Genomic DNA, 60,118 nt, shown 5'->3' with positions numbered 1-60,118 from the left:
AATGGTCGTTCTAATAGCTTCTCTCTTATGACATGAACAATTTTGCAGTGTCACTATTTAGGAGATATTGTCATGTAAGGCTTTTAACTATGTGGATGTAAGAAAAACAAGAGAGAGAAGGATTACATTTGTTGATTAACTAAATTGTTAATTATACTACAGATAGTATATTGTGTAAGTTATCTATATATCATCCATGTATGACGTGGAGAGATTATATAAGCTATAGTCGTGTGAACTTATTGTTCATGCCTTTATTCTAGGAGATAAAACTCTAATGCTCCCAACTTTCAATGTTTGAGTTTTATAAATTTAATGCCCCATCTTTTGGCCATATAATGATAATATGCCGAGTGACATATTAGAAAAAAAAATTGTGGGTAATATTTTTATATACGTGCCCTTAGAGATTTAAATACCAATAAAAAAATAAATATTGATGAAAAACTTCAAAAAATAACTTTTAAAAGTTAAAACTTACTCTATATGGAGCAAACGATGGGGGCCTAAATGTTTTGATGCGTTGCCTGAAAAATAATCTATTATATTATTAAAGGAATAGAAAAAGGAGCCTCCACGTTCGCTCTCATGGCCTAGAAATTCTCACATTAATCGGAGAAAAAAAAAGCAGAGTCCATATAGAAATACAATTTAGAAATAGTTAAAATTCGAAATTAAAAAATAAGGAATATTGGAAGAGGAGATTGGAGTCCATATAGAAATACAATTAGGAAATAATTGAAATTCGGAATTAAAAATAAAAAATATTAGAAGTAGAGTATAGAGTCCATATATAAATACAATTAGGAAATAAGTGAAATTCGAAATTAAAAATAAGGAATATTAGAAGTAGAGTATAGAGTCCATATAGAAATACAATTAGGAAATAACTGAAATTCGGAATTAAAAATAATGAATATTAGAAGTAGAGTATAGAGTCCATATAGAAATACAATTAGGAAATAATAGAAATTTGAAATTAAAAATAAGGAATATTAGAAGTAGAGTATAGAGTCCATATAGAAATACAATTAAGAAAAATTAGAAATTTGGAATTAAAAAATAAGGAATATTAGAAGTAGAGTATAGAATCTATATAGGAATTTAAAACTAACTAAAATTTGGAATAAACATAATAAAATTAAAACTAGAGTTTAGAGTCCGTATAAAAATACAATTTGTAAATAACTAAAATTCAAAATTAAGAAAAACATGGGAAGAAGAAGTTTAAAGTCAATATAGAAATACAATTTAGAAGTAACTGAAATTCGAAATTAAAAATTAGTTTAGAGTCCACATAGAAATACAATTAGAAATAATAAAAATTCAGAAATAAAAACAAATAATATTAGAAGAAGAGCATAGAGTCTATATAAAAATACAATTTACAGAAAATTCGGAATTAAAAAAAATATTAAAAAATAAGTCAATATATATAATTTACAAATAACTAAAATTTGATATTAAAAATAATTAATAACTAACACGTATATAAAATACAATATGAATATTACACATTAGTAGTTTTGTAAAGTTATTGCAAAATTTAAAATTATGTTGTCATTTTAATATATTCAAATAATATAATGAGAAAACATACTACATACTATTAACTATTATATGAGAGAAAATATAATGATGCTAGCCGCGTAATCTGTGCGGGCCACCATGCTAGTTTAAAGTATATCTAGCAACACAATTATTATTTAATGTACTTTTACTAAACACAAGTAAAAAAAAAGTTAGGTGATCCAGTCCAATTAAGCTATACATGCCACATCCTGCAGTATAAACTAGCAAAAGGAGTCACTAACTTTAGGACTTAGGAGTTAGAGGATCCATGCACCTTTTTAGATGCAAACTTCCATTTGTTCTTGTGGTTAAGCATGGCCACTGAACTAAAATACTAGGAGGATTACAAGCTAGGGAAAAAACCAGAGCAAGAAAAGGAAAAAAAGAGAGAAAAAAACAGAGCAGAGAGGCAAGAAGAAGCGCACGGCCACGAGCCTGCGCATCTCACACTCAACACGCCCGGACCGGACTCGCAAAAGGAGAAGAAGCAGCAGCAGCAGCAAGCGAGAGGAGAGGAGAGAATCCAATTTCCGATTTTATTTTTTAGTAAATAGTTTCCTCGTCTTCCTCCTCCACCTGACCTCCCCGCCGCTTCCCGTCCCCAACCCTCTCCTCCCCCCTCTCCAAACCCTAACCCTAAACCCCTCCCCCCCACTCCCGTCCTGTCAATCTTGTCATCGTCCTCACCGCCGCCGCCCGGGGCTCCCTCCCTCCCGCCTCCGGATTCGGATTCTTCAAGCTTGCCTGCCGGATTCGATTCTGATGGCTTCGGGGTGACCGCCCGCGAGGAGGGACCAAGCGTAGATGGCATTGGGGGATCTCATGGCCTCCAGGCTCGTCCACTCCTCCTCCTCCTCCTCCGCCGCGCCATCCGCCGCCCTGCCCAATCACCATACCAACCACCTCGTCGATGACCACCTCCCCGTGGAGAATGGACCGGACCCCAGGAGGGACGTGCCCGACGAGGAGCCGCCGCCCCCGCCGCCGCCGCAGGTCGCCTTGCTGCCCCAGGTGGTCGTGCTGTGCGAGCAGCGGCACGAGGGGTTCGACGAGGCCGCCGCGGCGGCGGCCGGGCCCTCCACCAGCGGGCCCGTCTCCAAATGGCGCCCCAAAGACCGGGTAATGGATGCTATTCTGCCTGCTGCTGCTCTTCAACTCTTTGCTGGTTCCTGTTTAGGAGGAGGATTCATAGGGTAGTCATTAGCAATGCGTTTAATGGATTGAGCTGACAATGAAAATTAGGGGCGGCTATTGACTGGGTTGAGAGGGTGGCGTACTAGTAATTTTAATATCTTTTATCCATTTTGTTCCACATATTATTGGTATTATTATTTGATGATTGATTATGACGACACTTTCAGTTGTAATTGGGGTTCACAAGTCATACAATGGTTGATGTTACCTTATCTAGTAGTGCTATGTAAGCAGGACACTCAACTTTATCAATGAGGGCCGCTCAGGTGCAGGGCTAAAAAATGCGTCATTTTATTGAATTTCTCATATGTTAATCGATACATATGGGACATAGTAGTGGTGTTGCTATATTGTTGCACCATTTTGCTGCATGGTTAAAAGCAGCATGGCGATCCCCGACTCACCTATATGCATGTTTCAGATAATAAGCCCATCTCATCTTTCTTATCAGAGCCAGCCTGTTGTTAGTCTTGAGGTTAACAATTTTGGGCTTGTCCTTGGAATCTTAAATCTAGTAGGGTGGATTTATCCAGGTGACAGTATTTGCTAATTGCTGATTGGCAGTTTGGCACCATGTTGGCAGAAAGAGAAACTTTAGTTTCAGCCGAGTTTGGCGGGGACGTTAATAGAAAGAGAAACTTAGTTTCACCGAGTTTGGTGAGGAAGTTAATAGAAAGAGAAACTATAGTTTCAGCTGAGTTTGGTTGGGAAGTTGATATGTGAAAATGGTGAGTGGGGGCAATGGACAAAACCAGCATTACAGTAGTATAGTCATAATGTTACAGTTCTTGGTTATCCAAGGTAAACCTATAATTATAGGCATATCAGATTTCCACCACATGTTGCTCTAGCATGTGAGCATGCGGTAGTTTAAGGGCTGTAATTCTGCAATGGAATTATGATGATGGACGGGAAGTAGTGCATACTGGAAACAAATGACAATTAGGAACCTTGAGACCCCATCTGGGATAGTTTTATGAGTTGTAAGCTTTCGGGCAAAACAAATCGCTTGTACAATGCAGATGTTTGGTTGCCCCATATATCCTTTTGGACATCGTGGAAATGCTTGGTTCCAACAAAAGAACACTCATGTTGAATAAATTATTTCTTTCTTCTTCAGATGACTGATGTCCCTAGTGGGATTTGCATCTTATTTTTATTTATCTAGGGTGGACCATTGTGTTGAACTTTAGTAACCCAGTTTGTGGCATGTGATTCATAAAAAAAAAAGAGAATATTCTAAATTACTATGACATGATGGAGAACCCATGTAATTGCTCCATGGTTGTGGTCAGTTTTATCTAGAAGTAGCTGATCAGAAAATAGCTTTGCTTTTCAAATGACTGTCTACGTTGGTCAGAAATCTGTCCCAATACCTTTTCTTTTCTTCTGGATGCTTCTTTTGGATATTCTATACTTCTATTTGTATTTCTGTTCCTTTTATTTTCTGGTGTACTGTTGGATGTTATTGCTTTTATGCTATTTACTAATAGTGTTTTGGTAGTGCAGATGAAAACTGGCTGTGTGGCACTTGTGTTGTGTTTAAACATTAGTGTTGATCCGCCGGATGTGATCAAAATCTCCCCTTGTGCAAGAAAGGAGTGCTGGATAGGTAAACATTTGGTCATATGTATATGCTTGAATTTTAGTCAGCTGGAAAATTTATGTCTGCCTGCAGTTGGCAGTTTTATTTCATGTTTATGGTATGCAACTCCAGTATTGTTGTATTTTTTCTCTCCACGTGCAAATGTTAGTTAGAACTCATTTAAGCTATATCTTTTATTGACTGCTCTAAATGCCAAACAAGGGTGATTATTTTGTAATCAGAGGTTATTGCAGCAAAGACTGGTCTGACACATGCTATTCTGTAAAATTACCATTAATTTTCTGTTTGATTATAACCAAATGTGTATTAATTTGTGAAAGCCTGAGGATTGGTTGTAGAGGATTAAAATTTCCGGGTCTGCGTTATAAGATGCCGGACCTTTAAGTTGTGGAGGATAGGGACTTGATCAATAAAATTTATTATTTGTTGATTGTTCTAGAGTGAGAAAGCTTATCTAAAATAAACATGGTGATTCATCTTTGTACTCCTAATGCGTTTGTACAGTTGCTTTGAGTTTTTCTCATAGCTTTTTCATTTATTTTTCAGATCCATTTTCTATGGCACCTCCAAAAGCCCTTGAAACTATTGGGAAAACATTACACTCACAATATGAGCGCTGGCAGCCAAAGGTGAGGCACTTCTTTTGCTGTTTATAGACTTTATTATGATGACATTACTTACATCATGCCCGAATGATGCTTGCAGGCTCGTTACAAGCTTCAGCTGGATCCGACATTAGAGGAAGTTAAGAAGCTATGTAATACTTGCCGTAAATTTGCTAGAACAGAGAGAGTCCTTTTTCATTACAATGGTCATGGTGTACCAAAGCCTACAGCTAATGGGGAGATTTGGGTATTTAACAAGGTGAATGTTGCAAAGACACTGCATAAGCTGCTGCATTGTTTATCCATGTGTGTTTTTGACGAAGTGCCCTTTTTTTACTTTTTGTGCAGAGTTACACACAATATATTCCGCTTCCCATTACTGATCTTGATTCATGGCTGAAAACACCTTCTATATATGTTTTTGACTGCTCAGCAGCTGGAATGATTGTGAAAGCTTTTCTGGAGGTATGGTATAGTTCCTTCTAATTTTTATACGTACGCCAGATACTTGAAGTTGAAAGTGATAATGATGATTTCCTATCTGTTTCTATTTTTAGACTGTTTAATATATTCACTATGACTACTCATGTTCACTTTAGCGCCTAGACTGGAGTTCTAGCTCGTCTGCATCTTCATCGAAGGACTGCATTCTCCTTGCGGCCTGTGAGGCACATCAAACTCTCCCACAGAGCGCAGAATTTCCTGCTGATGTGTTCACAGCTTGCCTCACCACACCCATCAAAATGGCACTGCACTGGTTCGTCCCCTTCTCATGTTTGATTGTTGTAGACATAGAATTTCTCATGCTGTATCTGCATCAATAATGGTCTATATTCATGTATATAAACTATTCAGGTTTTGTAACCGATCATTACTCCGTGATTCCATGGAACACAATCTTATTGACCAAATTCCTGGAAGGCAAAATGACCGCAAAACTCTTCTAGGGGAGTTGAACTGGATTTTCACTGCTATCACAGACACTATTGCATGGAATGTTCTTCCTCATGGTACTGATAGTCATTTTAATCACAATTAATGCCAGTGATCAATTGCTTTCTCATTCATTTTCTTTTAATCTGTTATGATTCAACTTTCACTACGCAGATCTATTCCAAAGACTTTTCAGGCAGGATCTTTTGGTTGCTAGTCTCTTTCGCAACTTCTTACTTGCTGAGAGAATCATGCGGTCCGCAAATTGTTCCCCAATTTCATACCCTTTGTTACCACCAACTCATCAGCACCATATGTGGTAATTGATGGCACTAGCCATTCTTTTTATAGTTTAGCTACCTCTTCTCCATTTTCTTTAATTTCCTAAATTTCAATTTTAGGGATGCATGGGACATGGCTGCAGAGATCTGCCTTTCTAAGCTTCCTCAATTAATTGCTGATCCTAATGCAGAGTTTCAGGTGCTATTAACCGTCTTTGCTTTTTTTGAATGATCTAATACTTTGGACATTAACATTTTGTTGGCATTGTTATGTTGTTTGAGAATTATCACTTCAGTACCATCACTTTGTTCATTTCCTTACTCAAACCAGCCGAGTCCATTTTTCACGGAGCAATTGACAGCATTTGAAGTTTGGCTTGATCATGGCTCTGAAGACAAGAAACCCCCAGAACAGCTACCTATTGTTCTTCAGGCAAGACATTTTTTCCATCCAGCTATTCAAGATGCTAGTGTTTTTTTTTTTTGTTATTTGAGTGGTAAGTTGGTAACTGACTCTCCAAATGATGGCAAAATAAACTTGGGTGGACATCTATGAGGCTTTTTTGTGACGCAATTCTTGGTTCTATTTATATCATTGCATAATCATACAGGCCATCTTGCAAAATGCCCTTGTTACTTATTTGTGAACTTTGTTAAATACATGGTTGCCCATCTCTTATCTGCTTTCAGTATTTATGCTGGAAATTTGCTACATGGGTTCCCTTTAATTATCAATTGTTTTACTTTGCTCTAATACACTTTTGTTATGTGTAGGTTTTGCTTAGTCAGTCACACAGATTTAGAGCACTTGTTCTGCTTGGAAGATTTCTTGACATGGGACCTTGGGCAGTTGATTTGGTATGGAGTTGACCGTTCTGCGTGCCCTTTTTTGGGGGTAGAACTGTAGAAGTGTTGTTGTATATTATCTTACCCGTATTTCAAATTCTGGAACTTTTTTTAGGCTTTGTCCGTTGGCATCTTCCCTTATGTACTTAAACTGCTTCAAACAAGTGCAATGGAGTTGCGCCAAATTCTTGTGTTCATATGGACAAAAATTCTCTCTCTTGATAAGGTGGTGTTCTATGTTGAAAACTTGAAATCTCTGACAGTTCATTTTATTTCTCAAGATTCAGGTATTTACTTAGTTGCTCTGCTTTTCAAATGACAGTCATGCCAGGTTGACTTAGTGAAAGATGGAGGGCATGCATACTTTATCAGGTTTCTTGACAGTTTGGATGCTTACCCAGAGCAGCGTGCAATGGCTGCTTTCGTTTTAGCCGTTATTGTGGATGGGCATAGGATTGGTCAAGAGGCTTGTGCTAATGCAGGGCTTATAGATGTCTGCCTGAGACATCTGCAACCTGAAAATCCAAATGATGCTCAGACAGAGCCTTTGCTCTTGCAATGGCTTTGTTTATGCCTTGGCAAACTTTGGGAAGATTTCCCTGAGGCTCAGTTACTTGGTCTGCAATCAAACGCACCGGAAATTGTTATATGCTTATTGTCAGAGCCTCAACCTGAAGTATGGCTGCTGTCATTTTGTGTTAATTCTTCCTTATACCTGCTTCACAACATACGTGTTAAATATTTGATCTTACCAGGTCAGAGCTTCTGCTGTTTTTGCACTTGGAAATCTTGTGGATATTGGATCTCCATCACTGAATGGAGCTGACGACGATTCTGATGATGATGAAAAGGTGAGAGCTGAAATAAATGTTGTCCGAAGCCTTCTGCAGATCTCTTCAGATGGTAGCCCTCTTGTTAGATCTGAGGTTGCCGTAGGTACGTGAATTTGCCTAATACATTGGACTTACACTCATTTAGTAATGTGTCAAGCCTATAGATTCCTCTTGATTTTGTGGCGATAATTTTGAGTTGATCTGATGTGTTGCAGCGCTTACCCGCTTTGCAATGGGGCACAATAAACATATCAAATCTGTTGCCGCCGAGTACTGGAAACCTCAAACCAATTCACTGCTCAAGTCATTACCATCGTTGGCTAATATTAATTCGAGCAATGTTTACAGTCCCAGCAGCTTAATACAAGGTAGCAGTGGCCTTGCCTCACATATTGGTCCCGTTTTAAGGGTTGGCAGTGATAACAGTGCCACTGCTCGTGATGGAAGAATCTCTACGAGCAGCCCGATTGCAACAAATAGCATCATGCATGGTTCTCCACAGTCAGATGATTCTTCCCAACACTCTGATTCAGGCATATTACTGAGAGAGAATGCAAGTAATGGTGGTCTCAACTACTCAAGATCGAGGCCTATTGATAATGGGATCTATTCCCAATTTATAGCAACTATGTGCAATGTTGCTAAAGATCCTTACCCAAGAATTGCAAGTATTGGGAAAAGGGCATTGTCCCTCATAGGTGTTGAGCAAGTAAGCATGAGAAACAGTAGACTTAGCAATGGAGGTGCACACCCAGGAGAGACATCTGTGCCCCCTTCATCAAACTTTGGAATGGCACGCTCCTCTTCCTGGTTTGATATGAACTCTGGTAGGTTAATAATTTCTATCCTTGCCAAGTGCTTGGAGGATGCCTGCCTTTTTGCATGCACTACATTATTGTGTGGGGTGTAAATGATTATTGAATTCAGCTCTTTCAATATTTTGTAGGAAATTTCTCGATGGCCTTTAGGACTCCTCCTGTTAGTCCCCCTCAGCATGACTACCTCACAGGATTGCGCCGAGTGTGCTCGATGGAGTTCAGACCACATGTTTTGAACTCACCTGATGGCTTAGCTGATCCGCTTTTAAGCTCCAGTGCAGCCCCCAGCAACATGGGGCTCGATATACTTCCCCAATCATTAATTTACAGATGGAGTTGTGGTCACTTTTCTAGGCCACTTCTAACTGGTTCTGATGATAACGAGGAAGCAAATGCTAGAAGAGAAGAGCGAGAACGAATTGCAATGGATTGCATTGCTAAATGCCAACGATCTTGTATGTGGCCTAGCAACACTATTTTACATTATATTTTTGCTATTGGAGTTCTATTTATTTATCTGATTAATGATATGCTTCCCCTTCTTCTGTGTGTTGGTGGCATTAGCAGCTTGCAAGATGACCAGCCAAATTGCTAGCTGGGATACGAGGTTTGAGTTGGGTACAAAAGCATCATTGTTGTTGCCATTTTCTCCTATTGTTGTTGCTGCGGATGAAAATGAGCAAATACGGTAAACAGATTATACTGGAATCTCTTGTTAAAATCGATTTTTTTTTTTTTGTGCTTCAGATACACTAGTGCAGTTGCGCTAAAGTTTGGTCTCATTTCAGAGTATGGAACTATGACGATGCGCTGCCAGTGAATACTTTTGAAAACCACAAGTTATCTGACAGAGGCCTATCTAAACTTTTGCTGATCAATGAGCTTGATGATAGCTTGTTGTTAGTTGGCTCAAGTATATCTCTTATCTTTATGTTTTTTCTGTTCTCATTTGTTTTGTACCATTTTGATATGTATTTTTTTTTCATATTGTAGGTGATGGAAATGTCCGCATATGGAGAAACTATACTCAAAAGGGAGGACAAAAACTTGTAACTGCTTTCTCATCAGTTCAAGGCTATCGAAGTGCTGGTCGCAGTATTGTATTTGATTGGCAGCAACAGTCGGGTTATCTGGTGAAACTCTAAAGCCTTTTCCCGATGTTTTGCAAATTGCAATGTCTCATTAATCAAGGCTATTGTAATATGGAACTTACTCCTTTTGTTGTAAAACAGTATGCATCTGGTGACATGTCCTCTATCCTTGTATGGGATCTTGACAAGGAACAACTTGTCAACACCATCCAGTCAACTGCTGATAGCGGGATTTCAGCTCTTGTGAGTTCTTTGTTACTGTGTGCATATGTGCTATTTGAGTGTGAAAAATTTAAAATAATGATTTTAGCTTCTTTTTTCAGTCTGCATCTCAGGTTCGATGTGGCCAATTCGCTGCTGGTTTTCTTGATGCATCTGTCAGGATATTTGACGTGCGTACACCTGATAGGTAAGTAGATGTTTGATGAGATATCAACCACATGTTCCATTGCAGAGATTTCGCTTCATGTGCATCCTCCGCCCACAACACACATGCATGCTTATTTGCGCGCACACATTTATGCTACTTCCTAAGTTCAATTTTTCCCATTGCTGTAGGCTAGTATATACAGCAAGACCACATGCCCCAAGATCAGAAAAGGTTGTTGGTATAGGATTTCAGCCTGGGTTTGATCCCTACAAGGTAAATCCTCCCTCCTCTTTGTGCACATCTTCTGTATTTCTTGTAGTTTTAATTGTTAGAGCAGCCAATTTTTTAGAACTTTATGGGATTATTTGAGCTTTACAGAGCTCCCTTTTTGTTATTTATGCAATTACAGATTGTAAGTGCATCTCAAGCTGGAGACATTCAGTTCCTTGATGTTAGAAGGGCATCTGAACCCTACCTCACTATTGAAGCACATAGGGGTTCATTAATGGCATTAGCTGTTCATCGGCATGCCCCAGTTATTGCAAGCGGCTCAGCCAAGCAGATGATCAAAGTGTTTAGTCTTGAAGGAGAACAGTTGACAATAATTCGCTACCAGCCATCTTTTATGGGTCAACGAATAGGCAGCGTAAACTGCCTTTCTTTCCACCGATACAAATCACTCCTTGCCGCTGGTGCTGGTGATAATGCTCTTGTTTCTATCTACGCGGAGGACAATTACCAAGTACGATGAGGTTTACAGCTTGTTCCATGATGCAATGATGATGCATTCAGTTGGCCTCATGTATGGCCAAGCGTTGATCCACACCAATGGTACAGCTACAAGATACAAGATGTTATGGAGAGCCTGGTCAGTGACATGGTGGTGGTGGTATAGAAGTGCCACAGCTTCTGGTGCATTGCTTCTTGGGCATATCTACATCTCTGATCTGACCTGCAGTTTGTAAGATACAAAACAGGATTCATTAGCCTCCCTTGCAGAAGGTCGCGAAAGTGGCATCTTGCCCTGGTCCCATCATTACACTTGGAGGCTTCCCAAATAATGATAACTAGGTTAACCAAACTGTAAATAGTCATCCTATTTGGATTGTTGTTCTCCTTAGCCAGCTTCCTTTCCCAAATGTAAAAAGGTTTGGAGGTGCTTCCATATGATAAATCAGGTTAGTGGGGACTGCCTGGGCAAGTGGTTGTTTATATGGGCCCAGGGAGAATGCATGCACATGTCTCTCATAGATGTTGTTCAATAGATAGATGCATTTGTCCAGCTAACACAATATTAGATGGCTTGATGAATCAATGCCTTCTTTTAAGTCTTTCATTGTAAGCACTGGACAGTCATTCAGTGCATCAAGGTAGGGCGTCATTGTCCTTTTGTATATATGAATTGTACTTGTACAGTTGCCCACTTTGATGCAATGCGTCCAAAGATGTTTTGAGGTCGCCCTTGGGTTTATTTGGCGCCACACAACAGTTTAAGAATCAGGTATGTCTACATGGGAAGATGTTGAGGTAGAATGATGAGGATTGGAAGGCCTGAAGCACTTTGGGTCTGTAAATAGTTTAATGGAAGTAGTGATGTGAAGCTGTGAGTGTTTTTATCTTTGTGGCTTACTTTGTCTGGGTCGCCAGACAAACCAGTGACCTTTGGATGTGCTGGATCTATTATTGGAGGAGCGGGAAAATGCTGGTGGAAGTCTTACATTTGCTGAAATTGTCTTGGGGAGAAACTCAAATGAAGGCATTTTGGCAGTTGGTATAGAAATGATTCTATTGGGCGTTTTCATACCGTGGAGAAACACTGGGGAAGTCTGATACTGAAACTGTCTTGGATGAGAAACTCAAATGAAGGCATATGGCGGTGGCAAATACACAAATGTACCTGGGTTCCATAGCTTGGAAGAACCCTGGGGAAAATATTCTGATGCTTGGAGAGTTGGAAGTGAGCAAGAACCCTGGGGAAAATATTCTACTGAGGTGTAACCTGTACTCTCTCCGTTTCATAATGTAAGTCATTTTATCATTTCTCACATTTATATTGATGTTAATGAATCTAGACATATATTCATTAACATCAATATGAATGTGAAAAATGCTAGAATGACTTACATTGTGAAACGGAGGAAGTAACTGATTAGTGTCGGGAGCATAGCACATTGGTCGAGTGAGTAATAAGGGTGTCAGTGTGTTTGAGATGTGTAATAAAGGATCGATCTTGTTGACGCTCGACTTGAGGAGCGAATGCAAATCATCAGATCATACTGGTGTACTATTTATGTTGAGGATATTTTCCTGGCCACAATTTATACCACTACCATGTTTTGCACCCAAAAAAAAAATCAATTGCTAGGAGCGCTTAGAAGCAGAAAGCTACTGTTTTTTGTTTCTTTTCCTTTTAATAAAAAAACAATAAGTAGTCGTTCTGAGGCACTTACAAGTGGGCCCATCGCTGGGCCTCGAAGAATCGACCATCCACACGCACGCACTTCTACAATTTGGTTTCCACCTTTTCTTGGCATCGCACCACGCACACAACCAAAACCCTTCTCTTCTCTCTCGACTCTCGACGACGCTGCGGCGGCGGTGGCGGCGAGGTGGGAATGGACATGCCGCCCACGCCCCTTCCGCCGGAGACCGCCAACACCTCGCCCGCTCCCAACGGCGCCACCGCCGGAATCAGTATGTTTCTCTCTCTCCCCCCTCCCTCTCAACACTCTTCTTTGGTCTCAACAAGAACCAAGGGAGGACTGTTCATTCCAACGAGCTAACCGCAGGTTTTGGTTCCTCTCCACTTTTTAAATGGAAATTGCTTTACTGGAGAGCATTCACCATCATACATGATGCATTGATGCGCCTGGGATGTAACTACTACTACATTTGTTGCCGAAACATTACTTGCATTATTATGTCATCTTGATAGAGAGCTGGTTGCTGGGACGAAATCTCAAAAATTGCTCTTCCCGGCATCGTGGTAATGCTATTTTCTGAGTTGTGGTATGCTTGATTTGGCCCAGGGGTTGAGAACTGCTACGTCTTCAAGAGCCGGCTGCAAGAGTATGCGCAGAAAGCCGGCCTCCAGACTCCAGAGTATCATACCTTCAAGGAGGGACCTTCCCATGAGCCTGTCTTCAAGTCCACAGTGGTGATTAATAACACCAGCTATGACTCCCTGCCCGGATTCTTCAACAGAAAGGCTGCAGAACAGTCTGCTGCTGAAGTTGCCCTCATGGAAATTGTCAAGTCCATACCAGCCAACGCAAACATCCCAGCTGTTGTAAGTCACTGTCTGCTCTACTTGTGTTTTTGTTTAACTCAACATGATGGAATACCTGGGGCCTGGGAGGACCTGCTGGTGTAGTACAAGATTAGTAAAAGTGTTGGGATAGTCTACTTATTTCAATACAGTGCCTGCTTTTGAATTCGCGCGAATCCGAAGAATGAGATAGCCACTCACCTGATAACTCCAGAACGAATCAGGGCTTTCATGTTTGGATAGAGTTAGGTCCTAGAGAGCAAGAAGATATGGTATTTGCATAGAAGAGATTGTGAAAGCTTTGCTGTCAGTCACCACGGTCTTATTATTATCTGCCGTCATGATCTGTCTGTATCTTTTCAGGCTCATAATTCTACTCAGGTATTATATGAATATAACAGGAAATTGGTTGTTAAAGAGCTTCTGAACTCACTCTTCCCCGGTTTGTGAACCATGAACAATGCAAACATCAAAGTACACATATTAAGTTTTGTGATCATTTCCGAGTCCAAGACCTAGATAATTTTGATGCTCTTTTGGTCGAGTCCCTAGGAATTAACGCCTGACTAAATTAGCATAGTGCTATAATCTCTTACCTGGATTCTATGTTCTTGACACACCTTAATATGTTTTCCAGCAAGAGACTGGCCTGTGCAACACAGGAAGTCAGCAACTGAACCTGAGGGAAATGCACCGAGAAGCTGACCACCACCACCGCCTTCTGGCAACCCTTGCACGCCACCGCCGTGTTGCTGCCGCTGCCACCCTCTTCTCCTCCACCCTCCGCACTGCTCGTGCCCTCAACTCCCTCCTCGCTGCTATCTGCTCTTCCCCAGCGTTCCTCCGCTTTGCCCCTAAAGTCCTCTTGCTCGCTGCCCCATCAGTCTCCCCTGATGCGACCACCTTCCACATCCTCACCTCCACACTCTGCCAGGCCCACCGCCCCGCTGCTGCTGCCGACCTCCTTTGCTGCATGCCCTCGCTTCTTCTTGACCCTGACCTGGCCAGTTGTCGTGCTGTCCTTTCCTCCCTGTGCCAGTACGCTTCCGCTCAGGATGCAGTAGCATTCTTGGACAAGATGTGCCATTGGGGCATTTCCCCAAGCAGATCTGACTACCACGCCGTCTTCGATGCGCTTCTGCAGGAGGGAAAGGTAGCGGAGGCATATGAGGTCATGAAGAATAAGATGGGCTCTAACAGGGTGGCACCTGCACTTGCATACTTCAAATTGACAATGCAAGCTTTCAGCGAGTGCTTGGAGTTCGATTCTGTGGAGGAGGTGTTTGATGAAATGCTCCTGAGAGGGCTGGTGCCAGACGTGGATGTGTACAGTGTGTACATCAGCGCGCTATGTAGGAAAGGTGACCTTGCCGGAGCGCGGCAGATGATGACCTGCATGGAGCACGCCGGGTGCCCACCGGATGTAAGGACATTTGGTGTGGTAGTCGCCGGGTGCATGTCTGCCGGGGACATGGGCACAGTGAGGGAGTTGGTGCAGGAGGCAATAAGGCGTGGCCTGCAGTGGGATCCACCAGCATTGTCGGAGCTGATAGGCTTGCTGCAGGCAGGTGATGGTGCCACACAGTCACAGGAGTTACTGTTGGAGCCACTATTTGTGCACGATGCACCGGTGTTGGGGCAGCTGATTGGAGCATTGTGCAAGCAAGGGCTATTGGGACCTGCTGCTGTAGTAGATGATTATTAGAAAACATTGTAATTGTCTTTTTGTTTCAAACTTTCAATACAGTTGTTGGTTTTGAATTCTCAGAAATCTGAAGAACGGCATAAGAATTATAAAAACAGAGACAGAAAAGGCAAACCATGGACTATAACTCCAGGAATACTCGGAGCTTTCGGCTTTGTAGATCACTAGATTGTCGGCTAAAGTTAGGACCCAGTGAGCAAGAAGGGAGGGTATTTGTATAGATCGGCCAGGTAGGAGATTGCAGAAAGTCTTTATTGTTGTCTTCTGTCATGATTTATTTGTATTTTCTCAAGCTTACAACTCTACTAGGTTATTCCCATGAATACAATAGGAAATTAGTCGTTTAATAGCTACTGAACTCGTACTGCCAGGATTTAGATAATTTGGATGTTCTTTAGTTCTTAGGAATCAGGCTGACTAAACTTAGCATAGTGTTATAATCTCTTTCCTGAATCACTGTGCATTTTTTTACACATATTAATATGTTTTCAGCAAGAGACTGGGCTGTGCAAGAATCTTCTTCAGGAGTATGCACAGAAGATGAATTATGCCATTCCATCTTATATTTGCACCAAATCAGCCTCAGGCTTAGCTCCTTTCATATGCACTGTAGAGATTGGTGGAATACAATATATTGGTGCTGCAGCCAGAACAAAGAAAGATGCAGAGATAAAAGCTGCTCGAACTGCTCTTCTGGCAATCCAAGGTATTGTTCTGTTCTTCTCTAAGGGTCTTATTTTTATTTTTTATATTATCCAGGCTATTCACTGTTAAAATTAACATTGCTATGTTCTTGTTTGTGTGTTATTATGGTGAACATTGGGTCATGCATGGGCATTGCTTGGTGCAGGTCAATCAGAGGGTTCTGCAAATGGTGCGACAAAATATATTGTAGTTCCTGGTAAAAGGGTAGGTAAGGAGGTAGAGAAAATGCCAATTGAAACCCCCAAACCACTTAAAATAAAGAAAGGTGGTTTCAAGAAGAAATGGAACAAGAGGAAATTCATGAAGAAGGATGGTCAAGCTGTTGTGGAAAAGGATGAAGCTAGAGTGGCTGGAGATGCTCACGATTCTGACGTCCTAATGCAGCCAACAGTAATAACACAGGAGGCATCTTGTGGCACTCTGTTCCTTCAACCTTGTGAGGAAGCTAAAAGAGTAGAAGCTGAGCCACCTAGAGATATTGAAATGGTACAACCTGATAAGGAGAACCAACACAGTGACGCTGCATTGGTGCAACCTGATGATGAAGCTAGAGTAGAACAGGAGCCATCCAGAGATATTTCAGTGGTGCCACCTAATGAGGAAGCTATAAGTCTTAAGCAGGAACCATCCATCGATGCTGCAATTCTGCAACCTAAAGAGGAAGCTTCAAGTGTAAAGCAGGAGCCATTCATCGATACTGCAATGCTGCAAGCTTGTAAGGAAGCTGGAAGTGTAGAACTTGGGCCAGCCAGAGATACTGTAATTTCTCAACTTAATGAGCAAGATAGGGGTGTAAAGCAGGAGCCAGCTGGTGACACTGCAGTGCCACAACCTGACGTGGACGCTAGGGTCGTAAAGGAGGAGTCACCAAGAACGGAACCTAATGGGGAAGCGACGAACATGAAGGAGACACCAAAGAACTCTGCAGTGTGTAATTCTCCAGAGACAAAGGAATTTGGAGATATTACAGCAATGGGTTCAGATCCTCCCGCAACTAATATGAGCGAAGAATAAGCTGTGGTTGTTGAATCAAAATGCAATAGCTTTAGTGTGTTCACCTGCAGAGGGCGAAGAATAAGCTGCGGTTGTTGAATCAAAATGCAATAGCCTTAGTGTGTTCACCTGCAGAGGTGTGAAACATGAATGGCTGGCTTTTCCAGTTTAAAAAGAGGCAGCTGGATTAGGAAGATGTATGTGGGCTGAGAATAGTTAGTTCATATTTGTCATTGTTAGCTAGGCATGTGTATGCCTGATGATATGAATGAAATGTATTGCCTGCTGCTTTAGTGAGCACTACTTTGAAAAGAAGGGGAAAAAATGAATTCGAGGTTTCTGATCCCTGTTTCCTCTCGAACTGGTAATCTGATTGTTGGATGGTTCTTATTTGGAAATCAACATTTTCTTGTTAAGGATGCTAAGAATACATTAACTTCCTGTCTGGATATACTAGCATTGCCCACCAAATACCCAAACTACAGTATATCCAACATGTTTCCAGGATTTACTTGCTTTCTTCCAAACATTGTTACAAGAAAGAAGTATTCACGTTCAGTCTATGCTTCCTCCATCTAACATGGACACATGGAAGTATTCACATTTTTTTTAGCAATTCCGTTCAGCAATCAGTAGTTACTGTTAGCCAATCTAAAATATATATAGAACATTCCTACTACATCTCAATCCTGCTGTACCCTTGCAACTTCTGAACGTGATTCTGAACCATCCTCCTCCTGGTCTCCTCTGCAGACTGCCACTCTCCATCGTCAGCATACACGTTTGACAGCGAAATATAAGCGCCATCGCTGCTCGGCGCCATTCTCAGGATCTGCTCTGCCGCAAGCACGCCAAGTTGCTTGTTCCCATGTATCCGGCAACCGTTCACCAGCGACCTCCAAACTGCAGGCCATGGTTGGAACGGCATTGCATCGATCACACCCTTCGCCTCGTCGAGTAGCCCCTTTCTTGCCAGGAGATCAACCAGGCAGGCGTAGTTGGCTCTTGCTGGATGCATGCCATACGCAGACAGCATGGTGCTGAACACAAGCTTCCCCTGCTCGACTAGCTCCAAATGGCTGCAGGCTGACAGAATGGCAACGAATGTGGCTGGTGTTGGACTCAATTTAGCCTTTGTCATCTCTTCGTAGAGGTTGAGAGCTTCGTGGATCAAACCATGGTTGGCATAAGCTGTCAGCATGGTGTTGTACAGGATGGCATCGTCGGTTCCTGATGAAACAACGGTGAAAGCGCTCTCTGCAGAGGTAATCTCACCACATTTCGCGTAGGCATCAACAACAGCGCTGGCTACGCAGAAGTGCTTGGAATGACCTGTCTTGAGAACAAGCGAATGGATGCATCTGCAGTGCCTGATCAATGCAGCATTTGCACAGGCATTTAGGACGGTTGCCAGGATGAACTCATCAGGCTTGTTGGTGGAGTCACCTCTAAACAAGTTGAAAAGGAAAATGACCTCATCGTTCAGGCCATGCTTCAGGAATGCTGAGATAACGACTCCCCATGACACCAGCTCCATCTTGCCAGCGTCCTCGATGATTTTTAGTGAAATCTGAACTGACCCAAACGCTGCTACATTTGCCTTGATCAGTGAAGTGGACACGAACTGACAGGAGGCAAAACCTTGTTTCAGAATAGTTGCGTGGATTTGCTCATGATCCCTTGCACCTTGAACTTCCTGGAAGGCAGACAGAACAGCTGAGTAGGTGAACTCATCAGGTCTTTCTCCAAAGCAAACCAAACTGCGGAAGAGCTTCATTGTTTCTTCAGAGTGACTGAAGAGACCATAACCTGCAATCATCTCGTTCCATGTCACAATGTTTGTGGATGTGAGACTACAGAAGAAGCCATATGCATGGTTGAGCAATCCACATCTGGATAGCATGTTGATTACTGCATTTGCTACAAGAACATTGTCAGTATAGCCATGACGGTAGGCAAGGGCAACGATCTGAAGGCCCAATGATTCATTCTCTTTAGCACCACTCAGCCTCAACAAGACAGAGAAAGTAACCTCATTAGGTTTACATCCGGTTCGTGACATGTCAATCAAGCAGCCAAAAACTGCCTTGTCGTCTTCATCATGCGCAAAACCTGAAATCATGGTATTCCAAGACACGGTGTCTTTTTGTCTAATCTTGCGAAAGACAGAAGCAGCAGTTTCCTTCTGTCTGGCTCTGAAATACATATCAACAAGGGAATTCATGACCGAGGTATTGGACTCGAGCATGCTGTGGATGACAAGACAGTGAAGCTGTCGCCCAAGATCCCACTGCGCACTAATTGAACAAGCCTTAACAGCAGAAATATAGGTGTACCGGTCAGGTGCAAGCCCAGAATGATGCATCAGGAGCACCGTACGAATGGCATGATGCCCAAAACCATTCAAAACATATCCTTCGAGCATGGCATTCCAGCACGTCAAATCTTTGTTCCTGATATGTGCGAATGCACGCTGTGCAGCAGCAATGCGGCCATGCTTTGCGTACATGAGCAGCAGAGAGCTCCCCACAAAAGGATTGCTATCCAGGCCAGCTCTGACGGCAACACCGTGGAGCGAAAGGGCGATGAGGAGCTTATTGGAGGAATGGGCCACCATGGAGTGGCAGGCAGTGAGCATGGTTGCGAGCGAGAACTCGTTGGGGCAGAAGCCGCTCCTGATCATGGAAACGAAGAAACGAAAGCCCAGGTGGGGCGCGCCATTGCCCGTTGAGGCAGAGACCATGGCTGTCCAGGAGACGAGGTTCCTTTGCGGCATTTCGTCGAACACCTTGAGAGCTGAGTCGAGAAGGCCCCGCCTAGCGTAGTAGATGAGGAGGTGATTCATGTTGAAGGTGTGAGCGAGCGTGCCCAGCTTAAGGGCGTGCGCGTGGAGGTGTGAAGAGGAGGAGGAGGAGGCCATGGAGGCGATGGCGAAGGGATCCCTGGAGATGGAGGTGGAGGAGGTGCAGTAATGCAGCAGGTGGAGAGGAGAATGCGATTGGAGGAGGAGAAGGAGGAGGTGGCGGCGGTGAGTCCAAGGAAACATGCCGCCGTCGCTGCTCGATCTCATGAGTCCAAGGAAGTTGTTTGTGTGATCTCTCTCTCTCTCTCTCTCTCAGTTGTTCCTTGAGAGAAATTTCGTTTCTTTTAATTTTCTGTGTGGGGTAACTGTAATACTAACGCAACTGCACGGGAACGGAATTGCAAGGAGCAAGATGGGCCTATTTACCTTTGTTGAATGAGTCCGTGAGATTATGGGACCATCAACTGTTGTCCGTCCCTCTCCCAGCACCTCCAGCTCCAGTGTTCTTGAATGCATCACTTCACTGATTCAAGTACCACCCTACTCCAGTTAATGCCTGTAGACTATACATCTTAAATTAAATATAATGTTTTTTTTTTGGCATATCCCATCTGGCTGGAGAAGAAAAGGAAGGCCTTGTCTGTATTTTCCTCATGAATCACACATGCAGCGACAGGGTCCAGAATGGCAGGCAGCTCAACGCCTTTCTTCCTAATATAGGACTTGTCCACTTCACTTGGAACTTGGAAGAAGATGTCTCTGTTGCCTTCCTAATTACTGCAACATATAAGCAGCGCCACCCAAGTCTGACCTGAACTGACTTGACCGTCTCAAGCCAACCCACGATGACACCGGACTGCAAAAACTCTACAAGCTCCAAAATTTTGGGAGAGCCATTGCTTTGCTTGCTTGTACAAGAACCCCTCTTTTCAACTGAAAAACAAATTATATTCAGTTGTGGATCCAATAAGAGTGGATCAAACAGAAAGTTGCAAGTTGCAGCCTTGTCTCCTTTCTGGTAAGACTTAGCTCTCCAAACTCTCTCCTCCCCTTCTTCCTTGCTGCTTTTCGACAAAATCCCCTCTTTTCTTTTCCCATGTCCAGATTCTTGTGTCCATTGTAGATTTTTCCTGAAATTTCATCTGTTTTCTTTTTCTCCTGAAATGCAGGTGGACGAGAAGGGGGCTTTGCGAATTGCAATTTTGCAATGCTTCTTGCTTGTGATTGTGACGACGATGCACAAACCGCAGAGAATGGCAACGCCCCGATGCTCAGCAACTACCGCGCCCAGCCTGCGCCACCGCTCGCCGAGCCCCTCCTCCTCGACAAGCCACAGCGCGCGCACTGGCTCAGGCAGCTCAAACCGTGGCGCCGCAATGCCGCCGACGACCACCTCTCCGCCGGAATCGCCATCAACTGGAGCTCTGTGCGTTCGGCGACCAAGGACTGGATCACCAACCCCATGAACATCGCCATGCTCCTCTGGCTTCTCTGCGTCGCCGTCTCCGGCGCCATGCTCGTCCTGCTCCTCCTCGGCCTGCTCGACGGGGCGTTCCCCACGCCGGCGGCGAGGAACCACTGGATCGAGATCAATAACCAGGTTCTCAACGCGCTCTTCACGCTCATGAGCCTCTACCAGCACCCCGTCCTCTGCCACCACCTCTTCCTGCTCTGCCGCTGGCGCCCCGCCGACGCCGCCGACCTCCGCGCCGCCTACTGCAAGGACGGCGCCGGCCCGCGCCACGGCGAGCGCGCCCACATGGCCGTCGTGGTCGCGCTGCTCCACCTCACCGTCGCCTGCCAGTACGTGCTCTGCGGCCTGTACTGGGGGTACACCAAGAAGACGCGGCCGGAGCTCGTGGAGAACGGGTTCTTCGTGCTCGGCGTCGTCGCGCCGGTCGTCGCCGTCGTGTACACCGTGTGCAGCCCGCTCGGAAAAGACAACTACGGCGAGCTCGCGTGCCCCAACGCCTTCGACTCGGTGAGCCAACACAAATGCACGGGACACGCCGTGGTCGAGCCGGAGTGGGCCGGCGGCATGTTCGACTGCGGCGGCGACGCGACGGCGTGGTGGCTCTCCCTGTCGTGCACCTTCTGCGCCTTCGGGTGGAACATGGAGCGGCTCGGATTCGGCAGCATGTTCGTGCACACCGCCACGTTCGTGCTTCTGTGCTTCGCGCCGCTGTGGGTGATGGGCGTGTCGGCGCTCCACATCCACGACGTGGTCATCGGCGACATGGTCGGCGGCGCCGGGGCCCTGCTCTGCGTGTGCGGCCTGCTCTACGGCGGCTACTGGAGGATCCAGATGAGAGAACGCTTCGGGCTTCCGGCGAGCACGGCGTGCTGCGGCTCGCCGTCGGTGACGGACTACGCCCGGTGGCTCTTCTGCTGGCCGTGTGCGCTGGCGCAGGAGGTGCGCACGGCGAGCCTCTACCACATCGATGGCGAGACGTTCTACAAGAAGCTTCCTGTTGTCGATGACGTTGAAGACGAGAAGAGGCTACCGTTGCTGGCGTCACACCATGTCCAATTCCAAGAACCACCGGACACGATGATCATGGCAGCATCAGAGGGATCAAATGATCATGTGGTGATTGTTCATGAGGAGATGGTTCCACCGGCTGTACAGGTTGTGGTGGAGCAAGTCGTCGTTGAAGGTGATAAATCTGAAGAAGAATGCAGTGCAGTTCATGATGAGAAGATCATGAGTTCGCCTCTTCCGGAATCGGTGGTGATTGTGGATGATGATGAGATACCGGCCAGTTTGTCGGATGGAAGCTGGACGGTGGAGAAGGTGAAGAGACTGATAAATGTTGTCACTTTGGTTTCTTTGCTCATTCTTCTCTACACCAGGGGATTCATTCGTTAGTGAGGCACAGAAAATGCATACAAAAGGCTACAGATTCAATAGCTCCTTAGCTAGATGACTGAATTCTCTCATCTTTCTCCATTTCTTTTTGTTGGTTGTGATCGAGAGGAAGTTCATTCTTTGGAGTTTGGGTGTACATAGGCATACTGCTGGCATAAAGATGCCACAGGATTCAGAAGGGATTGTATATTTGTAATCCGTTCCCAGCTGCAATTGCACCTTGGAAATAGTGAATCTCTAATGCAATTATATCTCATTATTTCAGTTTGCCCAGTGTGGCTTGTGTTTCAGGAAACTCACTTGGGGTGGTTCTACAAAGATATTGTAGTTTCAGTTAGAAATTAGAATCCTTCTAAAACCTTCAGTATAGCTTCTGAAGTTTCAGAAGGAACTGAATTGTACAATTGTTAGCAATCGTAGTTTGGAAATCTTAGGAGGTTTGTTTCAGTTTTGTCCATTGTTGCGTAAGTTATTATGTGTGATAACATGATGAACTATCATATGATGAACCAATTGTTCCTCTAATGTTGTAGAGCGCCAACTGTGAATAGGGAAACGTCGTTATTGGCCATCTGTAAACTGAAAGTATTTATAATTGCAGCATGCTTGAGACTGTACACCTGCCTGACTATATGGACTTGAAATAACTTGAAAGAGACCTGTCTAAAAAAATAACTTGAAAGAGACTTTTGGCTGCTTTGCAGCCATAACCTGAAAAAGAAGCTCAGTATCAAAAATAAATCAAGCCAATTTTAAGAAGTAAAAGTTTTTTTAGACTGGTCAAAGGGGGGAGAGATTCCCCACCTGAATTTCATTAATCTTAGGGAGTAGCGGTACAGAACTAGAGCAGTGGAAGTAAAAGTTTATGAAATCCAGCTTTGGCCTATAACTTAGCGGATCAAAATAGGGATGAAAATGTTGAACAGAGCACGCCGACAGGTGATCTGTTCAGCTGTTCTGTTTTGTTGTGCTGAACTTATTTAAGGCAACAAAAGATGACTTATTCCCGATCAAGGTTGTGCTTCAGTTATAGGGCCAACAAAACAAGCAATAGAAAGTCATGGCAAGCCAACATTGATTCCTGAACATGAGTGAGCGTGTATAGAAGACAATGGACGCCCATACATATTCTTGGAAGTCTTCTGGAGTAATATTAGTCATTTTAGAAGATACAGTATGTACTATGGGTGTGTTCGCCCAACCATGCCTCCCGACACGAAAAACAAAACACACGATTATAGTGAGATTAATTAAGTATTAGCCAAAAAAAACTTAAAAATAGATTAATATAATTTTTCAAAGTAATTTTCATATAAAAAACTTTTTGCAAAATATGCACCGTTTAGCAGTTTGAAAAACGTGTGCGCAGAAAACGCGGGAAGTGGGTTGGGAAAGATGGGATAAGAACACAACCTATATGTTCTAGTAGTCTGTACTATGTAGTCGTTTTGTTACATAGAGCTACTACTACCAACTCCACCTCAAAATAAGTGCAGCCATGAATATTCGTGTCCAACATTTGATATTCGTTTTATTTTAAAAATTTATAATTTTTTTTTAAAAAAATAGTCACACATAAAATACTGTTCATATCTTATCATCTGATAATAATAAAAATACTAATCACAATTTTTTTAAGACGAGCAGTTAAATGTTGAATATAAATAGTATAAAACCGTGCTTTATTTTAGGACGGGGAGTAATATACAGTCACGCTTAACTGTTTTGACCGGTCCAGCTCGGTCAATCCAATCCGGCTGGTAATTAAACAACACGAGCGCAGTAATTGAACTAGCAGCAAGCTGTGGCTGACGCTGACCTGCTCGCTCTGCCAAATTTGACAATGTTGCCTTTCTTTCGTCAACTATTTGCATTGCATGCATATATATTTGTTGATCAGTTCCATGGTTTTGATTTCGAGCTTGCTCCTGCTACGTACTCGATCTGCTGCAGCTAGCTACTACTACCAGATTTTCTGCAACTCCTTCACTGCACAAGAAAAAACTACAAATCGATCAACATGGAACCACAAGAACAGCATCAAGAACCAGTGAACGATGGGCTGCAGAAGCAGGAGCAGCACAAGAAGCACAAGGAGAAGAAGAAGGAGAGGCTCCTCGACTTCCTCCGGGCAGCGCCGTCCAAGGCGCCATGGTTCTCCTTCTCCGGCGCCGCCTTCCTCACCCGCCTCGCCTCCCTCCGCACCACAAACAATCCTGCTGCTTCCCGCCGCTTGCCGGCGTTCGTCCGCTCCGTCGACTGGCGCGCCCTCCGCGCCAAGTGCCTCGCGTGGGCCAAGCACCCAATGAACGCAGCTCTGCTCATCTGGCTCGCCTTCGTCGCCGGCGGCGTCGTCTTCGTCTTCCTCCTCATGACCGGCGCGCTCAACTCCGCCGTGCCCGACGCCTCGCGCCGCCGCCGATGGACCGAGGTGGCCAACCAGATGCTCAACGCGCTCTTCACCATCATGTGCGTCTACCAGCATCCCAAGCTCTGCCACCACCTCGCGCTCCTCCTCCGATGGCGCGCCGCCGACGTCGCCGAGCTCCGTGCCCTCTACTGCAAGAACGGCGCCGCCGGCCTGCGCCGCGAGCGCCTCCACGTGGCCGCCGTCGTGCTGCTGCTCCACGCCACGTGCTTCGCGCAGTACGGCTACTGCGCGCTCTTCTGGTTCTTCGGAAGAGACAACCGCCCGGACTTGGCCGTCAACCTCTGCATGGCGCTCGGCCTCGGCTTCCCCATCGTCGCCGCCTTGTACATGGTGTACGGCCCGCTCGGCCGGAAGATCGTGCTGATCCCGGCGTCCACCGACGACGAGGAGAACGTGAACTCGCAGGTCGACGAGGCGAACGCGATCGCGGTGACGGCGCAGTGTGACAGCAACAGAAACAGGGCGGTGGTCGCGAAGCCGGAGTGGGCCGGCGGGCTGTTCGACGTCGGCGACGACCCGACGGTGGCGGCGCTGTCGCTGTCGTGCACGTTCTGCGTGTTCGGGTGGAACATGGAGCGCCTGGGGCTCGGCAACATGTACGTGCACGTCTTCACGTTCGCGCTGCTGTGCGCGGCGCCGGTGCTGGTGTTCGCGGTGGCGGCGCTCAACGTCCACGACGACACGCTGCGGTTCGTCGTGGGCGCCGCGGGCGCCTTGCTGTCCGTGCTGGGCCTCACGTACGGCGGGTTCTGGCGCGCGCAGATGCGGAGGCGCTTCGGGCTGCCGGCGCACCGCTGGTCCATGTGCGGCGGGCGGGCCACGGCGGCGGACTACGGCAAGTGGCTGTGCTGCGCGCCTTGCGCGCTGGCGCAGGAGGTGAGGACGGCCAACCTGTACGACGTGGAGGAGGACGCGCTGTACGCCAAAGGTGGCGAGGAGGAGGAGGAGGAGGCGGCAATGGCGCCTTTGGAGAGAGAAGGCTGCATCGTCGCCGTTGATGCGCCGCCGCTACCGATGAGAGTCGAAGAGAAGGACTATGTCGTGTTAGACATGGGTCAATGAAATTTCGTTCCAAGATCAAAATAGGCAACATGTAAAAATTCCGATCTGCTCTTTTTTTTTCTTCATTATTTGAAGAGATATTCCAATATTTGACTAAATTTGTTCATTCGTTGACTGCTTGGCTTTGGCGCTTTATTTAGACCCGGTTTAGATACAATTTTAGAAATTTTCTCCCTGTCACATCAAACGTTTGAACACCTGCATAAATGATTAAATATAGGTTAAAAATAACTAATTGCACAGATTGCAACTAATTTACAGGATGAATCTTTTAAACCTAATTATTACATGATTTGACAATGTAGTGCTATAGTAAGCATTCGCTAATAACAGATTAATTATGCTTAATAAATCATCGCGCGGTTTACTGACGGATTTTATAATTAGTTTTTTTATCAATGCTATGACACCCTATATAATAGCGAATGTAACAAGAAATTTTTTTTTTACACCCTATATCCAAACACCCCCTTATTTATGTCTGGCGATGCCATCAGGCGGCTACTCCTCGCCGGCGTCGCCCCCAGCAACCGCCTCCCGCCGCTCACCGTCAAGCTCCTCCACGCCCGCCTCCTCCGCCTCGACCTCCTCGCTGGCCTCTCCTCGCTCCTCCTCCGCGCCCTCACCTCCTCCGCCCTTCACCTCCACGCGCTCCGCGTCCACTGCCTCCTCCCCAACCCCTCCCACCTCACCATCCCCATCGCCCTCAAGTCGGCCTCCCGCCTTCCGCACCCTCTCCGCGCGGGCGAGCAGCTCCACGCGCGCTCCCTCAAGCTTCCCTCCCACACCAACCCCCACGTCCTCACCTCCCTCCTCAGCCTATACGCAAAATGCGGCCTCCTACATCGAGCCCAGAGGGTGTTCGACGAAATGCCACACCCCAGCACCGTCCCCTGGACCGCTCTCATCACTGCCTACATGGATGCTGGGGACCTCAGGGAAGCCGTCCATGTCGCAAGGAATGCTTTTGCGAATGGTATGCGACCGGACAGCTTCACGGCCGTGCGTGTCCTGACTGCGTGTGCTCGGATTGCGGATTTGGCAACTGGGGAGACTGTTTGGAGGGCTGCCGAGCAGGAGGGCGTTGCACAGAGCGTGTTCGTGGCCACTGCGGCGGTAGATTTGTATGTCAAGTGTGGGGAGATGGCAAAGGCAAGGGAGGTGTTTGACAAGATGCGGCACAAGGATGCAGTGGCCTGGGGCGCCATGGTTGGGGGATATGCTTCCAACGGCCACCCACGAGAGGCTCTGGACCTTTTCCTTGCAATGCAGGCAGAGGGAATGAAGCCAGATTGCTATGCAGTAGCTGGGGCGCTATCAGCCTGCACAAGGTTGGGTGCATTGGATCTGGGACGGCAGGCAATCAGGATGGTGGACTGGGATGAGTTTCTTGACAATCCAGTCCTAGGGACTGCATTGATTGATATGTACGCCAAGTGTGGGAGCACGGTCGAGGCATGGGTGGTGTTCCAGCAAATGAGGAAGAAGGACATTATTGTTTGGAATGCCATGATCTTGGGGCTTGGCATGACTGGCCATGAAAAGATTGCATTTGCCCTTGTTGGTCAGATGGAGAAGTCTGGCGTGAAATTGAATGACAATACTTTCATTGGCTTGCTCTGCAGCTGTACACACACTGGCCTCATTCAAGATGGGCGACGGTATTTCCATAACATGACTAAGTTATACCACATCAGCCCTAGGATTGAGCATTACGGTTGTATGGTCGATCTGCTCAGTCGCGCTGGGTTGTTGCAGGAGGCTCATCAACTTGTTGATGACATGCCAATGCCAGCAAATGCTGTTATATTGGGTGCACTTCTTGGTGGCTGCAAGATTCACCGAAACACGGAGCTTGCTGAACATGTTTTGAAGCAGCTCATTCTACTGGAGCCCTGGAATTCTGGGAACTATGTAATGCTCTCCAACATATACTCTAACAGAGGCAGATGGGAGGATGCAGCGAAGCTTAGATTGGACATGAAAGCAAAAGGGGTCGAGAAGGTTCCTGCATGCAGCTGGGTTGAGTTTGAAGGTAAGGTCCATGAATTCCGTGTTGGAGACAAGTCGCATCCTCTTTCAGATCAGATTTACAAAAAGCTCGACGAATTAGGATTGGAAATGAAAACCATGGGTTATGAACCAACAACAGAAGTGGTGATGTTTGATGTTGAAGATGAAGAGAAGGAGCACACACTAGTGCATCATAGTGAGAAACTAGCAATTGCATTTAACCTTCTCGTCACTGGACCAGGGGAGACCATTAGGGTCACCAAGAACCTCAGAGTTTGCAGTGACTGTCACACTGCAATTAAACTCGTATCGAGGATAACTCATCGGGAGATCATTGTCCGAGATAACAATCGATTTCATTGTTTTAGAGATGGTTCTTGCTCCTGCAATGACTATTGGTAGAACCGTAGAACTAGAAAGTAGACAACAATTTGTTGAGAGCTGTGATTGGTGGATAGAAGAGTATAAAGCAGATGATGATGGAAGAGTATAAACCAGATGATATTGTGTTTGGAGGCGCTTCTATGCTTCACTTCTTGTGAAATGCACAACTTTTAAAGCACAAATAAAGGATGGAAAGCAGTTGCAGTTAAATATCCCTTCAAGTGCTTCATGATTTGTGCAATTATTTAAACAGAAAGGAATATATATATATATCTCTTCAAGTGATTGGTTCCAACCAAGACACACACATGTAGAATAAGCTATTTCTTCCCCTTCAGACAATCTGCACCAGTAATTGTCTGATCCTTCTGATGCTTCTTTTGGATGTTGTACTTATTTTCATTCATTCTCTTTGTTCTACTGCTATATATATGTTTTCGACTTCTCAACAGTGGTAATTATTGTGAAAGCTTTCTCTGGAAATATGTTGCTATCTCTAAACAAGTAGCAATTAAATAAAGTTGCATAGGCTATATATATAAGAAGCTAATTAACAAAGAAAAAAGAACCTTTGTGGCTAGTCTAACATGGCCCCCGGCAGATTTGACCAAATGCACACTGACCATAACGGTAGTGCAATCAAATATACCTATGTTTTGGATAACCTGCCCATGTGATTTTGCCTTCAAGCCACGGAGCATACGGACTGGCTCCTCCGCCTCTGAGGCGTCACTCCGCTTAACCTTCAAGTCTAGCACCAAGATGAAGATGCCACGCTTGATAATGGCAATCACAAACCTCCTGTTAAGCTGGCACGGCTTGGCAATGGCAACACACTCAATTGATCGACAAGCCGCCCTCCATTGATCGAATCCCTCCTTCGGCTTTCAATCTTGTTTCTTTGGTCCTGGCCTTTTATCTGACGATCGAGCGAGGCTGTCTGAATAAGTTACGGTTTTGGCTTCAAATAACAACCGTAGCTAGCTAGCTAGCTCAATATTGCATATACAGCTTACTTCTCAACTTTGCTTTGCAGCGGAGAATCGGCCTTGTTGATCTTGTTTCTGAACAAAGCTCGACCACATTTCACCTCTACATTCTCAGGTTACTTCACACGGCACAGCTGACTCCTGGTCCTGGATATATAATCTCTTTTGTACGACACAAACCATACATACATTTTGGCTTTTGGTTCCTGACACATTCATTGTCAGCAAGCTACTCAACAGCAACGTTACCCAACTAGACATATATGCACATTTGTGGCCAAATGAGAGCTGGAGACTCAACTTCAGTACACCTGGATGGCGTCCTGTCTTGCGTTGCGTTGGTCTCTTCTCCAATCCCATGGTTTCTCAGGATTCCCTGACGCCCAAAGCCCTCGGTTTGCAGCTCTTGCCTCTCTCTCCCACTACATAATCAGGGAGTAAGTGAACAACTCTTTATTACCCAGAAGTAACAACATATGTAAGCATGACTCGACAAAGTTTATGTAAAAAAAAAAGGTGTCAAAGAGCAAAACAAGTAACAACACACAATATAGTTGAATCTCTTACTCTTGCAAACTCTGGGCGTTTATCATAAGTCTTGAAGTGCCATGCGTGGCCATTCTTCAACATTTGCTCCTGAAGGACTCAAAGAGAGCACATAATTTCTCTCATAAGAATTGAAGCAGTAAAATCATGATACATGAGGAGGTACTGATGAAATAGGTTATGTTTCACCTGAATGAACAAATTATTGCAATATATATCACCAACGTAGCGCCCAAACTGGTCCAGATCATATACATAAATTTTGACGCTCTTCCCACCAATTAGTTTCACCAACGCATTCCGTGATTCCTTCCCGTAGGGCATCTTAAGCTCCGGTGCATCAATTCCCCTTTAATATAGAAATTATAAAAGATCATGCACTTCACCCCTCCCAGTAGTACATCAAATTTTTATTCGATCTAGAGGTGCAACGTAGATACCTACCTCATTCTTATTCTGTATTTCCTTGCGAGGACCTCGTCATCTGAACAAGATATTATCCTGCTCATCAAAATTCATAGTAAGCCATGTTTTCCTGTGATCTCCAAGCAAAGCTAGCACATATATGTGATTAAACCAAATCGAACTGATGTAATTATTGTCCACATTTAATCATGAATAGCTGCTATAAAAATCTTCACTGTTTTGTTCCGAAAATGCATAAATGCATGTGTCAACTGTGTGGGGACAATAAGAGCATCTATATACATATCAAGGATTGTGTGTTAACTGTAATTATTAGAAGAAAATCAATTTAATTTTTAAGCTCTGTTATTTTCCTGTGCCTACTATATTAGGCATCCTGCATTGTTCCATGAAAAGACAATATGCAGAAAATTAGGACCATAACTCTTGTATGGAAAATTAGAAGATTCGTCATTCAGATATGCAATCTTGTGCTATTAACTGATAAGGATCAGAACAGATCAGTTTCCATACTTGTATCCAGCTTCATCAAGGCTGCTTAGAAGAGCATCAGCACTCTTGTAATCCCTACATTTGCGTGCTTGAGTTCTTGCTATCACCAACTCATGCACTTCCAATGGCACATTTGCAGATTCCCTCGGATCCGTTGTGGGAACATATGCAGTAAATCCATCACCATCTCCAATGCACTTGTCATAAACCTATAATATCAGTGATATGTGAGAGTTAGCATTTATCAATAATTCTGTAAATCATTGTTCAATGTGTGATGTCGGATTCTTGGTGATAAACCTATCTATCTATTATATACTAAAAGTCCATTAAACTTTCTAAAATCACTCTCAAGCTGCCATGTGGCATCCTAAAAACGCTCTCAAGCTGCCACGTGATGCGAGGAGAGAAGATGAGGACCCACAGAAAAAAAACAAAATCATCTCCCACAACCCCCGCATGTATGCATGCATGTGGCTGCTTTCCTTCCATGCTTAGCGGCAGGATTACCAAGTAATCATGGTATTACATTAATGAGGTTTTTCTCTGTTATTTGGATCGGTGTGTAGGAGCCCATGTTGGGCTTTAGTCCGTTCAGCTGGCTAGGCCTTTGTGCCACCTATATATGCCATGTTCCTTGTATTAGGAGATTGGCTTTTAGTTTTCCTTTGTATTGTGCCGCCGCCGCCGCCTAGGTCAGGAAGGAGATGGTGATTCCATCTGCCTGACGTTTTGCCACCATTGTTGCTGCGTTGGTTTGGATGAGCGTGATCGGGAATTAATTTCCTGGGCGTGTTCTGATTTCTGCCGAAGTCTTCTTGCTCTGATTGTGTGTCATTCTTGCTGCACGGGTGGAGTTTATCTACAGATTTGGTTAGTTTATTCATTGTAAACCTAATCATCTATCTGTTTAAATTTGATCTAATGGAGCTATTCAGTTTAGTTTATCTGGAGTTATCGATCTTATGTGTCTGACCCTATATACTTTGCTGGACGAGATCTCTATCATCTTAATACTGCTGCTGCTCTTGAGTTATTAAAATGGAGATTACAGTATATATATTATCGCTGCAGACATACAAAGCATTGTGAAAGATTGGGACAAAACCGGGAACCGTAGCCGTTTCCTTATCACATTCCCTTTTTGCCCTGTTTTTTTAGTTAGATTCAGTAGTTTAAAGATATTTAATGCTCTTTTCACAAAATTTCTAATAAACTGATGGTTCTAGACAGTTAGATCTATCTAACAAATAAAATACTAAAATATTCTCCATGCATGGCTACAATAAGTACATATGCGCCTTCTTTCCCCTGTTTTTTTTTATAGTTCAAATCAAATTTTTACATGTCCCTGAATTCATACTCACATTGATGTCTCATATACATATTGATCTCGGAGGAAGTAAAACACACTATGTCTACTGTTATAATATTTTTGGCTCAATTTTGGAGGCAAGATTTTAGAAAGGACGCATTTATCCCATAGCGAGTTGTACACTCAACATAGTTCTGTTTACATCCCAATTTTAAGAGATCAAAATCATTTCGAGAACGATTGATAGAACATGGGCCTCTAATATTCCAAAAGAAATAGAAAGGACAACTGGAATTCAAACGAAATTTGGGCTAAATTTAAACAAATTTTGTTGAATCCAAAGCCCGATATAAATTGCACAAAACATTTGAACTTTTTTGCATGAAGTTCAATAACTATTCTTAAGAAAATGAATTTCATAAAGTTTAGAACCCAAAACGAAGATTTGATATGTATTAAAAAGAGCATATAGTTTAGATGACAGTTTATAGGGGCCAACTCCATTGTTGCAACATAATACTTTCATATAATTCAAGATTTCATGGTTGTAAGTAATTTTAGTTTAGAATTTTTGTGTTGCAAGGATAATTAGCATTTAAAATAGTCACAAACAAAATATTGACAAAAAAACAGGTTGAGAATAGAATCAGGAACAGTCACGCATATACAAATATTATATTCACATGTATAGAGTAATATTTCAAGCAACATTAAATTAGATGCCCGCGCATAAGCGCGGGCTTCCTTTCTAGTTATTCAGAATAGTTGTAATAGTTGATCACACCGTACCGGCAAAGTGTTTAGCACAAACTGCACGCCCTCTGGTAGCAAGGATGGTTGGTAGTTTGACGATGCTGTGGGGAGTGATGGGATCGGAAAGTTGTAAAATTCAAGAATACCCTGAGAGGAAACATAGTTTCTAGATGAGGTGAGTAGAGTATCTATAGCCAATTTAAGCAATAGAAATAACACAAATTGCAGTGAATTGCTTTGATTGATAATTTCAGTTTGTAAAAAACGATCCTTGATCATGAATTGTTCTGTGGTCACTCGGGTTGAACTATTCAGAATTTCAAAATAGGAAAAACAAAGTTACCTCCAAATCAGCTCTCTGGATCATATTAAGGGCTCTTGCAATTAGCTGAGCAGCATTTGCTGGTGTTTTTGGTGGAGGTGTTGTATTCTTATACGCCTCCAACAGTTTCTGGTACCTATTATTGTTCCAACTAAGATATCAGATCAAACATTCCTTTGAAGTTTGTTCAGTGGAAGTTGTATTAATATCATATATACTAGCTGCTAGTTGCAAGATTTGCCAAATACATTTGCTTTGTGACAAACTGGTTCGTTACTGACAGTATAACATACCATTGGAACAAGAACCATATTAAACATACCTTTACGCTACTTGAAATTCTATCCTACTAAAATATGTAAAAGAATTCAAGACCGAAGCTTGTACGTCAACATGGCTGATTTCGAATTTAGCCTGAGTCTTCTGGAGAATGTACCAGAAATGTAGCCAAGAACACAATTTATCTTAATCAATTTCAACTTCCATGTGAAGATGTAACTATACATTTCGTTTGGTAAGATTTTTTTTTTAGTCCCAAACTCCAACCGTTGCGTACTCTTATCCTACTCTCTGTTTTAACCATTGCCAGAAGGTTTTAGTTTGCTAAAGGCATGTAGCCTAGTGGTTGCAGTGACCTGAGTAGCACCCCAAGGTCCTGAGTTTAAATCTTCATATGAGTGAATTTCAAATTGGATTGTTTGTGGGGATAACTTCCCAATTTAAATGGCTGTATATATCCGGTTGAATGTAGAGGCCATGTAAAAAATACCCTTCCCTAAAAAAAGAGAAGGTTTTAGTTTATCAACACCTGAAGTAGCCTGGACAAATAGACCATACTAGTGGTGCATCAACTTTTGCTTGTATGTTTCAATATTTTTTTTTATCAAGGGCATGACACCCCCATTTCCATTACTAGAAATGAACAGAATCTTGTATGTTTCAATGTCGTTCTTTTTTATATTTTTCACCTTCTCAAATAAGGATTTGTCTACATATGAACCAAGTATGGAACATCCTATCCTAGGATAGCAAATCAAAATCATTTAACCGCACAGTCATAAAATCATTTAGAAAAAAGCCCAACTTAAGCTAGTACAACAGTAACCAATCATTTATTTATTTAAAAAATAAACCTACAAAGCAAAGCAATTTTGATATCAGTAGGTACACCAAACGTACAAAATCTAAAAAAAATATCAACTCTACAAAGACTTTTAGAGCTGATCCTTACCATTTAACTTGTGCTTTCCTGGATGATACAACGTGCTGACTGAGGCCATCAGGAACCTGATAATATGGACAAATAATACTTATTTTATACATGTAAACTGGGAATAAAGAAGTAATTGAACTTGGCATGATGCGCCATTAGAATATGAACATATTTGCAAGTGCTAACAGAAATGGTAGTATCGCAATGCAGCATATTTTTTCAGTCCAGATATAAGATATTCATCAGTATTCCAAAAGAAACAGAGGGAAAAAAAGACGAAAGTGTGGTTATAATCAGGTTGGTTTACAATACACTAAACCCCTTACAAAAATGACTGAATGAATCACATATAACAAGATAAATCCAATAAAAAGGAATATTGTAAGTATTGGCTTCGGTAACAAGAGATTGGTTTCAATTGCAGAGGGGTTCAAAGCTGAGAAAAGTTACATATGTGATGCAATTAACACCTACTCCAAAGTCCAAACCCAACCTTTTGTCATAGAACCAACCAAAGAAACCTTGTATTGTAATTGGATAACCTCTAATTAGGATGTAAATGCATGCTGAATTGCTGATAGATTAATGTCAGACCTACAGTAACCTCTTCTAGTTAGTACAGTTGCAAGCTGAATGAAAGAGGAAAGCGGGAGTAAGGGCATGTAGCTAGGAGCATGTGTAGAAGTTACCATGGATGTGGATTCGAAGTTGAGGAGATCGTGCGCCAGGGCGGCGACGCCGACGGTGGACGGCGTGACGCCATGGGGGCCGAGAGGCTGCTGCTGGAGTGGAGCTGGGGGGGCTGCAGGTTGACCATGGTAGTGAGGAGGCTGGTAGTGTGGCCTGGAGGTTGGCTTGTAGTAGGGGTAGTGATCACCGCCATCGTCGTCTCCCTTGAAGCACCGGAGGATGTTCCCCATGGATGCTTTCTTCTTGCTCTACCTCTATCGTATCAGCACTCCACTCTGCCCCGGGAGTTGCAGGCCTGCAGCTATGGCCTATGGCTGCTGCTTGACTTGCCTACTTGAGTCTGTGACAGAGGAGCTTGGGAACTCTACTCTACTCGGACTCGGGGAAATTTCGGAGTGAAGAAAAGCAAAGAGAAAGGAGGTGACTTGAGGGTCCCACCAGCCTGCTACAAGTGGGAAGGAAAGGAGGAGACTACACTAGTACACTACACTCTCTAGGCTTTGATTCAGATAGCTTATCCATAATATACAACATTGACCATCTATGATGGTTTGCCTGATGGACTCAATAATTACCGTGTTGGTGTTCTCATGTAGTCAAAAAAAAAAAGAGAAAGACAATCAATCATACGCAGTAATATTGACATATCAGAATATACTACTCCAGTATCTATAACAGTTATTGGTATTTCCAAATTTCAGTAAAAAAAATATCCATACACCTTCACCATTGTCCTTCAGCTCCGGCCGATGAGCATGAGCTTCAGTTTGCTGCCAGCTTCAGCTTCAGTTGAAATAGCCACTCTCTGTACTAGTAGGTCGGCACTGTACTTGATGTTCTCCTTTCCCCCGTGATTAAAGGCGCAAGTTGTCGATGGCTCCAAATGCCATCGTCATTTGTGTTTGTAGCACCTACGTCATGTACTTGATCAGGATTACGACTTGGGGGATTAGTCAGGTTAGAGATGTTTAGTGCATTACCGACATTTTTTTTTTTTTGCACCAGCAGTCCAGCACAATAATACTCCATATTGTAGAGAGTACCAAACACTGCCACACTAGTCCATTACAAAAGAAGGATTTCTTTTTTAGCAATTTTACGATCCCTGAGGAGGTCTTATGAGATACCAAATTTTACACTAATTTTTTAAATACCTCGTAGTACTTAGGTACCAAGAGATACCAAATTTACAATAGAAAAAGTGGTACCTCATGATACGTACTCAAGGACCATAAAATTGCTCTTTCTTTTTTGATTGTTGAGATAACAGTCTGAACTCCAAAATGAGATGTTCAGTTCAGAAACACTTGACTCTACACGAACATGATATATTTCAATATCATATGCATACTTGTACATATTCCTAGCGATAGAAATCTAGACTGTGTCCAGAATCAAAGCAAGATTATGCAATCCTAGGTACAGTAAAATACAGAAGCTCGCCAAAAATCCTAAAACACAAGATTACTTGGAGAACACTAATATTGCAGCAGAGCAGAGAAGAGAAGAGCAGAGGGAATGTGGTAGTATATCAGCATGACTAGCCAATTTAATTAAGTCAGTAATCGGCGTCGTTCCTGGTGGCGGCCTGCTGCTGGACGACGAGGATAGAGACCTTGGCCGCGAAGTCGGCGGAGGCAAGCATGTCGCCCAGCACTCCCAGCTCCGGGCACTCGCTCCACTCCGACAGCCCGCTCGTCAGCGCCGCCGCCGACGACCCCTCCGCGCCGTCGCCGCCGCCCTCTCTCCTACCAACCACCAGCAGGTCGAACTTGTCGCTCATGGCGCGCACCACCGACGCCGTCCCCTCCCCGTCCTCCACCGTCTTCTCCACGTACGCCACCCTCTCCGCGCCCGCGCTGCTGTACCTCTGCCAGAACTCCTGCAGCGCCTCCTCGTCCCTCATCTCGTCGCGGCCCCCCATCCCCACCCAGTCCCGCAGCTTCAGCCGCACCACCGTCACCGCCACCACGCCGCACTCCGCCATCCGCGCCACGTACGCCAGCGCCTCCCGGTCGTCGGCGCCGCCCAGGAAGTAGAGCGCCACCCGCTGCAGCGTGCTGTTGGACGCCGTGGCGCACGCCGACCCCGCCGCCACCCCGTGGTCGATCAGGATGCCCACCGAGCACGGCGCGTACTGCATCACCGACCGGTTGATGCCGCGGATGGCGTTGTTGGCGGTGCTCCGGGCGCCGTCCGACGACTTGTGGAAGGGGAGCAAGATGAGGTTGGCCTTGCGGCTGTGCGCCAGGAGGCACACGTCGTGCTGCATGCTGCTGTACGGCGACGCCACCACGTACGGGCTCACCGTCACCGCCCCCAGCGGCGCCTGCTGCTCGAAGTAGCGGAAGGCGTTCACGATGCGGTCCGACGGCGTCGGGTTGCCGCAGCTGCTCCGGGACTTCCTGTGCGGCTTCAGCACGGACGCCGCGTGCCCCACCAGCTCCGTCAGGTGGAGCACGATCAGCGACACGGGGGCGTCGCGCGACGACCCCGACGCCTCGATCAGGTCCAGCAGCGGCGCCGCGTGGTCCTCGCTGAAGAGGCAGGCCATCACCCGCAGCTCCGCGTTGGGCCGCGACCCCTCCATGGTCCGCCGCTTCGCCCGCGCGAACCTCCCCGACGGGTCGTACAGCAGCTTGATCAGCGGCGTCGCCACCGCCGTGATGACCACCATCGACAGCGTCAGCGTCGAGTAGTGCTCCGCCGTCGCCTTCATCGTGTCCCCCCAGTTGTTGATGGCGGCCACCTCCACGATGCCCCGGATATTGAGCATCAGCGCCAGCACGGTGGCCTCCCGGAACGGCATGGAGAAGAAGAGCCCCGCCGCGACGCACCCCACCATCTTGCCGGCCACGCACAGCGCCACGAACAGCTCCAGCGCGCAGAACTTCTCCTCGTGCTCCGCGCTGACGCCGATCAGGCTCAGCTCCGCCAGGTCGGTGCGGTAGCCGGCGAGCGCCATGTAGACCGGGAGGAAGAGCGCGATGAAGAAGGAGTCGAGGCGCTCCGTGAGGGTGGCGCCGATGGGCATGCCGCCGGGGAGCGCGAGGCCCAGCATCATGGGGCCGATCATGAACTTGAAGCCGATGACGTCGGTGACGAGCGCGGAGAGCAGCGCGGAGATGACGACGAGGACGAAGGAGCCCTCGGAGAGGAGGTCCCCGGGCGGGGTGCGCTTGCGGGCGATGTGGCGGCCGGCGGGGCGGGCGACGAAGAAGACGAAGAGGACGAAGGCGGCGAAGGAGGCGAGGACCTTGGCGGTGAAGAGCGGGGACTTGGCCTGGGTGACGAGGAAGGCGGCGGCGAAGCAGGCGCGGAGGAACCAGGAGGTGACGTCGGTGATGAGGGAGGCGTTGAGGGCGACGCGGCCGAGCTCGGAGTTGAGGAGGTCGAGCTCGGCGAGGGCGTCGGCGACGACGGGGAAAGAGGAGAGGGAGAGGCGGACGGCGAGCTCGGTGATGAGGGAGGAGCCGCGGAGGTCGGCGGGGAGGGAGGGGCTGAGGGCGTGGAAGACGGGGAGGGTGACGGCGAGGGGGACGAGGGAGCCGGCGAGGCCGACGGCGAGGGCGCGGGCGGTGGGGCGGCGGAGGAGGGTGAGGTCGGTCTTGACGGCCATGGAGAAGAGGAAGAGGATGAGGGCGACGAGGGAGACGCTCTCGAGGATGTAGGTGCCGCGCTCGGAGAAGAGGGCGGTGCGGAGGTGGGGGTTGCGGCCGAGGACGGAGGGGCCGAGGAAGATGCCGACGAGCATGTGGGTCACGAAGCGGCACTGGCCGAGGCGGCGGAGGACGTGGTGGGCGGCGGCGGAGAGGGTGAGGATGATGGAGACCTGCACCAGGAGGAGCGGGAGGGCGAAGCGCAGCGGCTCGTCGCCCAGGAACATCCCCTGCGAGTTCACCAGGTTGTTGTCGTAGCACGCCGCCACCACCGGCTTCACCGTCGACGCGTTTGCACCCGCCATCGATCAAACTAATTAATGTCCTTCAATTCAATTATTGTTAATTTAATTGTTGGAATGAATGATCTAGCCGCCGCAGAGGAGGAGCATTGCAGCGTCAGCGTGCATGAGGGAGGGAAGCCATGATCGATATGATGGAGGAGGTAGCCCTAGCCGTATATTGCTAGTGTGTGGTGTGGAAGGTGCAGAGAGAAGAGGATGGCTGTTTTTAGTTGTGCGGATGAGAGGGCAATGCAAATAGAGAGATCGACGTTGCATGCAAATATGCGATGCAACTGAGGACCGCCATTGTTGGTTGGAACTTGGAAGAAGAGGAAAGGACGAGCTAACCAAGCAAAGGTGGAAGTCAACAACTGGGCCCAGCAGTCAACCATCATCGTGTGCACGCCAACTAGGATGGATAGATGGGCCACATGTATTCCATCGGGCAATAATCGTCGGCCGCATGTTCATTCCGGCCCAACTAATAAGGGCCCGCATGTACGTGACAATTCCATTCGGCCCAACTATATCAGTACGCCACAATCCCGTTACATCTCTAAAATTCAGAGGCTCACCTGGAATAGTATTTGGTTTCCAGTCAGTGGTGAGTTGGACTGCAATTGGGCATAGAACAGCACACGAATCACCCAAATTTGCAATCATCAGGTGATCACCTTACGCATAAGCATAGCAATGGGAAAACAGGGCAATTCAAGGGTTCGAGAGTTTTGTATTTATCCCTACAAACTATAACTATATATGACATACGCACAAATTTTGGCAAGTTCAATGTTCAATGTCTTGCATGCTATGATTTCAGAATCTTAGTTTTAGGTAGAGATGGTGTAGTTCTACTATATGGACAAGACTCTTGCCGGTGCAAAAATAGTTGAAAGATTCTGTAATCGTAGTACTAATACATGTGTAACGACAGTGACAGCGGTTGTGCCACTACAAATGCAACCAATTCAAGAATGTTGCCTTAGCTCCTCGTCCACACCCTCATACATGTTCTTTCAGGTGGATAACAATTGCTTCTCATCGCTTGTATCACTGAATGAGGTGCAGTCTTATTTGTCCAGTGAATCCTTATCACTGTTATTGGAAGGATCTTGTTCAGTTTTCAGTGTCAAGGAGGAGGATTGTTTCATCAGAAGGGCCTTGCGAACATGGCGAAACAACTTTCCTTCAAAGATTCAAGATTTTTTTATAGTAAAGATATATCAAGTGAATTGTGCATATCAACAGGAAAAAGGGAAATGTACTTGCATTGGAGGTGCAAGCTATAGACATTCAGGCACAATCAAAATAAATAAAGGTTATTATAGAAATGCAAGTACAATTCAGGTTGCAGAATTTCAACTTCAGCAAAAGCAGAGATGAATCTAGTGTATGGTGCTCAAATCATGTTCATAATTCAGCTTGTAGTAATCAAACAAAGCCCCTTAATAGCATTAGCCTATTCCTCCATGGCAATCTTCAGTTTGTATACATAATAGTAGTACAAAAATGAGAGACATGTTGTCAGATGTAATTTTCATACCTTTCGCACCAGAACTGCAAGCATTATCAAAATGGAAGGAGCATTTTGCACTTGGGGTAAATTAGTAGAACGTATTGAGCCATGGCAAGAGAAACCTTGTGAAAGAAGGTCAACCATCAGGTTCCAATTTCATTAGCAACAATAATTCACAGAGTTCGTTAATGGGCTAGCTTACATGCTAGCCATAATAGTCTTTACAGAATCCAAGATTCTGTAGTAGTGATAGAATAGTGCTGAGTGCTTGCCCTCCAAGCCATCACGGTGGTATCTGTTGCTACCAGCTTGTTGCACGGGCTGCCCCCGATCACCAGGTCAAAGCCACCAAATCTTCTGATGAATAGTTCAATTCTTTCAGCAGTAAGATTTTGAACATCTGCGATTTCAATCAGCGTGCCAGTTTGGGTCTGGTCCCACCAACTCCTCAGCAACGTCATGTTTACCTCTGATATTTCGACTGAGACCACTGTCTTCATACAGATCCCAAGCCTGTGGAGAGCTACTTCTGCTCCACCAATACCCGAAAACAAGGACAAGACGTTCATGCCATTAGGGAATATGTTCCTCAGCACAGAGAGGTGGTAGGCAACTGTATCAACTTGGAATGAATTCCCAAGAGCTCTATATCTCGCTGTCCTGCTAACTCCCCTGGTATGATTCCTAGGGTATCCAATAGGAATTCCATCTCATCAGGCTCTAGAGTAGCAACCTTGTTCTTTCCAACCCAGACAAGGTTCCACTTCCTACATTCTTCCAAGACACTCTTCTGAACTGCTGGAGGTAGTGCATCGCCGAATCTACCAAGAGCACATCGTATTCGTTCTGTATGCTTTGCGCTTGCCACACAAGTTTGCAAGCAGTTGAACTGCCTTCTTGGATCCCAAGAGGGCCACCACATCTTAGTAGAAGGAAAGGCTTCAGATATTATCTTTGGGGGAATGGGAAGAACATGTGACCTGTTCTCAATCGGCAAGTTATGGATGTAACCCCTCTTCCTAGCAGCAGCACATAAGTATTTGGAATCTACAAACTCAGGATAAATGTCATACAAGAACCTTGAGATGGTCGTCCATACACCTTTTGGAGCTAGGGCCACGTTTTCATAGTAAAAGAATGGTGGTCCAAGAGCCTGGTCAGGAAGGTTTCTGTGGACTGACCTTAACCCGTCATTGGGCAAGCTGAATCCCACCATTGGATTTGGAAGAGGCATTGGCTCTTCATGGCTGCCGTCAAATGGCACTTGATTCCATTGTGGTCTACTTCTATACCGTTCTCTTTTTTTCTTGCTTCCATCTATTAATTTTGTTTTCTTTCTTCCTCCAAAGGAACTGAACTCTGTATCCTGCACAAAAATAAACATTATGCCAGTGGCATTACATTAAAGAAATGAAAACAATTTCACCATTCAGATGCTCTATAATCACAAGGTACCCATACCTCATAGTCAGATAAGTTTGTAAAATAAACATTTCCTGCAGTCGCTGGTGCATAGATTGACTCAACCAACAAATCTACAGACGCATCCAGACCTGCCAAATTTTAACCCAGCATAGGCAGTATAAGGCTCCTTACTGTCAAAGCAGCAACTTCAATAGAGGTATACCGCATCTAGTAATAGCCCTCATTACTTCATCTTCAGGAAAACCCATGCTGACTAAGGACTTGATTTTCTCATCTTTCTCGGACATCTCTTGTAAAAAGTCCTGCAACAAAGCACATTACAAGCAGACTGAAAACATTTGCTACATCTCACTCATGAATTGCAGTCTGAAATAGCCTCCCAACAAAGCAACTAATGCAGGCATCACATATATGCATGTACACCCAAATTTACTGCAACAAAATATACGATTATCCTTCTGTGTCAAATTTGTTGTTGCGTCTTACAACTCCATGCAAATAGATACTACCATACTATAGAGGAACTTATTTTGAGGATTAAAGTTAGAGGAAACTCATACTAAAGATGTAATGAAAAAGTAGTAAAACTATTTAAAAAATGGTGAAACAAGAAAGCATGTTAGACCACAAAAAGGAGGGGGAGTACAGCTTATCAATCATCAACACATGGATAAATGCCCAGCACAGATTACCTAAGCTCTCATAGGCATCATTTCAGTTCCATTTTTTGTTGTCTATTATGTTTTCAGATGTAGCCAGTGGTTATCATTGTTCTGTCTGGTGGTCTTAACTTGCAACCATTCAATTATAGGCATCCAGTAGACTATCTTTCATCATTGCTTGGTTTGAATACGACCTTGTAGAAGTATATGATCATCTCTTTGATGGTTCTGTAGTAGTTTTGCTATCTCTCTCTCACTATAAAGGCACCATACAAAAATGCCAGCTAAAGAAACATAGAAGCAAGAGCAGGATCAACAAAGATCCTTTAACAACCCTACAGGAACAGGTACTGTTTTATAGATAACCCAAAAAGCTACAGCATTGCAGTACAGGTAAGCATGTACACTTGTTTACTAAATAAAAGTGAAACATAACTTAAGTCACAAAACCTTCCAATTTATTGGACCAAGACCAATAGATAATTTAGACAAGCACTAAAAGGGAATGTGTGCTTGGCATGAAACAAGTGTAACAAAGGTTCGATCATGATCAGGTAAATTGGTTGAGAAATAGACACAAGTATCTGATATAAATATATAATGACCAAGGAGGGAGTCATGTGAATACCTCATCACCAGAACCATCAGAGTAAGTAGCCCTATCAAAATTGTCAACAGTATCATCCTCATCCCAATTAACATCCTCCTCTTCATCTTCTTCTTCAAGAATCTGGGGGTCACAGGCAGAATGAGAGCTGTTACCCACTGAAGGGTCACTGCCTATCGCCTGCATTACAGTATTACACAACATGACTTGTACAATAGAGCATTAGATAATAAACAAAGTGATGCAACCACGTGAGCAAATACCTGATAAGTGAGAAGTAACTCAAGAATTTGCTCCGAATCTGTGTCCCCTAAAAGAAACGGCAACAGTTGAAACAAAAGATGCAAAATACAACCTAAGCAAATGAGGAAATGTATTATTGTTATCATTACCAATCTCCTTGATAGCTCTGAAGACCATCTCTCTCGAGAAACCCATTCCCAAAAAGTAAGCAACCAAAGCTGATGGTGCTGATCCATTGGCCTTCCCATTAGCATCCTTTAGACAAACACCATATTATGATTATAATTATAGTAAGGTAATATAATGGTTAAAACAAATGACCAGCTCGTGTGTGTTCACTATTATGATTATAATTATAGTAAGGTAATATAATGGTTAAAACAAATGACCAGCTCGTGTGTGTTCAACTAGACTTATATCTCCTACCTGTAGCCTGGGTCTCGTGGACGGACCAGGCGCATCCGTGTTCGAAAAGGCTGGAGCAAACGTGGCCTCAGACTCACCATCAGTATCCCACTCGAACTCGCTATCCTCATCGCTGTCGCTAGCCCAGTCCTGTAACATAAGTTAAGCACCTCACCCCAAATATCTCGACTAGCAGTGGAAATAAGGCAATTTCAGAGGAAAGGAAAAAAATAGCGAAAGATTGAATCGGGTTTAATGTAGCATCTTGTGTAAGGCATACTGCCAGTGCCACCCCAATATCACATAGCCTCATCAAATCACAAGGGAAAAAAATATTATGCTTCTCCGCATGCGGTTCGCAATATATCCACACGATATCACGAATCAAATTCACAAGCACGACATCAGCCATCACAGTAAGAGATAATTTTAGGATCAGAATGCAGATCATCCCTGTGCGATTGAATAAAGGGTAAACCAGAAGCCCCTCCAACCCAATTCCAGTCGGAAACCCTATGCACGAACAAATCGTGCACAGATGGAGCAATACACGAACAACAGCAGCAGCAGAAGCGCATCGCCTGCACGCGGCAGCGGGAACCATTGGGTGTGGCCAAACTGATGTCATGGATGGAGGAAGGAGAGGAGAGGAGAGAAGAGGAGGGAGGGAGCTCTTACCACCATTGTAGAAGGTCCGCGAAGCGCCTCGGGCAATAACCTCTCGCTGCTCCGCCGCGTGCTGGCCTCCCTCTCCTCCGCCGATGGCCGGCCTAGATGCGGTGGCGAGGAAGCGCGCGGTGGAAGAGGAGGAGAGGTCGGTGATGGTCGGACGCCGTCGCCTCCGCTCCCCTTGGCTTGTCTTGTCGACGACTACCAGAGAAGACGGGCCGCACGTATCTAGCATTCCCGTTACGGCCCAACAATAATATGGGCCTCAAGCTAGCCATTAATCCCGTTGCGGCCCAGGAGGAAGGGAATGAGGCACCAACGATCTACTGGTTGGTATTCATGCCATAGAGGAAAAAGTACACCGAAGGTCCCTCAACTTGTCATCAAATTACAAAATCATCCTCCAACCACAAAACCAGATATAAGACATCCCTCAACTTACAAAATCGTTCACTTTATGTCCTTCAGTGGTTTTGATCCCAGCTTCGTCCGATGTGGCGGCTGAGTCAGCGTGGGACCCACGTGGGTCTCACATGTCAGGGTGTACAGTCAGCACCTCTCTCTTCCCCCTTCTCCCCCTTCCTCTTCTCTCTCTATCTCTCTCTCTCTCTCTCTCTCTCTTTCCCCTCTGCAGGATGCCCGGCGGGTGGGGAGCTCGTCTGGGCGAGGTGGGAGAGGACACCCGGCGGGCCGGCGATGCGGCGGCGGCGGCGGCATCGTTGACGATGCGGGAGAAGGGAGAGCGTCACCGGCTCACCGCGCGTGCGACCTCGGGGTCGGGCCGTCAGAGAGGCCCGGGCGGTGGCGGCGAGGACGCCAAGGCGCGGGACTCCGGGTGGCGGCGGCGGCATATGACGCGCTGCGGGCGCCGGTTTGGGACCAATTAGAGGATCAGAGAAGAGTAGGGCCAGGCCGTCATCTCCCGACGGCGGCGGCGAGGCAGAGGAAGGGCGGCGCGGCGAGGAGGGAGCGTGGTGCTGCGGGAGGCCATGGCGGGGCTCCCGGAGCACCGCGACAGCCGCGTGAGGTACGGCAACGCGTGGCGGCGGGCAAGCGAGGGCGGCGAAGGCGAGCCTGCAGCGGCGGTGGCTAGGGAAGCAGCGGAGACGCGGTTGAGGAGTGGACAGCGACGGGCGGGAGCAGGCCGACGGCGACAAGGGAGTTGGGCGAGCGCGGTGGCGGAGAGGCAGCGGCAGCAGCAGGCGAGCGCGGCTGCGGATGGGGAGCGGCGGTGCCGACGACTCCGCGCCGCTCGGCCTCATCGTCGTTGGCGGCTTCGGGTGGGGGCGCCACGCCGCCGGCTTCTTGTCGCTCATCCGCGGCGGGGGTGCCGCGCCGCCGGCTTCTCGTCGCTTGCCATGGCGCTGGAACGGGGGAGGACGGCTGGAGCGGCGGCTCGTTGGGGACGGGCTTGCGGAAGAGCAATGGCCGGAAGGACAACGGCAGCGGCGGCGGCGGCAACGCGTCGGCCGGCCAACTCCCTCCTCGCCGCCTCCATCCCCACTTCCCTCCCGCTGTCGTCGTCTCCGTCTTCCGCTCCTCCCTCGCCCCGGATGGGAGTTTCGTCGGAGCGGAGTCCTCCTCCTCCACCTCGCCACTGCCGTTCCCCTCTAGCTCCCCCTTCGCTCTACCCCTGTGGTCCCGCCACCGACGCCCCTCCCCGCTCGCGTGCGCCGACCTCGTCGACCAGGGTGACTTCAACGGGGCACGCCGCGACGGGACACCGTGCTCGCCGCCGCCGACCTCGTCGAGCGGGGTGACTTCAATGAGGACAAGAGAGGCCATGGCGACGCCCGACCGCGGCGTGCTCCTCTGCACCGGCAACCGCGCCCGCGCCCGCCGCACCGTCCTGCCACGCCACCCTGGCTGCTCTTCGCTGGCCACCGCCCATGGAGAGGGAAGGAGAGAGGAAGTGAGTTGATGGGGAGGGTAAGAAGTGGTGACGTGGACAGTCTGACATGTGGGTCCCACGCAGGTCCCACGCTGACTCAGCCACCACGTCGGACAATACCGGGGTCAAAACCACCGAAGGATCTAAATTGAAGGGTTTTGTAACTTGAGGGATGTCATATATCTGATTTTGTGGTTGGGGGACGATTTTGTAATATGACAAGTTGAGGGACCTTCGGTGCACTTTTTCCTGCCATCGACGGAATGAAAACTCGAAATCTTGTCCATTATAAAAGAACTGACTACGGGTGAAACTTGAATTAAGGGGCTGTTTGGGGAGAACGATGGAGTACTTTCAAATCTACCAACACTAATTAAGAATCTGTCTATCTGTATATAATTCTCTCCCGATCTGTTTGCCTGAATTTTCAGTGCATGGGCTCCTCTTTCTCTGCTCCCAGATCAGATGAACTGAAATTGAAATGGAGTTTAATCTATTCCAGATAATCATCAATCATATATGTCCATTTAATTTGTTGATAGCGTACTCCATTAAGGAAGGAAGAATCACAATAAATAAATCAAACAAAGGCCACCACATCCAACAGCTAGCCAATCATTTTCAGCTACTACAAGAGAGGGAGGATAGCAGCAGCAGTATCGGTCCCTATTCCGTCAACTCAACAACCTGAATGCGACATACGTTTACGTCAATCAACTTCTAAAGCGTCTCCCTAATTTTTGCCATTTAAAGCATGTAATCAAACCCTCTGGATTACGTTTTCCGGCAACGAAAGCGACTGTTATCAATCAATCAATCAATCCTCGCCTCGTCGTCTTCCTCCAGCGACGTCGACCGCCGCCGCCAGCTCAGCACGGCGCCCATCCGCGGCAGCCTCACCACCGAGTTCACCCGAGCCACCCCCTCCAGAGCTCTCCATACATTCGTCCCCTCCTCCGCCTCGCCGCCGCCGCCGCCCAGGACCTTTCGGAAGCTGCCCGTGAACGACACGGCCTGAGGAGGTTTCGCGTCCCCGGGGGTGCTCTCCGACGACGACGGTGAAGGCTTCAAGAAGAGGCACACCACGGCGCAGTCGTCGACCATCGACGTCGGGAACTTGCGCCGCCACGTGCGCACCGCCCGCTCGACGAGCTGCTTGGCGGCCTTGGAATGGTCAGTAGCCGACGATACGATCTTGATCACCTCCTTGTTCGACAGCACGTCCCATATCTGCACCCACAACAATTTGATTGGTTGCATTATCTGAAAAACAACCTCTATCCGCTATTCTGATTTATAATTCCCTGTGGATGAAATTTTGATTGGTTGCATTATCTTTAAAAAAACAATTTGATTGATTGATTGAGGCAAAAGCATTCATGATTCAGTTAACTTTCGCTTTTCTGGCTGCAACCATATGGCTTTGCACTATTAATTTTGTGCTCATTTCATATCTAGTACTGGAACTGGAGTAGCAGTGAAACAACCAAGAGAAAAGTGTTACTCTTGATTATGAAAAGATGGTGAGTAAATGAAACTGAATTTGGCTGCCATCATCAGGCAAAAGTCTTTCTGTTTGCTTACCCCGTCAGTAGCAAGTACCAAGAAGTCATCTTTTGCAGATAGCTTCCTGTAGTAGACTTCTGGTGTACAGATTAGTCCATGACTCTTCAAGCAGAAATCTCCAAATGCCCTTGCCATGGCGAGGCCCGGCGCGTCTTGGTCTGGTAGCCACATCCTAGGCACGTCCGGCTCATCGTCCATGGCGAAAACCCGCCCCTTGCAATTCAGGATTCTCTCAGCTTCGCCTGTCAGAAGCCCCCATATGAATGACAAGTGAATGTCTGAATTTAGACATCTCTGTACTTTGAGAAATTCAGAGGCTTACTTGGAAGATTTGGTTTCAGGTCAGTGGTTAGTTGGACTGAAATTGGGCGGTCCTTGCTGTCTCGGGTGCAAAGAACCGCACGTGAATCGCCCAAATTTGCAATGATCAGGTGATCACCCTGTGCATAAGAATAGTATTTGGGAATTTAATCAGAATGATTACGAGTTTGAGAGTTCTGTATTTAGGCACAAGTATAGCTGTAACATACGCATAAAATTCGGCAAGTTTCTTTGTTGCATCTGATGGTTTCAGAAGCTTGTTTTTTAGGCAGAAACGGTGTATTTCTAGTGCATAGGCAAGACTATTGGCAATACAAAAAAATGTTGCAAGTTTGCATAGTTGTAGCTCTAGTACCTGCCTAACGACAGTGACAGCAGTTGTGCCACTACAAATGCAGTCAATTCCAGAATGTTGCCTCAGATCCTCATCAACATCCTCAAATGTCTTGACAAATATGTTCTTCCAGGTGGATAACAATTGCTTCTCATTGCTTGTATCGCTCAATGAGGTGCAATCTGACTTTTCCAAGGTTTCCTTATCTGTGTTGCTGGATGGATCTTGTTCAGTCTTCAGTGCCAAAGAGGAGGATAGTTTCACTGGAAGGACGTCGCGGACATGGCGAGCAACTTCCCTTCCGAGAGGGCCATGCCCATCAAAAACTCCACAAAATATCTGGCCCTTGTGCCCCGCAAAGTCCTAATGAACTTGACACAGGTAGCACATCAAGACCTAGATTATCTTATATATATTAAGTAAAATGTGCACATCAAGGGGAAAAGGGAAATGTACTATCATTGGAGGTGCAAGCTAGAGAGGATCAGGTACAGTTGAAGTAAATATTACAGAAATGTAGGTACATTTGTCAGTTTCAGCAAAAGCAGAGATGAATCTAGTGCCCGGTGCTCAAATCATGTTCTGAATTCAGCTTGTAGTAGCTAATCAAAGCCCCTTACTAGCACTACCCTTTTCCCTCCATGGCTAGCTTTAGCTTCTGTACATAATATCACAAAGATGAGGGAATTTGCAGAGACAAGAAGCTAAGCAGCACTGAACAAACATGCAAGAGCAAGCAATCAGGTCTAGTTGAAGATTTGAAGTAAATACAGGCTATTACAGAAATGCAGGTACAGCTCAGGCTACAAAAAAAATCAGTTTCAGCAGAGCATGGATGAATCTACTAGTGTATGGTGCTCAAAGTCAAATCATGTCCTGAATTGAAGTTGTAGTAGGCAAACAAAGCCCCTTTCTAGACTAGCATTACCCCATTCCTCCATGGCTAGAGACTCAGCTTGTGTAGTACTAGTACATGATACTAGTATCAAAATGAGAGAAGAATCTGTACATACAAGCAAAGGAGGACTGGGAAAAACATGGAAGCAATGAGGCAGCAATGTGATGAGCAAGCAATCCAATGCAAGAGAGATGTGGTTACCTGGCAGGTAGTCATGGCGTCCTGGTTGGCGCCCTTCCAGCCTTGCTTGGTGTGCATGGAGACGCCAGCGCTCCAAAGCTGGTCGTGGAAGAAGGCGTCGTGCTTCCATGGAAATCCCTCCTCCTCAAGCTCCTCCTTCCCCTTGCTGCAGCATATCCCCATTGCTTCTGCTGCTGCTGATGCTCCCCTAGGAAGGAAGGAAGGAAGGAAGGAGGGGGTAGAGAGAGTAGAATGGAGTTGAATGCGTAGGGGTGGTTGAAGTAGTTTTGTTGTTTTATCATTGATGGTGATGTTGGGCATCAGGCACCCCATCCATCGGCCATTAATGGCGACGGATGTGCATCGATGATGGCCAGCCGGCTGTCTATCGTCTTGGTGACTCGCCGCGTCGGCCATACAAGAACCACCTCACTACTGGAGTAACATGCATGCCTGTCGTACAGGTAAGGTAAGGTTGGAGCATTTCGTCCTTCATGACTGAAAATTTCAGGACAACATCTTACTACTACCATCTTTTATGTTGATCGACTACCAGTGTATATGTGTACTAGTCTACTATACTGCAGATGAAACTATACAGTAAAACTGAAAGGAAGGAAATGACAGTGCAAATGCAATGCAGTGTTGTAAAAGGATACGAGGTTTTCTCTGAAGATGAAGTGAGCTGTATCTGAATTCTGACCCATCGATGGAGGCGTGGAGAAGTACGTGGAGATGGAGGGATCCCTGTGCACAACGGCGATGATGGATAGTAGAGTATACAGGAGTATACAGTAGTTGCGGATGGACGGAAGTTGCTCATTATTACAACTGTTGGTTGGGTTGGGACGTTGGTTGCTTGCAATTAGAGTATTTATTTATTTTCTCAGCTCCAGAATCAACTGCTGAATCGCCTACCTGCATGCATCTGCAGTTTTGCATTGCGCTGCGCACCATCCATCCTCCTCCGCTTCAGTCTTCAATGCTTTACACCGTGCCTACCTGTTGTTGCTGTTCCCTCTCACATATTTCAGTTGTAACATCGACTTGTGACTTGCATTTTTATGACAATTGCCCTCACCTATTTCCCCGGTCCTTGGAGACAATTGCCCAACACCAGCAAAGTTAAATAGTGATAAGCATTTTTATGCATTGGACCATGCATGGAACCTTACTGTGTAAATGACTCCATCTTTCTGCTGGGAGAGATGAACTGGAGTAGCAACAACCAACAAGAACCCGTGCAGTCCGGGCATGCCTGACAAAACCGCCCGCTACCATGTCTCAGCTCTCAACTAGCTAGCATTCAGACCTTCGCAGAAAACTAATATAGTGTTCAGTGCCTTTATTCAGGCAAGGAAGCTATGAGACCTCATTCCAGATAACACTCCACATAAAACACTAGGAGATGGAACAACCAAATTATAGTGAGAATGCAATGTTCCATTCCATTAATCAAATTGTGCATCAAAAAGGCACAGCAAGGCATATCACATACTCCGCACCACTTACAACATGCTTTACCCCAATGATCTCTCTTTGATTGTTGATTCCTACCTGCGCTATATACAACACAGCAAGAATATAACCTCCCTCGCCTCCACTGGCATACAAGCAAAATACCAGTACTAGTATGTTGTTCTGACAATACTACCGTCAGCAATTCAATACACTATTCAGCCAGTTATGGCACAAAACTTTTGGAGCTCATTCTCTAGGACTGGAGATATTGCTCTAGATAAATTCAACACCACAAAACACGCCCCAGTTTCCACAACGTTTATCTTTGAAACATTTCACTGTACAAGCAAATCCTGCGACTGCTGCTTCCATACATCACACGGTTCTACCGCAACCTGCCAAGACCACACCTGTTATTAGACACTGCTTTCTAATAAACTGCATACCAGTTAATGAACATGGCCAAAACGCAAGGGTGAACTATTTTGCACTTCAATTCTTCTACACAAGTAAACCGACTAGCATCTTACTTTGTATAACCAGAAAAGAAATATAGTAGAATACCTGGTAGGGTTTATTAATCCACTGGAAAAGACAACCACGGGCTTCAACAACTTTGAGCATATGTGATGGCACCATGGATTTGAATGCTTCATGAAGCTTCACTTTTCTCAAACCACAGACCATAAGAGCAGCTATCAGTCCATTAGGCGTAACACCCGCTAAATGCACAATGGTCATGTTCTGCAAGCCACATATGCTTGAAAGGGATATAAGCCCAATGTCGGTGACCGAACAATATGACAAGTTTATCTGCAGTGATGAGGAGATGTTATTAAGACAATTGGAAGCACGGTATTGCGATTATTTCTTTTACAGCAGAATGGGCTAATACCTGCCGGAGGTTGTGAGAGAATTGGGAAAGGAAAATCATTCCCATGTCATTGATCTCAAAGCATTTCTTGATATCAAGCTTAGAAAGTAGCCTGCATCCTGTGGCAATTTCCGACAGACCAGCAGATGAAACCATGGGGCAGCCACGAATCTCCAATGTGTTCAGCTTTATGCATTTTGAAAGTGATCTCAGTGAACAGTCTGTTAATTTTGTGCAGTAGGACAAACTGATAGACTCTAACATTGGGCATCCTTGAGCTATATGAGTAACCCCTTCATCACTGATCGCCCCAGACCTGAAAGAGAGGCTATTAGTTAGTCTTGGCTCCTATCACGGAAGGAAAGGAAATCAAATATGCAATGTGTAGGGAATAACCTGTACAAATCGATATCTCGGAGATCTGGACAGGACTTGCTAACGTGTCTAAGGCCCTCATCAGTTATCCTCAAGCATATGCCAATTTTTAGGCTTGAAAGTTTGCTGCATCCAGAGAGAGCTTTCAAACCTTCATCATCCAAATCAGTGTCAGTAAGATCCAATTCCTCCAAGTGAGTGCAGCGCCTTCCAATCAGCTGTAGTCCTTTTCTGGAAACAAGGCTACAGGACTCCATTCTCAGAGAGATGAGGGAGGGGCATGAGGTTGTGATGGCAGCTAATGAAACATCAGTGATTTTGCGACAACAAGTAACATCCAGCTTCAGCAAATTTTTCAGTCTTGGCACGACAAAAGAAAGATCTGTGTCTGTCACTCCAGAACATTTGCTCAGACTTAACTCCCTCAAAGAAACACAGGATTTCCCAATGGATTTTAATCCATCATCCATGAATTGGCAACCATCCAGCTTCAGTGTCTGCAATTTATGAATCATATCGAAGCTGCTTGACATAGAAGGAGTAACCTGCCACAAGAAAAGTGTAGATAAACTGAGCTCAAGTTATGTCCAATTGTTCAGGTGATAAAACTAGACAGTGGGCTACTTACAGGAGAGCAGTATGATAGATTGAGTTCCAACAGATTCGGCATTGCCTTCACAATGGACAGAACACCGACATGAGTGACATTGTAAGAATTTGACATATCAAGAACCTGAAAGAGTAACAGACATAATTTCAGCTCTCAGTTACCAGAAATTGTGATACTCTTATTGTTGAAGGCTAACAATGATTTAGTCCAAATTGTTTCAGTTGCAATATCCATATAGCCTGAATTGAAATGTACCAAACAATATACGAGGTATATACATGTTAGTATCCCTACAACATTAGCATTGCAAACCTACTTTACATGAGAAGCTAACTGAATATACTCAGAGCAGAAGACAATAAACAAGGATATTAATCAGATTTAAATTTAGCTAGCACAATGCTCACAGTGAAAAAGATAGGGGTTGATGATTACCTGTAGTGATTTGCTGCATTCTTGATCAAGACTAGTAAGGGCATCATCATCAATTCCATTACATCCCACCAGTAGTAACACTTGTAGATTTTGTAGCTTCATGATAGCTGGAAAGCATTTTTTTACAATCTGCACAACATTTTTTTCTTAGTCTGATGAGTGTGATCTAAACTGCAGGGCAAATAATTAACCTATAACCAAAAAATGATGATAAAACAAATCAACGGGAGAAGTAGTTACTACTGGTTCTGACAATTGAAAAGGTGAGGCAAATATCATTTTGGGTATAGATAAGAGCATCTGCAGATCAAGAATAGTCCAATTTCCAAAGCGCTTCTGCCATCATAGGCTAATGTTATTTTGTGGGCAATATTCATGTCAGGTGCAGAGAACCGGCAGATTCACAAACAAGAACAAGAAAAAAAACCACTAAATTAAGTTTCCTCAAAAAAAAACCTGACCTTGAAATCAAGAAGCGAATGGAAGGGGAAAAGGGAGTTCTTTTTTCCCTTTCTGTCGTCTAGGTACAAGAAGAAATACAGTAAATGAAATGGAACAGAGAGATGAAGAGGCAAGGCACAAGTACCATGGTGTAGGAGAGATCCAGGATGTTGAGCTTGTTGCACTTGAGGGCGAGGAGGTCTAGTCCGAGATGAGTGACCCCGACGCACCACTTGAGCGAGAGCTCGCGCAGGTCGGGGCATCCGACGGCGATGCATCCGAGCCCCATGTCAGTGATGCGCTTGCATCGCGACAGCGAGAGCCTCTGCAGGCGGCGCGCCTTGGCCACCTCCGCCGCCGCGGCATCCCCGAGGTCGAGGCCATTGGAGAGGTCGAGGTCCGTGAGATTGGGGCACGCGGCGACGAGCGCGGCGAGGCCGGCGGCGCCGAACCCCCGGGAGCGGGAGAGGTCGACGGCGGAGACGGACGGCGCGGCGGGGAGCGCGGCGAGGGCGGCGTCGGGGAGGCGCGGGCAGAGGGAGAGATCGAGGCGGGAGAGGGCGGGGTAGCGGGCGAGCGCGGCGGGGAGGAGGTCGGGGCGGAAGGGGCGGAGTACGCGGCGGTGGCGCGACTCGGCGGCGTGGCAGGCGCGGGAGACGAGGGAGAAGGACTTGAGGGCGCGGGGGTCATGGGCGGCGGCACGGTCGAGGATGAGGAAGAGGAGCTCGTCGGCGAGGTCGTTGAGGTGCGGGGGCGGGGAGAGGTCGAGGCGGCGGCGCTTGACGCGGTGGGTAGGCGTTGGCATAGGCGAGGCCATGGCGAGGTTGACTGCAACAAGAAGAAGGGAAGGGAAGGTAGTAATAATGGTGGGCGTTTGGCGCGGCGCATGTGGAGATGGAGAAGAAGGGAGGAAGAAACGAAACAAGGGGGAGATGAGATGACGAGAGTGCCCCGGCGGCGCCTCGATCTGGGTGAGGTGAGGTCACCAGCTGGGTTACCGTATTTGCCCCTCGTCCAAGTACAAGCATGGCTGGCAAAGGACGGTAATATACGTGGTCATGTGGGGGTGGAATGGTAAATGTGGGGAAGGGACGGTAATGTACGGAGAGAGTACAGGGTGGGGTAGAAGTGGAAAGCGAAGGCGAGTGGAGAGAGTCAAATGGGGAGGGGGCGATGCGGGGGAGGAGAGATAGAAAAGGATCAAAGGACGGACGGAACGGATCGTACAGCTTGTGAGTGCGGACTCGTACGAAATCACACAACTACTCCTTCTACCCATGGAATCTTTTCACCCTACCCACCGACGCATGGGCCCTCCTCGTATTCAGCTCTTCGCGGGTAACGGAAAAAGCGTGAGAAAAGATAGTAGATGTTGAAGTGGAAGAGGACGCGCTGCCCTTGGGGAGTTGTTGACTGGTCCCGTGCACCCCGGGGACGGCTCGGCTTGGGTGAAGGAAGGGAGTCGCCATTGCACTCAATCCGTGGGTTCTGCATCTACTTTCTGTTTGCATAACGTTTTCCTTCTCATTTTCTTTTTCTGCTTGCACGCACACGTTATATGCAAAAAGATTTAAAAATATACCTTTTTTCCCTGAATTTACATTAATATATGACTTCTAATTAGCGTGCACAAATATACCATGTTGTCTTCAGCATAGCTGGGACTATTGCTTGAGAACGCGAGGGTCAGTTTAAAGACGACATCATATAACTCAGCAAACTTGTGAGCTACTACCTCCGTTTCAGGTTATAAGACATTTTGACTTTGGTCAAAGTCAAATTATTTTAAGTTTGATTAAGTTTGTAGAAAAAATAACATTTTCAACTCAAGAAAAATTTATTATGAAAATATATTCAATTATTGATTTAATGAAACCAATTTGGTGTTATAAATATTATTATATTTGTCTATAAACTTAGTCAAACTTGAAGTAGTTTGATAGTCAAAACATCTTATAGCCTGAAACGGATGAAGTACTTTGCTGCATTTGAGTTGGCAAATGCTGAGCCAACATAATAAACCAATGTAATAATGTAATTAAATCCACCTACCTTTCTGTATAATTGTGATCATATTTGATTGACAACATCATGTGCCAGCATCCAGACGAGTTCAAGCAGATGGGATGCAAAGTCGATGATGTCCTCGGACTGACCCGAACGAGTGCATGCAGGCATGGTGCGAGCTCGTGACCACACGGCTCAGTTTACATAGAAAATATGCCATCCCGCGGCCCTATAAAATTACTTCCCTTCATGCCTGTGCGAATTCTTGCAATTTTGTGGTGTCCGCATCTGATCTTATTGACCATGGCTATAGTTCGCAAGGTTTCAGCGCGAACTAGTTGAGTGTTCGCATGTCGTTCTCGTGACGATGATTTGTTATTGTGAAAATTTTCAGCATTTGTATACTTCCAAAAAATGATATAATTATATAATTATTATACTTCCAAAAATTTGTATACTTCCAAAAATGATGATTTGATATATAATTATTTTTCCACATTACATACATCATCGAACACATTCAGATACAGTTACAGTTAGATAGTGGTACATAAGTAGTCACATGTAACATATTGCGTACAACGGTTTTTACTTTTTAACCTTTACAAGAGTATGATCGGTGCCATGCTCATATATTACAACAGGACCATATGAGAATAGGTTGCATGAGCCCATAGATCGAAACAATCTGACCGGTATTTTTGAACCGATTTTTTTTCTTTTTAACCAATAGTTTGATTTTTCTTTGTTTTTTTTTAAGGATGGGTGGTTATGCGAGTGACATGAGGGAGAGGGAACATGTCGTCTGCGATTTTATAGTAGTAGAGATGTACTCGTGTTGTTCAACCGCGGTATCATGCTGTTGCCAATCATATTTTGTGTAATATATATGTATGTACTCCCTCTGTCAAAAAAAGGCAACCTAGTATTAGGATGTGACACATCCTAGTACAACAAATCTGGACATAGAGAGGATGTGATATATCCTAGTACGATAAATCTGGACATAGAGAGGACGTGTCACATCCTAGTAGTTGTTTTTTTTTTGACAGAGGGGTTATAGGGATGAAAGTATATCAAATTATGTTTGATTTGTTTCAAATCTAATCAGGTTGATGATATAGTAAAAGAATTCTAAAAGCCAACATATTAGTTTTTCTTTTGAAATAAAAGCATATTAGGTATTTGTCTCTCCACTTCGATAGAAAGCATGAATGAGACACACAAGGAATAAGCTATCTGTCCATCATGCAGGCAGCCACTAGCTTGAGCATATCTACAAAAGTGATAACTCGTATCTTGGTATGTATGCTCATACCTAAAACCAACCATCCATTTTAGCTCATGTCTCTGGAGTAGTGCTCCATTGATAGGCTATTTAATCAAATTAATATTAAGGGCCTTTTTTTAGACTTAGATTTATTGGCTTAAGATTTTAAGTCAGTTTTTTTTCTCATATGATTTATAAGCCAGTAAATTTAAAATCATAAGTTCTAAAGTGGAGTCATACCTCTAACTCACATATTTTCTATACTAATTTTTGGCTTAATAGTGTAATAGTAACTTATGACTTTAAAAAACAAACGAAAAGTATGTTTGTTTGTTTAAGCTTAGACTTTCTGACTCATTAACTAGCTTATATAAACCTAAATAAAAAGGGTGTAAGATTAAAGAGAAATGTTCTCTGCTTTTAATACCTTATTGATGAAATTTTAGATTTTGAATTGCTTGGATTCCTTCTAAGCGTCTGATTGGATGAAAATATTTAAATTTGTTAGAATCAGTGTATCAAAAATGTTTATATTGCACATAAAATTTATACCTAAAAATGCTTATGTTTGGAAACAGAGAAGCAAATGAAATTATGAATGCAGTGATGACGTGGCACGAGCAATTGAAGCCAAAAGGCTATCGAAAAGCAGTAGCAATTAGCAAAAGGTGAAAGCATATATCTGGCCAGCCGTTCATGCATGTGGAGAGATGGAAAAAAAACTGAATAATAAAAAGCAGGTTAGGTCGGTCGGTCTGAGTGGCATGCCGTACCTAGAAAGGACAGAATTCAGTTCCGTTCCGTTCCGTTTGGTACTGGAACATGAACTAGCTAGATCCTCTCCTCCTCAGTACATACCTGTCCTGATAAGCACTCGCTCTAAACCACCACTCCAGACTCCACTATGTACACCCAAAATCTTGAAAGAAAAGGCGCTTCAAGTACAGGAGTAGGCACCAGCTGATTGCTTATCTTTATCTGCTCGCATTTCCAGTAAAAATTCCTCCTTGTCCGTTCTCTTCTTGGGAAGGCTTCTTCTACACCGTACTCTAACCTGCAATTGTTTTGATTCTACAAAAGTTAAGGGTCCCTTTAAATCGTAGGGTAGAAAAAACAGAGAAATAGGAAAAACATATGATTCTAACAGGAATTGAAGTGTAAAACAGAGGATTGCAAAACACAAGAAAAACACAGGAATGGTCGTTTGATTGGAGCACAGGAAAAACACAGGAATCGAATGAGAGAGATAGACTCAAAGAAAATTTTTCAAGAGGTTGAAGCTCTTGCTAAATTTCCTCCAAAATCCACATGCAATGTGCCATTCCATAGGAATTCCATAGGATTTGGAAAGCTTCAATCCTTTGAATCAAAGGGCCAAATAGGAAAATTTCCTATAGGATTTGAATCCTATGAAATTACTATATGAATCCTTTGATTCAAAGGGCCCTAAGGCTGTGTTAGTTGCTTAGGGTTAGGAGCTAATCCCTCACGCACGTAAAACGAGATGACTCATTTGTGCATGATTAATTAAATATTAGTTTTTTTGAAAAAAATAAATTAATATGATTTTTTAAAGCAGCTTCCGTATAGATTTTTTTTTTGCAAAAAATACACCGTTTAATATTTTGAAAAACATGCACGAGAAAAAACGAGGAAGGTAAGTTGAGAACTTTATCAAAATTTATTAAAAGACGTGGGCCAACTATAAATATAGGATATCAATATATTTATATGAAAATATAACTATCTGTTCGTAATATCTAGGGACACAAGGTTCCTCACCAAAATTTTGAGAAAATGTGCAACTATGGGTAACTCCAACTGGGACATGATTATTGCAGTTGCTTTCATATATACTACTCCTCCAGTTGATGCTACCTTAGTAAATGACGATTGATTAATTAGTGGCGTACCACGCGGCACGCGCACACAGATCGTTAGTAGTACAGTACTGTTCCGTGCAACATGATGCCTCCCCCAGTAAACTAATAACGTCATTGTTAATCAAGCATGCAAGCTGGACTTAAATAATATAATTGCCGGTGCATGTGTTCATCCGGCCGTACGAACCAATGTACGTATATATGTATACAAGGTAATTATGCCATAATTAGCTGCATGTTGGCGGAATGAGTCGCCAGTTTGAAGCGGCACATATATATACTCCAGAACTTAATTAGTTGGCTGATTTATGCAAGAAGACGTACATGCAGTTAGTTGAAAGAGAAAGGGTAAGAGTACATGGCATATATATGTTGCTTTCTTGTTGAGCTAGATGCTGACATCATGCAAGTATATTGACTTTTCATGTGTTGATCCATATCATCATTCATGCCGTACGTACGAACGTGCTACGGCGTTGAACCGGGATCATCTATCGGATAGATAATTCCAATTCCAAGCTAATTATAGTTGACATTTTCTATGAGCTGGAGCAGTTTGGAGTACTAGTCAACTTTGGCTGCCATCCGTACATTATATTTGTAGGTGGAGTAGCAAACCGGCGGCGCTCGAGTAAATTTGCATCTTAAAACGATACGCATTGTATGTAAATTAAAATGGAGTAATCATATGCTCCCTCCATCCACAAAGGTTATTCCCTGATCGGATGGCAAATGCTTTGGCTGATCAGCCATTTAAGCAAAATAAGCTAACTAATTTGCATTGAAGTTTGGCTGAATTGGAGACAGTTTTGGCTGATCAGCCAAAGTATTTGGCCAACCGATGAGGCTGTTAGATATAGTATATTTCACATTTAAGTTTTTCCAAATAAGTTGTTCCAATTTGTATTTTTTTATACGTTTAAAACTTATAAATGAAGAGATAAATTAAATGTTTGATTAGAACCCAAGGAGTC

The 60,118-nt window shown here is 45.1% G+C and overlaps 11 protein-coding genes and 1 pseudogene across 13 annotated transcripts; 5 read left to right on the top strand and 7 right to left on the bottom strand.

Annotated features, from left to right (window-relative positions):
• The first annotated feature begins 1,961 nt into the window (after positions 1–1,961).
• Positions 1,962–12,472, top strand: LOC127754845 (regulatory-associated protein of TOR 2-like). 2 transcript variants are annotated; one of them, XM_052280441.1, is made up of 23 exons: positions 1,962–2,691; positions 4,276–4,378; positions 4,919–5,001; positions 5,078–5,236; positions 5,326–5,442; positions 5,577–5,734; positions 5,833–5,987; positions 6,085–6,229; positions 6,312–6,390; positions 6,523–6,624; positions 6,966–7,049; positions 7,153–7,263; positions 7,360–7,713; positions 7,793–7,973; positions 8,086–8,697; positions 8,817–9,143; positions 9,253–9,376; positions 9,477–9,601; positions 9,682–9,821; positions 9,921–10,022; positions 10,103–10,188; positions 10,338–10,422; positions 10,559–12,472. In XM_052280441.1, exons 1-23 carry the CDS (start codon positions 2,377–2,379, stop codon positions 10,898–10,900), a joined length of 4,089 nt encoding a protein of 1,362 aa, XP_052136401.1. In that variant the 5' UTR covers positions 1,962–2,376; the 3' UTR covers positions 10,901–12,472. The 2 variants fall into 2 exon arrangements, with proteins under 2 accessions (XP_052136401.1, XP_052136402.1); XM_052280442.1 differs by having other exon boundaries at positions 1,963–2,691; positions 9,256–9,376.
• A 206-nt stretch (positions 12,473–12,678) lies between these two features.
• On the top strand, positions 12,679–17,248 carry LOC127754847 (double-stranded RNA-binding protein 7). The gene is made up of 4 exons (XM_052280444.1): positions 12,679–12,843; positions 13,179–13,438; positions 15,615–15,828; positions 15,973–17,248. Exons 1-4 carry the CDS (start codon positions 12,765–12,767, stop codon positions 16,839–16,841), a joined length of 1,422 nt encoding a protein of 473 aa, XP_052136404.1. The 5' UTR covers positions 12,679–12,764; the 3' UTR covers positions 16,842–17,248.
• A 1-nt stretch (position 17,249) lies between these two features.
• On the bottom strand, positions 17,250–20,035 carry LOC127754846 (pentatricopeptide repeat-containing protein At3g09040, mitochondrial-like). Its single transcript, XM_052280443.1, has one exon. The coding sequence runs from the start codon at positions 19,888–19,890 to the stop codon at positions 17,497–17,499; it is 2,394 nt and encodes a 797-aa protein (XP_052136403.1). The 5' UTR covers positions 19,891–20,035; the 3' UTR covers positions 17,250–17,496.
• Positions 20,036–20,386: 351 nt separating this feature from the next.
• Positions 20,387–22,758, top strand: LOC127754139 (uncharacterized). The gene is made up of 2 exons (XM_052279613.1): positions 20,387–20,641; positions 20,793–22,758. Exon 2 carries the CDS (start codon positions 20,831–20,833, stop codon positions 22,490–22,492), a length of 1,662 nt encoding a protein of 553 aa, XP_052135573.1. The 5' UTR covers positions 20,387–20,641; positions 20,793–20,830; the 3' UTR covers positions 22,493–22,758.
• A 1,682-nt stretch (positions 22,759–24,440) lies between these two features.
• Positions 24,441–26,021, top strand: LOC127755583 (uncharacterized). The gene has a single exon (XM_052281263.1). It carries the CDS (start codon positions 24,513–24,515, stop codon positions 25,983–25,985), a length of 1,473 nt encoding a protein of 490 aa, XP_052137223.1. The 5' UTR covers positions 24,441–24,512; the 3' UTR covers positions 25,986–26,021.
• A 427-nt stretch (positions 26,022–26,448) lies between these two features.
• On the top strand, positions 26,449–28,666 carry LOC127755289 (putative pentatricopeptide repeat-containing protein At3g08820). Its single transcript, XM_052280940.1, has one exon. It carries the CDS (start codon positions 26,463–26,465, stop codon positions 28,398–28,400), a length of 1,938 nt encoding a protein of 645 aa, XP_052136900.1. The 5' UTR covers positions 26,449–26,462; the 3' UTR covers positions 28,401–28,666.
• A 177-nt stretch (positions 28,667–28,843) lies between these two features.
• LOC127755290 (probable staphylococcal-like nuclease CAN2) lies at positions 28,844–35,539 on the bottom strand. Of its 2 annotated transcripts, XM_052280941.1 has the most exons (9): positions 35,128–35,535; positions 34,457–34,512; positions 33,247–33,361; positions 32,940–33,050; positions 30,857–31,044; positions 30,362–30,418; positions 30,107–30,266; positions 29,939–30,007; positions 28,844–29,793 (listed from the first exon to the last, which is right to left on the bottom strand). In XM_052280941.1, the coding sequence occupies exons 1-9, from the start codon at positions 35,356–35,358 to the stop codon at positions 29,674–29,676; spliced, it is 1,107 nt and encodes a 368-aa protein (XP_052136901.1). In that variant the 5' UTR covers positions 35,359–35,535; the 3' UTR covers positions 28,844–29,673. The 2 variants fall into 2 exon arrangements, with proteins under 2 accessions (XP_052136901.1, XP_052136903.1); XM_052280943.1 differs by lacking the exon at positions 32,940–33,050 and having other exon boundaries at positions 35,128–35,539.
• Positions 35,540–36,240: 701 nt separating this feature from the next.
• LOC127754260 (cation/H(+) antiporter 15-like) lies at positions 36,241–39,619 on the bottom strand. Its single transcript, XM_052279742.1, has one exon. The coding sequence runs from the start codon at positions 39,090–39,092 to the stop codon at positions 36,687–36,689; it is 2,406 nt and encodes an 801-aa protein (XP_052135702.1). The 5' UTR covers positions 39,093–39,619; the 3' UTR covers positions 36,241–36,686.
• Positions 39,620–39,797: 178 nt separating this feature from the next.
• Positions 39,798–44,808, bottom strand: LOC127753884 (probable inactive DNA (cytosine-5)-methyltransferase DRM1B; annotated as a pseudogene).
• An 879-nt stretch (positions 44,809–45,687) lies between these two features.
• LOC127754571 (uncharacterized) lies at positions 45,688–46,383 on the bottom strand. The gene has a single exon (XM_052280149.1). The coding sequence runs from the start codon at positions 46,381–46,383 to the stop codon at positions 45,688–45,690; it is 696 nt and encodes a 231-aa protein (XP_052136109.1).
• Positions 46,384–46,967: 584 nt separating this feature from the next.
• Positions 46,968–50,125, bottom strand: LOC127753948 (probable protein phosphatase 2C 73). Its single transcript, XM_052279400.1, is given in 7 exon segments — positions 46,968–47,719; positions 48,074–48,297; positions 48,378–48,495; positions 48,732–49,073; positions 49,810–50,034; positions 50,037–50,104; positions 50,107–50,125. Coding segments are annotated over 7 exon segments (1,413 nt in total). The 3' UTR covers positions 46,968–47,302.
• Positions 50,126–51,016: 891 nt separating this feature from the next.
• LOC127755632 (F-box/LRR-repeat protein 3-like) lies at positions 51,017–54,902 on the bottom strand. Its single transcript, XM_052281322.1, has 7 exons — positions 54,130–54,902; positions 53,544–53,672; positions 53,127–53,231; positions 52,520–53,043; positions 52,145–52,439; positions 51,814–52,062; positions 51,017–51,644 (listed from the first exon to the last, which is right to left on the bottom strand). The coding sequence occupies exons 1-7, from the start codon at positions 54,799–54,801 to the stop codon at positions 51,585–51,587; spliced, it is 2,034 nt and encodes a 677-aa protein (XP_052137282.1). The 5' UTR covers positions 54,802–54,902; the 3' UTR covers positions 51,017–51,584.
• Positions 54,903–60,118: the final 5,216 nt, after the last annotated feature.

This window comes from Oryza glaberrima, chromosome 11, assembly GCF_000147395.1.
Source record: "Oryza glaberrima chromosome 11, OglaRS2, whole genome shotgun sequence".
NCBI classification, from domain to species: domain Eukaryota; kingdom Viridiplantae; phylum Streptophyta; class Magnoliopsida; order Poales; family Poaceae; genus Oryza; species Oryza glaberrima.
Note: the sequence above shows the minus strand (reverse complement) of the source record. Positions and strands in the feature narration are given on the sequence as shown.

Excerpts from the sequence above, each read along its gene's own strand:
- LOC127754846 (XM_052280443.1), bottom strand. The coding sequence starts at position 19,890 with ATGAGATCGAGCAGCGACGGCGGCATGTTTCCTTGGACTCACCGCCGC.
- LOC127755632 (XM_052281322.1), bottom strand. The coding sequence starts at position 54,801 with ATGGCCTCGCCTATGCCAACGCCTACCCACCGCGTCAAGCGCCGCCGC. Across the intron at positions 53,232-53,543 it reads AATGCAGCAAATCACTACAG|GTTCTTGATATGTCAAATTC; the intron begins GTAATCATCAAC and ends TTACTCTTTCAG. Across the intron at positions 51,645-51,813 it reads GGATTAATAAACCCTACCAG|GTTGCGGTAGAACCGTGTGA; the intron begins GTATTCTACTAT and ends TGGTCTTGGCAG.
- LOC127755290 (XM_052280941.1), bottom strand. The coding sequence starts at position 35,358 with ATGGGGAACATCCTCCGGTGCTTCAAGGGAGACGACGATGGCGGTGAT. Across the intron at positions 34,513-35,127 it reads ACTTCGAATCCACATCCATG|GTTCCTGATGGCCTCAGTCA; the intron begins GTAACTTCTACA and ends CCATATTATCAG. Across the intron at positions 31,045-32,939 it reads TTGTGCTAAACACTTTGCCG|GTTTATGACAAGTGCATTGG; the intron begins GTACGGTGTGAT and ends CTGATATTATAG.
- LOC127755583 (XM_052281263.1), top strand. The coding sequence starts at position 24,513 with ATGGAACCACAAGAACAGCATCAAGAACCAGTGAACGATGGGCTGCAG.
- LOC127755289 (XM_052280940.1), top strand. The coding sequence starts at position 26,463 with ATGTCTGGCGATGCCATCAGGCGGCTACTCCTCGCCGGCGTCGCCCCC.
- LOC127754260 (XM_052279742.1), bottom strand. The coding sequence starts at position 39,092 with ATGGCGGGTGCAAACGCGTCGACGGTGAAGCCGGTGGTGGCGGCGTGC.
- LOC127754571 (XM_052280149.1), bottom strand. The coding sequence starts at position 46,383 with ATGGCCTCTCTTGTCCTCATTGAAGTCACCCCGCTCGACGAGGTCGGC.
- LOC127754845 (XM_052280441.1), top strand. The coding sequence starts at position 2,377 with ATGGCATTGGGGGATCTCATGGCCTCCAGGCTCGTCCACTCCTCCTCC. Across the intron at positions 7,050-7,152 it reads GACCTTGGGCAGTTGATTTG|GCTTTGTCCGTTGGCATCTT; the intron begins GTATGGAGTTGA and ends AACTTTTTTTAG. Across the intron at positions 7,974-8,085 it reads TAGATCTGAGGTTGCCGTAG|CGCTTACCCGCTTTGCAATG; the intron begins GTACGTGAATTT and ends GATGTGTTGCAG.
- LOC127754139 (XM_052279613.1), top strand. The coding sequence starts at position 20,831 with ATGCTTCTTGCTTGTGATTGTGACGACGATGCACAAACCGCAGAGAAT.
- LOC127754847 (XM_052280444.1), top strand. The coding sequence starts at position 12,765 with ATGGACATGCCGCCCACGCCCCTTCCGCCGGAGACCGCCAACACCTCG. Across the intron at positions 13,439-15,614 it reads ACGCAAACATCCCAGCTGTT|CAAGAGACTGGGCTGTGCAA; the intron begins GTAAGTCACTGT and ends ATATGTTTTCAG. Across the intron at positions 15,829-15,972 it reads TGCTCTTCTGGCAATCCAAG|GTCAATCAGAGGGTTCTGCA; the intron begins GTATTGTTCTGT and ends TGCTTGGTGCAG.